The sequence below is a fragment of the Sorex araneus genome, chromosome 5, assembly GCF_027595985.1.
Source record: "Sorex araneus isolate mSorAra2 chromosome 5, mSorAra2.pri, whole genome shotgun sequence".
In the NCBI taxonomy this organism is placed as follows: Eukaryota; Metazoa; Chordata; class Mammalia; order Eulipotyphla; family Soricidae; genus Sorex; species Sorex araneus.
In genome coordinates this window covers 89,736,468-89,804,027 of record NC_073306.1, presented here as the reverse complement: position 1 = coordinate 89,804,027, position 67,560 = coordinate 89,736,468, and the positions used below count along the sequence as shown (strand labels likewise).

The 67,560-nt window shown below is 53.8% G+C and overlaps 2 protein-coding genes across 3 annotated transcripts; one reads left to right on the top strand and one right to left on the bottom strand.

The window, feature by feature from the left end:
* Positions 1–9,145: 9,145 nt before the first annotated feature.
* STRIP1 (striatin interacting protein 1) lies at positions 9,146–27,808 on the top strand. The gene is made up of 21 exons (XM_055139819.1): positions 9,146–9,359; positions 11,888–11,957; positions 13,226–13,300; positions 13,712–13,846; positions 13,933–14,053; positions 14,914–14,982; positions 15,794–15,900; positions 15,995–16,122; positions 17,271–17,453; positions 17,699–17,916; positions 19,991–20,056; positions 20,178–20,241; positions 21,456–21,527; positions 22,031–22,105; positions 22,257–22,354; positions 23,649–23,775; positions 23,884–23,984; positions 24,870–24,936; positions 25,394–25,498; positions 26,042–26,246; positions 26,979–27,808. Exons 1-21 carry the CDS (start codon positions 9,180–9,182, stop codon positions 27,224–27,226), a joined length of 2,514 nt encoding a protein of 837 aa, XP_054995794.1. The 5' UTR covers positions 9,146–9,179; the 3' UTR covers positions 27,227–27,808.
* A 3,269-nt stretch (positions 27,809–31,077) lies between these two features.
* Positions 31,078–39,784, bottom strand: ALX3 (ALX homeobox 3). 2 transcript variants are annotated; one of them, XM_055139501.1, is made up of 4 exons: positions 39,491–39,784; positions 34,728–35,044; positions 32,362–32,490; positions 31,078–31,830 (listed from the first exon to the last, which is right to left on the bottom strand). In XM_055139501.1, the coding sequence occupies exons 1-4, from the start codon at positions 39,765–39,767 to the stop codon at positions 31,423–31,425; spliced, it is 1,131 nt and encodes a 376-aa protein (XP_054995476.1). In that variant the 5' UTR covers positions 39,768–39,784; the 3' UTR covers positions 31,078–31,422. The 2 variants fall into 2 exon arrangements, with proteins under 2 accessions (XP_054995476.1, XP_004620136.2); XM_004620079.2 differs by having other exon boundaries at positions 31,642–32,093.
* Between the last annotated feature and the right edge of the window lie 27,776 nt (positions 39,785–67,560).

The following is a 67,560-nucleotide window of genomic DNA, read 5'->3' as shown; positions in this document are numbered from 1 at the left end:
TTATACAATGCTCAACACCTATCCCATCACCAGTGCACATTTTTCACCACCAGGAGCCCCAGTACCTCCCCTCCAAACAACCCCCCCCCCCCGCCTGTGTAGCTGGTAGATTTCACTTTATTTTGATTACCTTCAATATTTCAACAAAAAACTCACTATTATTGTTTGGAGTTTTCCCCCCAAGTCAGACCTGTTGAAAAGGAATCATTTGATAGTGTTTTACATTGCTGACAAGAGATATTATTTTGGTTTTAGATTTCTGTGTTTTAGTAACAAAGTCCAGTGAAATTTCTGCCAGAAATTGCATCACTGCAAGCTTCTACTTCCCTTTTGTGGTGCTCATAAAATGGAAAAGCCGAGAGAGAAAAACCCTTTCCTCTTGGCACCGCATGGGGCAGTGGCTCAATTCACAGTCTAGAGATATTTCTGCAAGCAGCTGGTGCCCAAAGTAGTTTAGTTGGCCTCTGGGATCATGCTCGTGCAGCAGTGGAAAGGCCACACACGTGTGGCCGCTGCGCTTAAATCTCGGCCAAGGGCAAGGCCGGTACCACCCTCATCCCAGGATCTCCCACATGTCCCGTTGCTGCCAGCTCATACCTCCTTTCTGTGCTCATAAAGTGGTGGTCGCCATGCTGTGCTCAGAAAGAAAGGGCCGAGAGAGGAAAACCCTTCCCTCCTGCCGCCGCATGGGGCAGTGGCTCAGTTCACAGTCTAGAGACATTTCTGCAAGCAGCTGGTGCCCAAAGTAGTTTAGTTGGCCTCTGGGATCATGCTCATGCAACAGTGGGCAGTCAACCCATGTTTAATCCCTGGCATCCGATATGATCCCTGAGCCTGCCTGGAGTGACTCCTGGGTGCAGAACCAGGAGGAATTCCTGAGCACTACTGTGTGTGGACCAAAAAACAAAAAAAGAAAAATCATGACTTGTATTTTGTGGCACATGCAAATTATATGAAATTCAATGTTTTATGTCTATAAATGATGATTGATTACAGCTGCTTTCATTTCTGCAATTGCTGTGGCTACATCATGTGGCTATATGGCAAAATGAATAGTTGCTAGCAAATGGTCCCTAATGCTTAGAATATTTGCTAGTTGGCTCCTTATAGAAAAAGTTTGCTGACTCCAGAAATAAAAGCTGTGTTAGGTAAAAAGATAACAGTGTATTGGCAGGCATTTACATTTTTGTAGGTAAAAAGAGGTCAGCAGAATCTTCAGAGAATGAAATATTAGAAAAGAAAAAATATTGAACAAATACTCTAGTCCAGGTATCAGCTGTCAAATCTCCCAGCATCCTGACCAATACTCAAATGTGGGGTGAAAACATATCAGAGAACTGAGTAATTTTAAAAGTATTGGGGAATAGGGCCTAGAGAAATAGTACAGCAGGCAGGGCACTTGTCTTGAACATGGCCAACCTGGGTTTGATTCTCAGCATCTCATATGGTCTCCTGAGCCCTGCCAGGAGTGATCCCGTAGTACAGAGTTAGGAGTGTGCCCCCTCCCCCAAAAAGTATAAATGCATTTGGAAATGTTTACAGGAGTTAAGTTTATAAATTGGGTATTCAAAGTATCCCTACTGTGGCTAAGAACGATAGTACAGTGGGTAGGGCATTTGCCTTGCAAACAGCTGACCCAGGTTCAATTCCTGGCATCTCATATGGTCCCCCCAAGCACTGCCAGGAGTAATTCCTGAGTGCAGAGCCAGAGTAACCCCTGATAATAGCTGGGTGTGACCCCAAAAGAAAAAAAAGTATCCCTAAAGTGATTAATATTTGCTAAATTTACAAATATAATAAAACCTAAATGCTAAGTTTAAATAATTTGAGTTATTTTAATTAATAAATAATTACAACTTTTTCTCTGCTCTTAGATACATGCCTTAATGTCCTCCAAAGAAAATTGTTGGGAGGCAGGACTGGCGAATAGCTACGTAATATACTGCACACTTTGCGCGTATGAAGCCCAATTTCAATTCTCAGCACCACATCCTGCCATTTTGTGCATATTTCTCCACTGTCACCACCAGAGGGCAAGCTTTCCTCACATTGTCGAGTTGTCAAACAGGTTCCCGACCAACAAGGAATAAATATTGGTCCACGATGGAAAACCCTCTGTATAAAACAAAAGAATTTCATTTTTTTTGGTGGGGGAAGTAGCTGAATATATAGTGTATTATGTATACTATGTATGCATACATAGTATGTATACACAGTATAAAGCCTATTAGGGGGTTGTGGGGTAATACTCCATAATCAAATGTTAATGTTTCTGCAGTTAAGAATAAGAATATACATAGAATATGGGATAAAGAAGGATGAGTGATACCTTCCCAATGGTTCAGATGAGGTTTTGCTGCCAGTTATCAAAAATTAAATTATAAATGCTTTGGGCTGGAGAGATAGCACAGCATTCGCCTTGCATGCAGCCAACCTGTGTTCGATTCCTTCACCCCTCTCAGAGATCCCGGCAAGCTACTGAGAGTATCACGCCCGCATGGCAGAGCCTGGCAAGCTACCCATGGTGTAATCGATATGCCAAAAACAGTAACAATTAAGTTTCACAATGAGAGACGTTACTAGTGCCCGCTCAAGCAAATCGATGAGCAACGGGATGACAGTGACAGTGACAGTTACAAACTAATATACTTGCCCTTCAAAATAACCCCATGAGTCAAGGACTATGTTTAAAGTCCCAAGTTTACAGATGAGGAGACTGAAACTATGAGGGAAAATTACAGGAAACACAACTCATAAAAACAGTGGAGCTGGGACTCAGGACATGGCTCAAAGGGCCAGAGTGCGTGCATTGCATATCGAAGCCTGGGGTTGTACCCCTGACACCACACGGTCCTCTGAGCTCCTTCAGAAGCACATCCAAGCACTGAGCTGAGAGTAGACCTGGGGTACTGAGTTTGGGCCAGAAACAAAGAGGGCCTTAGAGATAATACAGGACAAGTCCCTTGCCTCACATGCAACTGACCCCAGTTCGATTTTCAATGCCACACATGGTCCCCTGAACACCAGGAGTGATCCCTGAGCAGAGTCAGGTGTGGTTCAAAACAGATAAAAACAGAAAACCAGAAAGGAGGCCAGAGAGATATTACAGAGAGTAAAGCACTTGCATGGGGCTGCTTTTGCCAACGTAGGTTTCATCCCCAGCACTGCACATGGTTCCCTGAGCACTGCCAACAGCCACTCCTGCACACAGAGCTGGGATGGCAATCTTTGTGCACCACCGGGTATAGCCCAAAACCACCCGCCTCCAGAAAAAGAGAAAAAAGCTTTAGGGTTTTCAAATGAGTTCGTATAAATTAGCTGATACAGTAACCTCACACAGTGAGAACGTGCTCATTTTACAGAGTAGGAGAGAAAGAGAAGTGCATAAAGGTTTATCTGCAACTTCTATTATCTCCTGAGCTGTGCTTTCCTGAAAGTTTTTTAGAAACTGGAGGGAGGGGGGCCGGAGCAATAGCACAGCGGGTAGGGCGTTTGCCTTGTACGTGGCTGACCAGGGTTCGATCCCTGGCATCCTATATGGTCCCCCAAGCACTGCCAGGAGTAATTTCTGAGTGCAAAAGCCAGGAGTAACCCCTGAGCATCGCTGGGTGTGACCCAAAAAGCAAAAAAAAAAAAAGTTTTTTAAAAAAAAAGAAACTGGAGGGAGTTATCCAGTTGTTCTTTGGCTCCTTCTAATTTGGGACTCTCTTTTTTTTTCTCTTTCCCAGATGCCAAATGGAGTACAGTGCAAGGCATTTTTCCAGGGTGAGAGAGCAAAAGTAGTGCAATTTCAGGAACTCCTATTTAGATTTCTGAACTGGAAACAGGCTGGTGACCTTGCATTTCATTCAGCACAGATCAGACTATTGTTCTGTGTTAGGGGTCACTGATGTTAGGGGTCACTGATGTGGCTCGGCAGTAAGACACTTCTCCTATGTGTATGAGGCCCCGGGTTCATTCACTAGCACTGCAAGAAACAAACAAAAAATTATGCTGAGTAAAAAAATTCAGAATTAAAAAAAAAGGAGTATATAAATGTGTCAAAGAGCTGGAGTACATGATTTATGCAAGAGCGCCCCAGATTTAATCCCCAGCACTGCATGGGCCCTTGAGCACTGCTGGAAGTGACGGCTTTCCCAATTACATATTATTATGTGAGTCTGTTTATATAAAGTTAAATCAAAAGCAAATTAATCTATGGCATCAGAAAGCTTGGCAGTGGTTGGTAGGGGATGGAGGAGGTACCCAGAGAGACTATGAGCAAATGACCAATGACCAAGGGGTATAAGGAACTTTAGGAAATAAAAAGCATGCCCAGGGTATTAATTATGGATAAAATTCTATTATATTTAGGGGCTGGAATGATACTATAGCAGGTAGGACATTTGCCTTGCACGCAGCCAACCCAGGTTCAATTTCCAGCATCCCATATGGTCCCCCGAGCACCGGAGTAATTCCTGAGTGCAGAGCCAGAAGTAACCCCTGTGTATCACCGGATGTGACCTAAAAAAGCAAAAAAAAGTTTATTATATTTAAATATATCAAAGTATTTCTAGTATTATGCTTTGTATGTGTCTAGTTTATTGAGTTTATTGTATATGGGTTGTACCTCAATAATCATAGCATATTGATTATAAGAATTTGAAAAGTGTGGGGCTGGAGCAATAGCACAGCGGGTAGGGTGTTTGCCTTGCACGTGGCCCGGCCGACTGGGGTTCGATTCCCAGCATCCCATATGGTCCCCTGAGCAGTGCCGGGGTGATTCCTGAGTGAGTGCAGAGCCAGGAGTAACCCCTGTGCAGTGCCGGGTGTGACCCAAAAAGAAAAAATAATCACCCTTAAAAAAAAGAATTTGAAAAGTATAAGAAAATTAAAATAGCCTGTTTTTCTATCACCCAGGAATAAAGTTTACTAAGATTTTGGTGTATTTCCTCCTAGGCTCTTTTCTATATACAATCACATTGAAATTCCACAATACATTCTATTATATTATAAGCATATTCCCCCATTGCTAGAAATTCTTTCTAATATCAAGAACAATAGTAATTGCTTTCCTATATTCAATATTATGCATGCCCATTAATTTCTCAAATTAGGTTGAGAAATAATTACCAGCTTACATTATTGATAATAGCACTTCCTGGAACATCATAATGACTTTGTTTAAATCTTTGATTATTCCCTTAGGTTCTATTACTGTAAATCCCTGTATCATTGTCATCTCATTGTTCATCGATTTACTTGAGCAGGCACCAGTAACGTCTCCATTCATCCCATCCTGAGATTTTAGCAGCCTCTCCTTACTCGTTTTCCCCAATGATTGGAGGCTCTTTTCATGGTCAGGGGAATGAGACCTGTTATTTTTACTTTTTTTGGCATATCAAATACGCCATAGGGAGCTTGCCAGACTCTTCTGTGTGGGATGGATACTCTCGGTAGCTTGCCAGGCTCTCCAAGAGGTATATATATATATATATATATATATATATATATATGTGTGTGTGTGTGTGTGTGTGTGTGTGTGTGTGTACATATATATGTGTGTGTATGTATATATATACACACACACACATATATATATTTCCCTTTATGATGATGTGTCCAGGAATATGTTCACTCATGTGTGAGGCTCGGCCCCAGCATGTGGAAAGCGGCCCGGAGTGTGGCCGCGGTTGGGTAGTGGAGGTCGGCTACCAGGGCTGGGTCGCTTGGGACTGGGAGGGCTCTCACCCGCCCCCCTCTGGGGCACCCTTGGTGCGGAGTCCCAGCATACATTATACTTTGAAAAATAGTACTTAAGATGAAAAGCTAGCAAACTGAAACTCAACCCATGTTTATTATTACAACTGTTAGTTACTAACAGTGGAAGTAGACATCCCTGGGAACTATTTGGGTATGTCAGTATTTTGCCTTAAAGGCTGCCAACCTTTTACATAGATCTACCAAAGAGGAGAGAGCTGTGTCAACAATGGAAGATACACGCAGAGTAAGTATTGTCAATCTTCTAAATAAGATTTGGGAATTTACTGCAGGGCAGGATAAAATGAAGAGTTTGCCAGATGAGATAATAATAAAGTTTCACATGATTGTCTGCTGTCTTACATTAGTAGTCAGAATAAAAAAACAAACAAAAATAAAAAACAAAAAAAACCTGCACAATTTCATAAATGTTCAGTATGGTAGTAAATGCCATGAAAATTTGTGGAAAATATAAAGTACATAAGGAGATGAATGAAAGGTGAAATGCAATAAGATAAAACGTAGCTAAGGGTCTCTGAGCTGTCTGTATGCTTGGAAATGAAGGTTTTACTCTCATGAGAGGAGAGAGCGAGAGCACCTCATCTCACCTCATCTCAGCTCGCATGTGGCTATCAGCACTGGCTTGAGTCAGATTCTCACTTCCGGGTTTAGACTATCCCAGATGAGGAAAGAATTCTTACTACAAATGGAATAATTAAATCAAAATGTGCCTTATTCTGAATGTAGCTGTAATAACATAGGATGTTTAAAGGTGTATGCCCCCTCTTCACCCCAGAAGGACAGAGCTCATGGTAAAGTCTATCTTAGAATGTGACTGATCTGTGGTTATTAAAACTAGATATTGGTTGTGTGCTGGTTCTGTGGGATTTGCTGACTTAATCGAAAGATTCTCAGCACTGGTCCTTTGCCTGAAATTCTTTCATTTTTCCTATTAGTTTAACTGAGCCCAGATTGGGTAAAAGACTAACTTACAAAGTTTATTTCTGGATATGAGAAGGTTCAGGGGCAAAGGAGGCAGAAGTTAAGATGAAGCAGCAATATGGCATATATTACTTTATTCATTATTTTACAACAAAGGCTTAAATCACCACTTTGAGGACCCCTGATGGAAATCACAGATAGGCTCCAAAAGATGCATCAGAGAGACTTTCTGGAACCAAGCTGAGGATGTGGAGCTGCTGCAATGTATCTCTGGGGAAACAAAGATGGACAGAACGCCTTTACAGATTTTACACACAATAACAGGTTGTTATTGTACGACACCTCTAAGATCTCTAATGAGTATGGAAATGGAAGATTACCATTTCCATTTCTTTTGGGAGGGGGCGTGTTTTTTGGCTTTCTGGGTCACACCTGGCAATGCTCAGTGTTTAGTCCTGGTTCCGCACTCAGTAATCACTTCTGGCATTGCTCAGGGGACCACATGGGATGCCAGGGATCAAACCCTGGTGCACCACATGCAAGGCAAATGTCCTCCCCACTGTACTATTGCTCCAGCCCCAAATCCAGAGACCTTGATCTTCCCCCAAACCTGTTTTTCTTTCTCCCAGACTCCCCTATTTCAATAAACAACACAATCACCCATTCAGTTGTTAAGTTAAAAAGCTAGGAATTCTAGGCGCATATGCTGCCTGAGCCCATGTGCTGCTTGTGCTCACGTGGCCGAGCACGTGTCGCCCGCATCTCCCCTCTTTTTTTTTTCTTTTTGGGTCACACCCAGCAGTGCACAGGGGTTACTCCTGGCTCTGCACTCAGGAATAACTCCTGGCAGTGCTGGGGGACCATATGGGATGCTGGGAATCGAACCTGGGTCGGCCACGAGCAAGGCAAACGCCCTACCCGTTATGCTATCACTCCAGCCCCCTGCATCTCCCCTCTTGAGATGTGTACTTTCATGCTTTCATACTTTTGTGTCTAAAGCTCGGTTATGTGTAGGGGCTTCCTCCACCCTTGGAGAGTCCCGCGTTCTCTCTTGAGTTCATTATTCTTACCTCTCTCTCCCTTTCTTATCCCTTCCTCCTATCCTCAAAAGCCTCTAAATAAAATGTTTACTTAAAAAAAAAAAGCTAGGAATTCTAGATTTTCTTTCTATCTTTCTGGATTTCTTTCTATCTTACTGCTAGGATTCAAGCCCTTCATCAGATCCAGACAAATTTACCTGCACAACATGGAAATGTGTCCTTCAGTGCTCCTCCCTGGGGCAGGTTACCATCCATTCAGTACATGCAGTTTCCTAACCTGCTTGGCTTCATCTGTGCTTACAACTCACCACTCGATTATGGAAAAGAAGCCAGATTGGTCTTTTAGATATGGCATGTCCCTAGCTAATACCCTTTAGTGGTTTTCCTTTTATTGTTGTTTTTAATTTTTTCCTTTTTTTTTTTGTTTTTTGTTTTTTGGTTTTTTGTTTGTTTTTGTTTTGGGGCCACACCAGCCATGCCCAGGAGTTACTCCTAGCTGTGCACCAGGGATTACTCCCTGCAGCCTCGAGGGACCATATGGAATACCTGGAATTGAAACCCGTTGGCCATGTGCGAGGCAACTGCCGAACCTGCTATACTATTTCTCCGGCTCCTAGTTTCCCTTTTAATTTAGAACCAAATTCAAAGATGGGGCCGGAAAGATTACAGTGGGTAGGTAGGGCTCTTGCCTTGCACACATCCGACTCAGGTTCGATAATCGGCACCCTGGATGGACTCCTGGAGCCAGCCAGCAATATGCCCTGAATGCAGAGCCTGGAGTAAGCCCTGAGCACTGCCGGGTGTGACCCAAGAGCCAAAATATAAAATAAAACCCCAAGTCCTTCCCACGATATTTAAGGCTCTATTATCTGGTCTGATCACAACCCTTCCTCCTTAAGTTCCCACCACGCTGCAGTTCATTCTGCTGGGGCTGCTTCCATGGATCTTTGTATAATGCTCGCTCTCTCTTTCAGAACTCATTTATAGGGGTGGGACAGTAGAGCACTTGCCTGGCTCTGCACTCAGGAATTACTCCTGGCGGTTCTTGGGAGACCATCTGGGATGCTGGGGATCGAACGCGAGTCGGCCGCGTGCAAGGTAAACGCCCCACCTGCTGTACTATTGCTCCAGCCCTTACCGTCTCTCTTAAGCTTTGAAGAGGTATATGGCTGTGACAAGCCCAGAGCGATGTGGGCGTGGCGAGGGATGGGTGCTAAACTGACTAAACGAGCTCAGGGAGACTTCCCCTGACCCAACCCGAACTGCGAGCGCTGCGGAACCCAGTCACAATTCCCGGCTGAGGAAATTGAGAGCGAGGTGTTCCGCAGCCAAGATGGCGTCCGCGCTTGCCGCCACACTTAACATGGCGACGTAGCGAGAGGTCCGTGGAGAAGGTCGCGCGAGATTTGCATGCAGGCTCGGGTCCGCGAATCGAGCCGGGGGTGTGGAGCAGCCAAGATGGAGCCGGCAGCCGGCGGCCCCGGGCCGCTGATCATGAACAACAAGCAGCCGCAGCCGCCGCCGCCGCCGCCGCCGGCCGTGGCGCAGCCTCTCCCCGGGGCCCCGCGGGCTGGCGGCGGCCTCCTGCCGGGCGGCAAAGCTCGAGAGTTCAATCGCAACCAGCGCAAAGACTCGGAGGTCCGGAGGCTCGGGGGGGCGAGGCTGGCGCGGGGCGCCGGGGGCCGGGCCGGGCTTCCCGGAGGGCGCGGCCGAGCGACGGGACCCTGGGGCAGGGCTGGCTTTCCGGGGCGCCCTGGCCCCGCCGCCCGGGACAGCCTCCGGGGGGCCGGGCGGCGGCGCTGGCCGGGGTCGCCGAGAGGGGACGGCGGCCGAGGCCAGCGAGCCCCGACGGTGCCGCCTGCCGGGCCGCACACACGGCCAGCGGAGGGGCTCCTGCCCGGGGGCGCCAGGAGATCCTCCCCGCGCCACGGTGCGACTCATGAATGGAGCAGACGCGCGCGCCGCGAGCCCCGGCGTGGGGGAGACTCTCACCCCGCGGGGACGCCCCGCGCTCCTGGCCCGCTCCCTCTGCGGGTGTCAGCAAGTGCCGTCCTTTGCTAGAACGTCCGAGTAAAAGTAAAAGAGAGTGGAGGTGTGGGTGTGGGTGTGTGCGTTCGCGTGTGTGTGTTCGTGTTCATTCACGCTAGTCAAGCTCTTCTGGCTGGCTCCCTTTTTGGGGGGTGTTTTCAGCAAGTGTCAGCAAGATGTTGGTAGAACATCTGATTAAAAAGTGTGTGTGTGTGTGTGTGTGTGTGTGTGTGTGTGTGTGTGTGTGTGTGTGTGTGTGTGTGTGCTCTTGTGTTCAGTCATTCATGCTAGTCAAGCTCTTCTGGCTGGCTCCCTTTTTGGGGGGTGTTTTCAGCAAGTGTCAGCAAGATGTTGGTAGAACATCTGATTAAAAAGTGTGTGTGTGTGTGTGTGTGTGTGTGTGTGTGTGTGTTTGTGCTCTTGTGTTCAGTCATTCATGCTAGTCAAGCTCTTCTGGCTGGCTCCCTTTTTGGGGGGTGTTTTCAGCAAGTGTCAGCAAGATGTTGGTAGAACATCTGATTAAAAAGTGTGTGTGTGTGTGTGTGTGTGTATGTGTGTGTGTGTGTGTGTGTGTGCGCGTGTGCTCTTGTGTTCAGTCATTCATGCTAGTCAAGCTCTTCTGGCTGGCTCCCTTTTTGGGGAGGGGTGTTGTCAGCAAGTGCGAACCTTTGGTGGAACATCTGATTAAAAAGTGTGTGTGAGTGTGTGTGTGTGTGTGTGTGTGTGTGTGTGTGTTTTCGTTCGCGTGTGTTCGTTTGGAAGTAGACAGACTTTGAGATCAAAGTGAATTACTTTGGAAAAGCAATGAAACTGGTCTTTGGGGTGATGTGTGGGGCAAAGGTTTTTCAGTGGTAAGTGAACCCACCCATGAGAGGAAGTTATAGTTTTTTTAAAAGGTGTAATTAAAAATCTATAATGAACATGCCAGTCATAGAGGCAGGCTGGGGTGGGAGGGGACTTGGGAACATTAGTGGAGGGAATTGGACACTGGTGAAGGGATAGGTGCTGGAACATTGTATGCCTGAAAACCAAACATGAATAACTTTGTAACTCAAGGTGTAAGAGTTCCTAAAGTAGCTGTGAGTGATTGAATAAGCACTCATTTGATGCTTTTAAAATCTCTGCCTTTTAATTTGCACGTGGACACCACACAGGGAAGGTGAGTGGATGAACTGAACACATCTGATTCCAGAAACTTCTTGAATAGGTTTTCCTAGACCAGCTGGGGCTGTGGGATCAACTCTGGGTCTGGGAGCTTGCTCAGGGCTTGGAGGACAGGGAAGCTAACCGCTGATGAATGCCCATAGTCTGTGGTGTTGAATTGATTAGTGTTGGCAAGGTTCGCCATTTTTTGGTCTCAGCATTTGTGGAGGTTTATGTCAGTACATTCTGTCGCTCCTGGGTAAGGTGTTCTTCATGCTGCAGCTTTTAGGTATATGTTCTTAATGTTTTGTGGTTGATCATTGCCTTCCAGAGAAACTATTACTGAGCCTTAGGATATTGCCTATATTTTTCGTTTCTCTCTTAGGAAGCTGTAAAGATCACCTGTCCTAAGCATTTGTTGAAACTGTCTCTCTGTTATGTTCTTTGCTATGTGTGGGAGGGAAGCATTCTGTTAGCTGGTGCCTACCCTGTCTGTCAATACTCAGCTGAGGGTGTCTGTGCTCGTTTTGTCCTGCGCTCTTGACTGCCCACCAGCCAGTCCAACTGAGGCTTCCCAACTCTCGGTACAATGGCCACTTACTGTGCAGAAAACATAGATGATGTTTAGTTGAGAGAACATCATTCACTCATTCACGTAAAGTATTGTGCTGGCCATCTTGGATTTAATAAAGACCCTGTTCTCTTGTCGTCTCCTAGAAGTGCTACTCGGGGCTTGGTGGATGATCTTTGCACATTAAGCATGAGTGTGCATGTGTCTGGATGCTCAGAAGGAGGAGTGTGAGAGGCTGTATGAGGGAGGAGAGTGTGAGGGGCTCTATGAGGGTCTGCGAGGGAGACCCAGGCTCCTGCAGGAAGTAGAGCGTTCTGCTGGAACCTGTGTCATGGGACACAGCAGCACCTGAAGTGTCGCTGGAGGCATGTTTCTCCCTTGGCAAACCCTGGCCGTGATCCTGTGTGTTCCTCTGTCTCTGCAGGGCTTCTCCGAGTCACCGGACCTCGAGTTTGAATATGCTGATACTGACAAGTGGGCTGCAGAGCTCTCCGGTAAAGCAGGACTTCACATTACTGATTTAGTTGTTTTCCTTACTATACTTGAAGAAAAATTAAGAGTAAATGTCTTTTTATATTTATGGGGAGTGGGGAGCAGCCTGGAGGTGGGGTGAGCCGCACTCTGCTGTGCATAGGAGCTGTTCATGGCTCTGTATTCAGGGGGACCATTTGTGGTGCTGGGGATTGAACAGGTTTGGCCACATGCAAGGTTAATGCCTTACCCCCTGTACTATCGCTGACCCTGCGAATATTATTTTGGAGTTTATTTACCCCCCCTCCAAGTTTGTCCTGTGTGTATAAAAGTATATGTGCGTGCATTGTGTGTTTGCAGGCATGCATTTATTATGCATTAATATACATTAATGTATATGTTATAACTTTGGCATGCCTTGATTTTTTTGTTTGTTTCATTTTGTTTCGGGGGCCACACCTGGTGATGCTTAGGGCTTACTCCTGGCTCTATGCTCAGGGATCAGTTGTGGCTTGAGGGACCATTTGGAGTGCCAAGGATAGAACCCAGGTAGCCTGTATGCAAGGCAAGCTACCCTGCTCACTGTATTATATCTCTGGGTCCTGGCCTTGAGTTTTTGAAGTGTCTGTGTGTGGTCAGCTCAGCTGGCTTTGTTCTAACTCTGAGGCCAGTGATGCTCTTTCACCAGACACTCACCCCCGGCAGTGGTTGCTCCTGGGCAGGGAATCATGAGGAATGCCTACAGATGTCCCTGCATCTGTGTACATCTGTCACTGCCACTGCTGTTCACATGTTCTTTTTTTTTTTTTTTTTTTTTTTTCTTTTTGGGTCACACCCGGCGATGCACAGGGGTTACTCCTGGCTCTGCACTCAGGAATTACTCCTGGCGGTGCTCGGGGGACCATATGGGATGCTGGGATTCGAACCCGGGTCGGCCGAGTGCAAGGCAAACGCCCTCCCCGCTGTGCTATCTCTCCAGTCCCTGTTCACATGTTCTGTGTGGTTAGCCTGAACTGCAGCTTAGGCATCCATGACAAAAGGTCATTTCAGAGAGTAGCTGCCTTTAAGGGACATATGTGCATGACGTGGTGGCCTTGGGTTTTTGCCTAACTGGCACCCTAGTTATCAGCTGCAAGGCAAGCTTGCGTTTTCCATAATGCGCACGTCAGAGAAGCCAGAAGTCGCTGTGATCCACGGCCAGTGTTGGGCTTGGAAGCAGATGTCTGCCTTCTCTGCTGCCAGGAGGCCGCGTGAAGTGTCACTGATGCTCATGAGACTTTGTTCTTCACAGAACTTTACAGCTACACAGAAGGGCCAGAATTTCTCATGAATCGGAAATGCTTTGAAGAGGACTTCCGGATTCACGGTAAGGTTATTCCAATCCCTTCTCAGTTTCTTTTCTCTCGTTGCCTGAGAGTGCTAGGGGTATTTCAGTCAGCCGGTAGGTTAGTCCTCCCAGAGTGGAAACCTGCCCAGCCACAGTTGTCTGAGGCCCGGGGCGACATTAGCCTTGGGGTTGTAGGGACTGTAGTGGTGGCTCTTCTGAATGTGAGAATGTGGCAGGGGGTTGGGGGGCTTCTAGGCTTAAAATTGCACCCAAAGTAGCCTGAAAAATCCATTCATTTAGAGCAGCCATGACTGTCTCCCTTATTAGAGGGAACTGTCATTTCCCGACATCTGTGTTCTGTGGCTCCTGAGTTTGGTGGCTTCATGTGCTGTTCCTTCCATGGCAGGACTCCTCTCTGGGCCCAAGTGTAACTAACTTCTTGCCCTGCAGTGACAGACAAGAAGTGGACTGAGTTGGACACTAACCAGCACCGCACCCATGCCATGAGGCTCCTTGACGGTCTGGAAGTCACTGCCAGGGAGAAAAGACTCAAAGTGGCTCGAGCAATTCTCTATGTTGCTCAAGGTACAGAGAGCACGCCCCACCCCTGCATCCCTGCCTGCCACCCCTCAGCTGTGGGGAATGCTGTTGTCACCCACCCTGTGTCGCAGGCACCTTTGGAGAGTGTAGCTCAGAGGCAGAGGTCCAGACCTGGATGCGCTACAACATATTCCTGCTCCTCGAGGTGGGCACGTTCAATGCTTTGGTGGAACTTCTGAACATGGAGATTGAGTGAGTTCTTCTAAGGGACTTGGGGAGAAGGGGGGGCGCGGGTAGAACTTGAAAAACTAACAGGCTGAGAGAGGGCTTCCAGCATTGGCCCTTTGCAGCTGAGGGTTCTAAACAACCAGGCTGAATAACAGAAGCTGCTTGTTCAGATCTTGGAGACGAATCTCCAACCCCTGGACAGTCAGGGCCTTCCCTGGCCTGCCATTTCTGAGGGAGCTTCTCAGTTCCTTGGAACCTGAGTTCACTGTTGGTGCCACTTTCCCCTCTCCCCTCACTCCCCCAGGCCAAACACAGAACTGGTACCTGGGTCAAGCCAAAGACTGCCCTGGCCTGTGGCAACACGGGTCCTCTGTCCAGTGGACAGGTCACTGCTGTTCATCCGAGGATGGTATCATTCATCAGTAACCAGAGTTAAGAACACGCTTCAAATGCTTCTATAGTCCAGGCACTGTCTTAAGGCCTAGGACAGTCATATTAGTGACACAGATGCTATTGCATGTTGCAGAGAAAGAAACAGGCATGGAGAAGTTCAGCAGGGCCAGAGAAATAGTACAAGAGTAGGGAGCATGGTCAGCCCGGGTTCTATCCAGGCACCCCGTGTGGTTCCCCCTTCCCCCAGGAGTATGGCCCTCCCTTCCACTGCCCTCCCCCAAGCCCCCCACCAAACCAAACCAAAAGCAGACTAGTGAAGCACCTTGCCCAAGGCCAGAGCTCATTAGTATCGAAGCCTGGCTTCAACCGTGGCCTGGTTTGGAGCCTGAGTTCTTGACTGTGAGCCTCGTGCAGTCTTGGGTCTTCATGCTCCTCCGTAGGGTGCCCCTTTCCTCCTCCCCAAGAGACTCCAACCCTCTCCTCTTCCGCAGCAACAGTGCTGCCTGCAGCAGTGCCGTGAGGAAGCCCGCCATCTCCCTGGCCGACAGCACAGACCTGAGGTGAGGCAGGGCAGCCAGGCTCTCTGAGCTTTGACCCCGGGCGAGCCCCAGTCAGGGCGTGGGTCATGGGGGGGTCTTTCGGGTTTCTTCCCTGTGTAGCCACCCCAGGATGAGACTCCCAGGCCTCTCCCCAGATGCGGCCATGCCTCAGTGAAGTGTGGTGTCCTGCCCACGCCATTGCCCCGTGCCATGGCGCTCACAAGTGCGTCCTTGGGCTCTCATGGCCTAACCCCATCAATAGACAGTCCTGGGGGTTCACCAGGTTCTGTGGCTACAAAGGCATTAGCTGCTGCTAAACAGGAAGAGGACCTTCCTTTTGGGTCCGCACCTATCCATGTCTGACAGGTGTTTGTGGGGCTACCCACTGTAGCTAGGATCCCTCATTGCCACTGAGGTCCCCACTGGCCTGGCAAACACTGTCCTGTTCCACACAGCCTGCTCTGCTTTCTCCATCCCACACCCACCCCCTCAGCTAACTGCTACCTCACCTTGCCTTTCACCCCAAGCAGCTGTGAACTTGTGACCACCCTTGATCCATGTCCTTTATCCAACAACTGTCACCAGCACCTGCACTTTGCTGGGCACTGGAAATACAAACCAGGATCAAATCTCAGCCCACCTGTAGCAGCAGGGGTCATGACAGAAGGCCCAGGAAGCTACAGTCTAGGTTACAGTTTGCCCTTTCCACCTGTGCACAGGCCTTTTCCTTATTTGCTGGGGTGGGAGGAAGGCAGAGGTGTCCTCCCCTCGCCCCCCACTTGCCTTCCCTCACACATACCTTCCCGTCCTTGCGTTTATGTCTCATCCCCAGGGTCCTGCTCAACATTATGTACCTGATGGTGGAGACAGTTCACCAGGAGTGTGAGAGCGATAAGGCCGAGTGGAGGACAATGCGACAGACCTTCAGGGCCGAGCTGGGTAGGACTCTGGGGGTCCTATCTCAGGCCCTTCCTGGTCACTGAGGTGAAGGGTCCCGACCCTCTAGGCCTTGATCCTTTCTTGTTGCCTCCAGGTTCTCCGCTGTACAACAATGAGCCATTTGCCATCATGTTATTTGGGATGGTGACCAAATTCTGCAGTGGCCATGCGCCCCACTTCCCCATGAAGAAGGTGCTCCTGCTGCTCTGGAAGACAGTGCTGGTGAGCGCCACCTCGGGGGAGGCTTCCAAGATAGCCTTTCTGCTTGGGAAACAGGATTCTGGGGTTTGGATTTTGTTTTGTTTGGGGAGCCACACCCAGAAATACTCAGGGTTTACTTTTGGCTCTGCACTCAGGAATTGCTCTTGACAGTGCTCGGGGGAATTTTATGAGATGCTGGGGATTGAACCCGGGTAGGCTATCTGCAAGGCAAGTGCTCTATCTGCTGTACTGTCACTCCAATCCCAGAAAACAGGATTCTGAAAGAAGCTTCCTGAAAGGAATTGACCCTGTAGTGCCACATTTTCTTTCTTTGTGGCCGAAGAGGTGCTGACCCTGGGGTCAGACCAGACCTTGGGCCCCGATTCCTGAAGCTGATCGCTGCTCTTGGCATATGCCAAGTTACCAAGGCACAATCCATGCTGCTGTCATTGGGGCCCCTTGGTCAGATGTCTCTTGAAGGAGGCAAGAGGAAGTCTCCATTTTCATCGTGGTGTGAACCAACCCCAACTCTCTGGCTGGGGAGCCTCTCTCAGGAGCCCCAGAAGAGCAGGTGGAGCTGCTCCTTGGGGCTTGCTTCCCCTTCTTTTAGAGTGAGCCAGCACCAGGCTCCCCAGCTCAGGGCATTCGGCCTCTTCCAAGTGCTCTGCGCATTTTATCTTGGCCAGACATCCTGTTGGTTCCTCAGGAAACCTCACTGAAGCCAGAGGAGAGAGCAGAATTCAGAAACAGTGAAACTGAGCAGTGACCCTGGCTGCGTGCTACGGGGTTGGGGGCGGGGGGAGGGGAGAGCTCTAGATGAAGCCTTTGAGCAGAAGTTTGAGCATCCAACAGCGTATTCCCAGTTTGACTCTGAAAGACTGGCACGCCCAGCTTTCCAGGAGCCGGGAGCTACATTGACTGTCTAGGAGCTGGAAGGCTTGGGTTTTTCTGCCTCCTTTTGCTCTGCTTGAAGAGTGTGGCTTACACCCAGAGTGAGGCAGTCTGAACCGTCTCACTCAGACTGCTCCTTCCCTTGCTCCCTTTTTCTCACTCTGATAGTATGGTGGATAGATTGAGTCCAGGACTCTGAGCTGGGCTGGTGAGGGGGCTGGCGGGTACAGGTTCCCCGGGACCCACTTTCGGGCTGTCTCTCACCAACTGTGATGCAGTGCACGCTGGGCGGCTTTGAGGAGCTGCAGAGCATGAAGGCTGAGAAGCGCGCCATGCTGGGCCTTCCCCCACTGCCGGAGGACAGCATCCAGGTGATCCGCAGCATGAGGGCCGCCTCACCCCCCGCATCGGCTTCCGACCTGATCGAGCAGCAGCAGAAACGGGGTCGTCGAGAGCTGAAGGTAAGAACCACAGAGAACCCCTCTGCCTGGTTCCCGGATGAGCCTGGCTGCAAATGGTCCTCAGGGTGCAGCACTTGGTAGGGAAGGGGCATGAAGTGGCGATTAAGCTCCTCCCCGACTGCTCTCCAGACTCCCACTCTGTGGGGAGACCTCTTCTCTCTGATCGCTGCTCTATCCTCCTTGCATCTGTGTTTTGTGTCATCAGTGGGCTCTTACGGTCTCCACTCCCTCCCCTCTACTTTCAGGCCTTGATAAAACAGGACAACTTGGATGCCTTCAATGAGCGGGATCCCTACAAGACGGACGACGCTCGGGAGGAGGAGGAGGAGAACGATGATGACAACAGCCTGGAAGGGGAGGCCTTCCCTCTGGAACGGGATGAGGTGATGCCTCCGCCACTGCAGCACCCCCAGACTGACAGGCTTACCTGTCCAAAGGGGCTCCCGTGGGCTCCCAAAGTCAGGTGAGTCTCAGGCCTCTGGAACACTTCTTATGTTTTGGTTTTGTTTTTCAACTCTGGCCTCTCAACTTAGACCTGATGACAATGAAGCAGAATAGGAAAAAGTAACAGACCTCCCAACAAACACATCTCCATGCATCCTGGGATTGTATTGCATTTTTAACAAAACTTCTGGATCAAGGGAAGTTTCATTTAGGGCCATTATTGAGATGTTTGAGATTAATATTGGTGAATCAATGTGTGGGAAATACCTGGATATATACAAGTAGTATCTGAGGGCTGGAGTGATAGTACAGTGGGTAGGGCACTTCTTTGCATGCAGCTGACCCAGATTCAATCACTGGCACCCTATATGGCTCTCTCAGCCCCACCAGGAGAAAAGAGTAAACCTCAGGCCCTGCCAGATGTGCCCCAAAATAACAAGAAATAAACAAATGAATAAACTGCATTAAAAAGACACCAGCTTGAAAAATATGAACAGGTAGAGGGTATAAAAGTTGCTTTCTGCTGGGGCTGGAGTGATAGCACAGCGGGTAGGGCACTTGCCTTGCACTCGGCCGACCTGGGTTCGATTCCCAGCATCCCATATGGTCCCCTGAGTACCGCCAGGGGTAATTCCTGAGTGCAGAGCCCTGTGCATCGCTGGGTGTGACCCAAAAAGCAAAAAAAAAAAAGTTGCTTTCTGGGGCTGGAGCGATAGTACAATGGGTAGGACATTTGACTTGCATGCGGTCAAGCTGGGTTCATTCATACTGAGCCTTTCTTTGCATTCCATATTTTCCCTCAGCACTTCAGGAGTAATTGCTGAGTGCAGAGCCAGTAGTAACTCTTGAGCATTGCTGAATATGACCCCAGACCCAAAAAAATAAAAGTAAATAAAACCAAAAAATAAAAATAACTAAAAATAATTTTCCTGGTCAAGATAAAGGTGATTTGTGATTAAATACAGAAACAGTCAATCAGAAAACACATTTTTCTGGTTGTTTGAGAAAGGAAAATGTACACCCCAGTAAGAGTACAACTTGTAAATGCTTGAGAAATTTCGGTTGACAGACTTTTCATAAGTGGTGAGATAAATCATGCTGTCACTGACATAGCGAGGCTAGAGAGGGAGTGGGTCAGTGCTCGTGTGGGGCTGGAGAGAACTGCAGGGGTGAAGGTACTTACTTTGCATGCAGACAACTTGTTCATCCCTGACAAGTTCATTCCCAACACCAGATGTAGTTGGTCCCCCAGCGCTGCTGGGAGAGATCCTTGAGAACAGAACCAAGAGTCAGCCCCAAGCATTGCTGCTGTGGCCCCAAAACAGAATAGACCCCAAAAAGGTACTTTCCAGGACTGGAGTGATAGTACAGCAGGTAGAGCGTTTACCTTGCATGAGGCCAACCCAGGTTTGATTCCCAGCATTCCATAGGGTCCCCTGAGCACTGCCAGGAGTATTTCCTGAGTGCAAAGCCAGGAGTAACCCCTGTGCATCACTGGGTGTGACCCAAAAAGCAAAAAAAAAAAAAAAAAAAAAAATAGGTGCTTTCTTTACATGTAGCCAACACAGTTTTGGTCCTCAGCTCTGGGAGCAACTTCCACCACTGCCGGGTGTGGCCCAAAACAAAAACCAAAAATGTCTTGCTAAATCAACTTAATTTTGTGAACAAACCAGTTCCACACACTATCTTTTCAGTTTAATTTAAAAACATTAAAATAACAAATTTCAGGGTTTGCTATTTTATGCAACCAACCAATAATAAAACTTATTTTATTATTATTTTTATTTATTTATTTATTTTTGGGTCACACCCAGCGATGCACAGGGGTTACTTCTGGCTCTGCACTCAGGAATTACCCCTGGCAGTGCTCGGGGGACCATATGGGATGCTGGGAATTGAACCTGGATCGGCCGCTTACTTGCAAAGCAAACGCCCTACCTGCTGTGCTATCGCTCCAGCCCCGGTTCTTTTATTTTAAATAAACCAATTGTGGAAGACATTTTCTTCTGATTTCTCAGCTTCTATACATGTAGTGTGTGTTGCTCAGTAGACACCTGAAATAATATTTACTACTTTGCTCGCTTCCTCGGCAGAGAGAAAGACATTGAGATGTTCCTCGAGTCCAGCCGCAGCAAGTTCATTGGCTACACCCTGGGCAGGTGAGCGTGATCCAGCTCCTTTTGAAGAAAGGTCGTGGGAGGCTGCTCTCCCAGCCTCTGGGGTGGGGAGCGCCAGGCCGCTTGGTGTCCAGGGTTAACACAGGCCTTCTTTATTCTCCAGTGACACAAACACAGTGGTGGGGCTGCCCAGGCCAATCCACGAAAGCATCAAGACACTAAAGCAGGTAGGTGGCCCCATTTGATTCTGAGTGAGTAAAGTGAGATGGGTCCTTTGGGAGAAGCCTTTGGACACTATTGTCTGCCTGCAGAGACCCAGCATGGATACAGTTCTTCCTTTTTTGTTTGTTTTTTTGAGCCAGACTCAGCGGTGTTCAGGGCTTACTCCTGGCTCTATTCTGGGATCACTCCTGGTGGACTCAGGGGATCCTATGGGGTACCAGGGATTGAACCTAGGTTGGCCGCTTGCAAGGCAAATGCCCTCCCTGCTATACTGTCTTCCTGCCCTGAGACAGTTCTTCTTAGATCCCCGAGCTTTTGCTGGGCACTGACTGGGTGATTCAAGATGAGTTACCTAACAGTTGGAGGGGGCCGTATCTGATGGGTCGCGTGTCCCTTTCTTTGCTCAGGTTCTGTAGCTGAGATCGAGATGTGAGCAGAGAGAGCTCAAAATGCCAGCTTTGCTGCTGAGAAAACAGCTAGAGAGCGAGGCTTAGCACACATGTAATAGTCTGCCCTCATCTCCGACTTGAGTTAGGTTCCTCTACCTCTAAGCCCTGAGAGGAGAAGAGAGACTGACTTTCTTTTAATGAGTGCTTTGTTTCTCCCCCACATTTAGTGAGGTCAGGGGCGGGTGTGGCAGACGGGATTTGAACATGCTTATCCTTCCTGTCGGAGGCAGCTGCTGGATGTATCTGGAGTGTCCCTCTCTATGTTTTTGAACAGATCTTTGAAGTTGAACACAAAAAATAGTACAGGGGGTCAGGCGCTTGCCTTGCACAGCCCCAGTTTGAACCCTGGCACTGCCGCACTGCATCTGGTCCCCTGAGCACCGAGTTTGGCCCAGTCACTGCACACCTCCCACCCCCAAGAAAAAGGAAAAAATATTTTTTTAATTTGTATTTCAAAGTACTCATATTACAAATAGAGTACAAAAGTCTTTGAGTCCTTAATTCCGCTTTTAGTCATTTTTCTTTGTAGCTTTTGGGAAGTTCCTTTTTCTTCTTGTACCTTCTTTTTTTTTTCCTACTCTATTATGTGCATTTTATACTTGTTGTCAGTGAGAGAGGCCCACTCAGAAAAATATTTTAGGCTAGGCTTGGGATCTTATGTAGGGGCCTTAGTGGGAGAAGAATGTGTCGGGCAGGTCTGGGGGGTGTCTGCCTGCTGGGGGTGGGTAAGACAGCTGCTGCTTTCCCAGCGCCATTGCCTTCTCTCCTAGCACAAATACACATCCATCGCAGAGGTCCAGGTGCAGATGGAGGAGGAGTACCTTCGCTCTCCTCTCTCGGGCGTGAGTTGCAGCCTCTTCCCCGGTGCTAGGGTGGGTCATGCTGCTGGGCTCCCACAGTCCTGAGCTCACCAAGCCCCAGGTTGAGCTCTGTGGGGTGTCCTGTGTCTCACCCTGGGGTAGGGACTGCCTGCCTGGCCACAGAGAGCTCAGAGGCCTGAGCACAAGCGGGAGGCCTGGGTTTGATCCCTGGGACCACATGTCTGCCACCCCACTCCAGCGCGGCCTGGTATGGCCGAGAACAAAGAGCATGGACTTTGCCTGCCATGGAACCCTGCCCCGCCTCCCACTTCCTCCCAGAGTGGCTCTTTCTGCTTTCGTGTCCTCATCCAAGAGGTGGGAATGACACAGGCTTCTTCATAGTGTTGTGTGCAGTAGGGATTAACAAGTCATAACTGGGTGGCTCCAGCAGTGTGTCACTCAGTTTGCTCGCACTGTCCACCTGTATCTAACCCCTGGCTGAGTCATTGGCTCAGGGCGTGTGATTGTGCCCATTGTGTTACAAGGGAGAAGAGGAAGTGGAGCAAGTGCCTTCGGAAACCCTCTACCAAGGCTTGCTCCCCAGCCTGCCTCAGTACATGGTGAGTGGCCTGTGTCTCGGGCTCCCCAGTTCGTCAGGGTCCCTGCTGTGGTCTGGCCCTACCACCTACCCCCACCAGTCACTCTCTACCCCATCTCCCACCTCCTCCATGCCTGCCCCTCAGACAAACTGAGCCACCCTCCCTTCCCCAGATAGCGCTGCTGAAGATTCTGCTGGCCGCAGCTCCAACCTCCAAAGCCAAAACAGACTCCATCAACATCCTGGCCGACGTCCTTCCCGAGGAGATGCCGTGAGTGCCCTGGAGCAAGTTGTGGCCACAGTGGAGGGGAAGGGCCAGTTTGCTTGTGTCCCACTGTTCACTAGGTTCGTTTCTCTTCTTCTGGACCACCTTCTTTTGAGCCTTCTAGGCTGAAGTTTAGGTTAGTTATAGAGCAGAAATAAAAGAGACAGGGCTGAAGGCTTGGCTGTGCCAGTTGCAGAGATGGCTTAGTCTAGTTTCCTGCATCTAGTGTGGACTCACTTTGCTGTGGAGTGAATAGAGAAAGCCGTTTCCTCTGTAAAGGAACTTGCACCAGGGCTGCATTTTCCAGCACTGTCCCTGGAGAGCTTTGTTGCTGGGCCTCTGGAACGGGTCGGTTTATTTACCTTCCAGACACTTGCCTAGAGGTGGCCTGTGCCTGAGCAGGACGTGGGGGCCTATCCTGTCTCGGATCCTGCGTGTCGGATCCTGCGTGTTGGTGAATGCAGGCTGGTGAATGCGGACACTGCAGGGCTCCAACCCGGGATGGCACAGGCCCTCTCTGTCTTGCTCCCCAGAACACTCTCTCTTCTACATAACTGATAGTGCAGACCCGCTCTGTTCCACGGGGCCATGGCCGTGTCACCTGCCCGCCCATCTAGCTCAGAGCGTGGGACCCTGCAGGACTGGGTCCCGAGTCTAGCTGCGATCGTCTCGTGAGGGAGGAGGCAAGGATTGACGATAATGGAATATCACGGGACTCAAACCATCACAGGCGTCCTCGAAAGGGGGGTTCATAGTTAAATGCCACATCCTCTATTGAGGATGCATGGTGAGGGGCTCAGGAGAGATTTCAGAGGGCCAGAGCAGGTACCTGGCATGCAGAGGGCTCTGCCTCCACCCTCAGCCCCACATGGCTCCAGAGCTGCCAGTGTAGCCCTCTGGCCTCCAGCATCCCAGAGAAGCCCCCAAAAGATTCACAGCGGGAAGTCTTTTGAGTGAGAAACAGACTTTGAGACTCCCTGATTTTATCCACTTTCCAGACTCCTTTTCTCTCATATAGACAATCTCAGCATGCTGATAGTCCACGGACACCCAGGGTCCTGGGTTGGGAGCTCAGGGAGTCTCCGAAGTTTCTGGGAGATCTTCAGGTTTAGTTTTGGAGGGAAGTGATGCCCGTGGGATTTCACGGGAGAGCAGGAAGTTGAGCAAGATTGCTGGGAAGGTGGGTTGGAGGAACCCCAGCGCCTCGTGATGTCACAGGCGCATGGAGGACAGCGGAGCCTCTGCCGAGAAGGGAGGGTGCTGTGTGCGTGGCGCAGCCTTCTCCTTCCTGTGATTCCAGCACCACGGTGCTGCAGAGCATGAAGCTAGGGGTGGACGTGAACCGCCACAAGGAGGTCATCGTCAAGGCCATCTCTGCCGTCCTGCTGCTGCTGCTCAAGCACTTTAAGCTGAACCACGTCTACCAGGTACTGCAGAGCCCGCCTTCCTGCCCGCGGACACTGCTGCTCCTCTGCACCGCGGGCTCCGCACCATCCTCCGGCCCGGGCTCGCTTACTTTCCCCTGTTGGTTTCAGTTCGAGTACATGGCCCAGCATCTGGTGTTTGCCAACTGCATCCCTTTGATCCTGAAGTTCTTCAATCAGAACATCATGTCGTACATCACTGCCAAGAACAGGTGATGAGGACCAGGGAACAGGGAGGGAGGGGTGTGGCTGCACATGGGGCTCCCCTGCCCTCCTTCCTGCTCCTCTCTCCAACATCCAGCCCAGTCAGTACCTGCTACTGGACTGTGTCAGGCTTTGGGCCACAAAGATGATTGAGCCTGGGCTCATGGCACATTCGAGAGTGGTTGGGCTGGTGATAGGGCCTCAGCCTGAACAGGCATGGGTGGATGCCCAGTCCTGCCAGCCTCTGCCCTACTTGCACGGTAACCTTCCCCTCCAGATTGCAGTGCCCGCCCCTCAGATGTGCCCTGCAGGGCATGCGGGCACCAGCAGCTGCAGGGCTTAGCGCAGACTCATTGCCTGGAGAATTCCATTCCCCAGCCCATCACCACCCAGCCCAGAACCCCCCTTCCCCAGCCCAGCCCAGAACCCCCCTTTCGAGGATGCCTGTGGTGGTTTGAGTCCCGTGACATTCCATTATCGTCAGTCCTTGCCTCCTCCCTCACCAGACGATCTCAGCTAGACTCGGGACCCAGTCCTGCAGGGTCCCACGCTCTGAGCTAGATGGGCGGGCAGGTGACACGGCCACGGCCAGGCCTTTCCCCTGCAGAACAGAGCGGACCTGCGCTGTCAGTTATGTAGAAGAGAGAGCGTCCTGGGGAGCAGGACAGAGAGGGCCTGTGCCATCTGTCTGGAGAAGAGAGTGCGTCCCCGGTTGGTGCGGCAGGGAGACGTTAGGGAGGAGGCAGGGTCTTCCCCTCCCCCCACCACAGGTCTCACCCTAGCACGACCTTCCACATTGCCCTGTTGCAGGTGTTTCCTGCCTCAGCTGCAGGAATCAGGGTGGGGCAGACAGGGCCTGCCCTGTCCCCTCACTTCCTGGCCTCTCCCCGCAGCATTTCTGTCCTGGATTACCCGCACTGCGTGGTGCACGAGTTGCCCGAGCTGACTGCTGAGAGTCTGGTGCGTGGCCTGGTTACCCCTTCTTACCCCCTAGCCTGTTCCTTCCCACAGCCGCCCACGAAAGGCTTGCAGTGCGCAGAATGGGGTGTAGGGGTGACTCTTGGGAGTATGACCTTTGGAGCCTCGACTGGTGGGGTTGCTTCCCTCGCCCTGTAGAAAGAGCCTAGCTCCTGGGGTTCCCTGGAAGGAGACCCTAGTGTTACACGTTTCCTGCAGGAAAGTTGTTGGGGGCTGGGGGTTTCCTGCAGGAAAGTTGTTGGGGGCTGGAGGTAGCGCAGCGGCAGGTCATGTGCCTTCTGTGTATGTTACCTGGGCTTGATCCTGCCACCAGAGGCGTAAGCATAGAGACCCCTGGCTGCTGCAGAGGGGCCCAGCAGTTCTGAGAGGGTGTGGGAGGCCTGTGGACCAGGCTGGGCCTCTCCACAGGATGGTGACAAGGCCCCCAACTTTCCTGTAGGAAGCAGGGGACAATAACCAGTTTTGCTGGAGGAACCTCTTTTCCTGTATCAATCTGCTTCGGATCTTGAACAAGCTGACGAAGTGGAAGCACTCCAGGACGATGGTGAGTCAGCAGAGATAGTGCCAGGCCTTGAAGCCCTCCACCAGAGGACGCGGGGGATCCCCTCGTCGAGTGCCCAGGGCGACTGGACAGGAGGTTCAGCCTCGCACTGAGCAGAGCCCCCATGCGGAGAGGTTTCCTCAGCCTCCAACTCTGCATTAGCACCAGCCCAGGTCTTGGGAGGCTGTGATGCTTCTGAAGTTGGGCCAAGGGTGGGGCAGCTGACAATTCCTGTTGGCTCTTCAGAGCTTCTGGGATTTTGTTTCTGGGCCACATCTGGCAGTGCCAGGGATCAGTCCTGGAGGGCTCAGTGCACCATATAGGGTGCTGGGATCAAATCTGGGTCAGCTGCGTGTAAGGCAAATGCCCCACCCACTGTACTCTCTCTCTCTAGCCTTATGAGGTGCTACCATGTTGGCCACTGGCAGTGCCTTGTCCCAGGAGACTCATAGTCAAGGAATAGAGGGGTTCTGGTGAGCCTGGCCAGAACCTCAAAGGCAGCGTTGCCAGAGGCCTTTATTTCTGCCACTCTGGTGGCCTGCCTAGATGCTGGTGGTGTTCAAGTCAGCCCCCATTCTGAAGCGGGCCCTGAAGGTGAAGCAGGCCATGATGCAACTATATGTGCTGAAGCTGCTCAAGGTGCAGACCAAGTACCTTGGCCGCCAGTGGCGGAAGAGCAACATGAAGACCATGTCGGCCATCTACCAGAAGGTGCGACATCGGCTCAATGACGACTGGGCCTACGGCAATGGTAAGGCTGGGCACAGCTGGGGGTGGGCCCATCTGTCTGGCTCTGCACAGAATCCTTTCCCCACCCCACAGCCTGCTGCTTTCTCCTGGCCAGCCCTTCCCGGGAAGCCCCGGGAGACTCTGACCCCTTCTTTCTCTCCCTGCTTCAGCCAGCCAGATTCTGCCAGCAGGGCCCCATGCCTGGCCCCGTGTCCTTTCTAGTCCTATCCCCCTCAGCCCCCTTCTTCAAGTAATACCCTCATTTGCGGTGCCCTCACTCTGGACGGGTGCCAGATCTATGAGCTGGTGTTCATTCTCTTCCTCCCAGTGCCCCTGACTCTTCTTCCCTGTCAGGTATCCCCCTCGGCCTCCTGGGCAGAACAGGCTGCCACATTGTCACACTTCCTGGCACCCAGACCATGGCTAGATGACCCTCTGCGTGTGTGCCGAACCTGGGTACACTGATCCTAGTCAGGGAATTGAGAGAATGAGCAAATGAGGGGCCTGCTGGTGCCTCAGGAGCGGGGGGTTGCAGGGGTTGGTGGTTACACTTCAGAGGAGGGCTAAGCCTGGGCTTTCCCTGGCCCTGGAGATCTAGTCTCTCTCCGAGTGTCTCTCTCCAAGGTTCTGGCTTTATTGTTCCTCCGGCCAGGCCACCTGGGCCGGGAAGGGTGCTACTGCCTCTTGAGCTACAGTGGACTCGGGGGAACTGCCCAAAGCTTACCCCTAACAGCAGCTCCCCGTTTTGTCCCAGACCTGGATGCCCGGCCTTGGGACTTCCAGGCAGAGGAGTGTGCCCTTCGTGCCAACATCGAGCGCTTCAATGCCCGGCGCTATGACCGAGCACATAGCAACCCCGACTTCCTCCCTGTGGACAACTGCCTGCAGAGCGTCCTGGGGCAGCGGGTGGACCTGCCCGAGGACTTCCAGATGAACTACGACCTCTGGTTGGAAAGGGAGGTGTTCTCCAAGCCCATCTCCTGGGAGGAGCTGCTGCAGTGAGCTGCTGTGCCGGGAACTGGAAAGGAAAGCAAGGCCTGTTCTCTGGTGCCAGGTGCCGTGGTGGGTCACTGCTGCAGTGCCCTCGCCGCCCTGCAGGTGGCAGCATGGCCCCACACCGCCATCCAGCACTGGCCCAAGGCTTGTGCCTGAGAGCCCAGTCTTCCGGATGGCTATCTCAGCCTGGGAGTCTCTCCTCTCCCTCTCTTGGATCCCATGGTTTACAGCTGGTTTCTTGTCTTCCTTTTCCCCCAAGGCTGGGCTAGGCTGGGACCTGCTGCCTCTGGCCACAGGGTCCTGCTGACTTCCTGAGGTGGCCGACCAGCCAGGGAGCAGCCTGGGCCCAGACCAGGGAGTCAGCATCTTGGTTGTTTTTGATGGGTTTGGGTGTCACCCCAGTTCCTGGCTCTGTTTCCTTTGGTTGGGAGTGCCTGGGACTAGGACAGAAAGTTCCTCAACCAGAGGTGCCATTTGTCCTCGGGGTTTGCAAGGGTCTGTAAATATATAAATCTGTATTCTCCTGTGTCCTGTTAGGGTTTTAATGTGTTTGTGTATTCTGTTTACATTAAAAGGAAGCAAAACCGATCCATGTTGCCCTGGCTACAGGAAGTGTGGCCCTGAGTGTCTCCATCAGCTCTGCAAAGGGGGTTTTTCCTTCGGGGCGGGGGGGGGGGCAGTGCACGCCCAGCAGTGCACAGGGGCTGTTCCTGGCTCTGTCAGTGCTTGGGAGCTGGGGATCGGACCATGGTTGGTGGGAAGCAAGGCAGGTGCTGTCTCCGTACTGCCCCCATACTGCCTCTTGCTCCTGGAGGTTTTCTTCCCATCATGAATGGGACACCCACTTGTCCCTGCCAGGCTGCCCTCTTTGTCCCCTGAGGGGGGTGACTGGTGCTTACCCATGTGCTCACTTCCACCTGGCTGAGTCCCTCTGGCCTGGAGACAAGAGTCTGGCCCTAGTGCGGGGGTCATCAGAGCTGGAAGCCTGGGCTTCTCTGGGTCAGGCCAGTTTCCTTGCTCCTTGATTAACTTTTGGCAGGATCTGGTGTTTGCTCATGTGTGCTCAGGAAGATTCTTGACAGACCTCTAACTTCAGGGGCCTAACTGACCACTCAACTTGACCTTGGCCAAGCCCTCGCTATGTCCACATGTCGACTCAAGGTGCCGTGGCACTTCATCCTGCAGCCTGAGCTTAGTTTCATGTCTGCCCAAGGCTGTGCCTACGGGGACCCACTGAGGGTGAACCGGGTGAGGCAGCTCTGACTCAGTCTGGATTCTAACACCCATTTCCTGGGTGACCCAAATGAATCAGGTGTTACTGAAATTGGTGGCCCAAAGAGGAAGTCCCACCCACTGATCACAACTGCAGGCAGTACCTCTTGGAATTAATGGTCCCTGTACCTCTGATGCACCATGAATTGATCACTGAAAATCAGACCTTTCAGACCTTCAAACCCTGTCTTTCCATGCGCTCTCCATCCCCAGTATGCTGCTCTCATATGTCAGCTGCTAGCCGTAGCCTTGCTCCTGGTGGACCTTGAAAGCCTACCCTAGGCTGGGCTCTCTCCTCGTGCCCTGGACGTGCAGGTGAACAGGATGCACCCTCACTGTGGAAGGAGTGAGCGCCCGAGGGGACGGAGGGTACCCTGAGAGAGACCTTGGCCCCGTAGTGGGGAGATGGGGCTTGGGCGGCAGCTGGAGAGAGAGGGTTGCTCCTTGAGCCTGCTGAGCTGCTGGGGGAACTGGGGGAGCTGGGGCAGGAGGCAGGTGCACCCCCTGCTAGATGCAGGGAGTAGCCCGCCAGGGGCCATGCCCAGCTCTGTTCTCCCAGACTGCAGAGGTCAGCTCTTAAGGGCTGTAATTCACATTAATGCTCAAACCCACATTAGGTTTGAGGCACTAGGGGAGATTGAGTGCCTCTAATGAGAAGCATTTCCCAGTACTAGACTGAGGCGGCAAGTGTGGACCGAAGGGCGACCACCAGTTCTAACGCTGTCCTGCAAGATCCAAGATTTAGGGCTCTGGAATGGGCCCTGCTGAGTTCCCTAGGGCAGCGGGGAGCCTAGAAGCTCCCTTTCATTTGTGGCAGGGAGGACACCCCCTTTCCTTTTCCAGAAAGGGTGACCAGAGGCCCGGCCAGCCGTGTAGAAACACAACCTCAACATAAGGTCTGAGGTCACATCCGGAGCAAGCCTGGGAGCAGCGGCACCTGGAGACCTGGGGCGAGAGGCCTAGGGTGTGGGGGAGAAGAGGCTGGGGGAGGGAGGGGGCTAATAGAAAGCAGGTGGAAGGCTGCCCTCCTCCAGCCAGGGGACAGTGGGAGAAGCCGTCAGCTCACAGATAATCCGGGAGCAGGCTCCGGGGTGCCCATCCATATTCATTATGTGTGAAGCGGGTGGTTGTAAAGTTCGCTTTCTCTTCATTTAGCTGTCACTGGACAGAAAAATATGAGCTGTGGGCAGATGCCCTGGATGGGAGCCAGTAGCTGGGCTCTGGCCTCCCTATGCCCTCCCCACCCCACCCCCCTTGGGCCGCCTCTCCCACTGGTTCAACCCTCCTCTCTGCACCCCCTCATGCTTCCTTTGCTCGGGCCTCCACAGACCCTCCAGCAGGGCTCTCCCTCTGCACCAGACTTGACAGCTCAAGGACTAATGCACCCCCACCCCAAGTGCCGGGATAGTAGATCCAACATTTTGTTGTCCAGGCCCCAGGCAAAGAACTCCTGGGTGCAGTGAACCTGGAATTAGAAGCCAGGGTTGGCTTCCTGGTCATTTGGTTTTGTTTTTAGGTCACACCCAGCAGTCTTCAGGGGTTACTCCTGGCTCGGCACTCTGGGATCACTCCTGGTGAGGCTTGCAGGACCATATGGGGAACCAGGGATCGAATCACATATGTGTAAGGCCCAGGCCTTAGTCCTTGTTCTAGCTCTGGCCCTCATGAGTTTTTATTGTTTAGGGTTTGGGGGCAGCTCCATGCTCAGGGGTCATTCCCGGCGGTGTCTGGGGGAATATGCAGTACAGGAGCTGGAACCCAAGCCCCCTGCATGCCATGCATGTGTCCCAGGTCTTGGCACCATCTCCCGGTGCCCACACTCAGTCTTGACAACCTGGGAGGGCCTTCACCTGGGCACTTCCCATCCCGCCACACAGCAAAGGCTCGCGCTGGAGCCTGGTGGGGCCGGAGAAGGAACTGACTGATGGGAAGGGCAGCAAGGAGCCTGCTGCTGGTCACGGGGCAGCAGCAAGGGCTTGGTTGCAGGCCGGCTCCTCAGCCTGGAAGAGGAGGTTGGGTGGGGCAGCTGAACTGCAAATGTGGTTGTGTTTATGGGGAGGCTGGGAGGGACAGGCCTGATTTTTCTGACTTCCTGGCTGCAGAGATAAGGCAGAAAGAGGGGGTGCAGGCTAGCATGTACTCTGAAACCACAAGAAAGGAGAGTCCTGGCTTTTGTCTCTGCCCCACAGACTTGGGGGGTTGTCTGGGGGAGCAGCTGCCCCACCCCCTCCATTCTGGGGTCCAGTGCAGAAGGCTCTCACGCAGAGCCCCACCTTCCCCCAACAGTCTGCTCAGTCTCCATCTCCACTTGCCCACTCTCCTCCATCTCCAACTTTCCCTTCCCCAAGCTCTGTTGTCCCAGCCGCCCTGCACCAGACTGCACCAGACCTTGAAGGGGGCACCTTTCTAACCTCCAGGGCCCCTGCTGGCCTGGCGGGGGACCTGTGCACACAGCCTGACACTCTTCACCAGTCTGAAAAATAGTGCCACCTTTATTTTGTTGGGCAGCCGTTAATCTTTCTTTTTAATTCGTTTGGTTTTTGGTTGGTCTTTATAAAAATGGGTTCAAGATCTCAGGGACTCTGTCTGTGGAACTCTTTTATTCTTACCAACTTCCGTTGGATTAACGGAGGAGGCCTATAGTTTGAATGACATAGCTCTGGCCTGATCCCATGGAAAAGAATAGAAATAGGTGATGGTTTCTGGTGGAATCTCCGCCCCTTGGATGGGGCAGATGACTCCATAGCACGCTCAGGGTGGGACCACAGGGCAGGAGGGTGGCTAAAGCAGAGGACAGGGCCACCACCGTTCAAACCCACGCTGCTCCCAGCCCACCGGATGCATGCCTCCTGGCGGCAACCAGGAGAAGTGTGAGCTTAGGCAGTCCGTGAGCTTAAGACATGGGCACTCGGGCTGGTTCAAGTGTCCTCTCATTTTCCTGAGTTCCCTCCTCGAGGGGCCCATTCAGCTGTGTCAGTTAAGCCTGGACGAAAAGCCTGGAGGAAGGCGGCGGCGGGGCCTTCCCCCAGCCCAGAGTTGGGTGAGAGGACCAGTGTGCAGTAGGAATGCTTTGAAGCCCCCTTGCTGCTAGGCAGCCCCGCCTTTCTCTGCGGCTGGTTGCCGGTGGGAGGCGGAGGGTCCCTGCTGTTCCGCCCAGGCCTCCGGGAACCATCTGGGCTGGGAGGCAGAGGTGTGTTCAGATGCTCTCTGGCATCCAGGCAGGGGTGCGGCGGGAGCAGCGGGGGGCAGGGTGGGGAAGTAAGGAGCTTGGTCCAGGAGCCCACCCCGCTGCTCACGTGGTCCAGTTCAGCAGGCTGGGCGGCTCCTTGGGCTTCACCCTGAGGGAGACGAGGCTGGGGGACTTATAGTCGCTGTCCGGGGAGGGCTCAAAGCTGTGGCCGCTCAGGGCAGGGGAAAAGCCGTGGAGGGAGTAGACGCCGGGATGGGCTCGGGGGGACGCTGGCACCCCCATGAAGCCAGCCACGTTGCTGTGAGAGTGAGAGTACGGAGACATGCACGGGGAGGGGATGCCCTCTGGAGACACAAGACAAGGCCCCCCAGGGCTCCCAGAGCCAGGCCCGGCCCACAGGGAGTTCTGCAGCTGCCAAGAGAGAGAGGGAAGCCCATGAGTGCCCCTGGGGACTTCTGCCCTGGACTCCAGAAACTTCCCCAGAAGCCTCCCCATGCCTAGGTCTGAAGCTCCCCCCTTCCTTTACCCACGACAGTGGCATGTCAGGAAGCCCCTGTCCCTGCTCCTGTGAGCACCTTCATTAGCCACCAGGAGTGGAAGTGGTGCTGCTTGAGGCAGCAGAATCTGACGCAGCTGGTGCAGTCTGCTGGGGGGGAAGGGGGGAAGGAGTGTCTCTCACCTGGGGGTGGCTGTCAGTGCGGGGCAGCACAGGGATGTCGTAGGCCGATGTGAAGGGATTCCGCCCCTCCTGGACCTTACCGTAACGCTCGCGCTTTCGCCACTTGGCTCTGCGGTTCTGGAACCACACCTGCCCGCAGAGAGAGGTCAAAGCATCCCTGAGGGGGATACTGGGTACTGGTGGAAGGTCTTTGACTCTTCCTAGCCCTGAGCTCAGGGGTGACCCCGGGGGGGGGGCGGGGCGGGGAATGGAACCCGGGTTGGGTGGCATATCCTTAAGCCCAAGGCAAGTACCCCAGCTCCTTCGCTTACCCACCACTGCACTGGAGGATCTTGAGTCACAGGAACTTAAAAACCTATTTTCAGAGAGCTTAGGAGGGGCCAAGAGGGTTCATGGGTCCCATGGCACCTCCCGCTGCTTCTCCCCACCTCCCCAGGCTGAGTCACGCCCTCTGGCTTTCCAGCCAGCCGGGCCCTGTTGGGGTCTTGAAACTTCGGGGATCCTGGCGACTGACTCCTGGGGAGAAGGAGAACCCCAGTGTCCCCTTTCCCTGTCCACCCACCTCATGGCATCGAAGGGCTGAGTGGGTCTGCTCCAATCTTCCTGCAGGACCACTGGGGTCCCCAGACAGTCCTGCCTCATCGCCAGTCCATAGCACCTTCTCCTTCCTCTTCACTGTTCCCCAGCTTGCCCATGGCACACCCCGCTGCCATATTGCCCCCTGCTTTCTCCTGGGACCCTGCCTGCACCCCCAGCCCAGCCCCACAGGCACAGCTATGTACTCTCCCCACCTCTCACACGCTGTCTGATTCTGGGGTCTCTGCCGTTAGTGTGCAAGCACTCGGCTGTCTGTGCTGCACCGTGTACCTGTCGGGCTTGGTGTAAGCTCAATGCCTATGACATCCGTGCGTGTTGCTGCATGCAGTTTGTGATTTCATCATTTAATAAATGGTCTGTTAATAACTCAGTGTCTGGTCTTTAGGAGGAAGCCTATCTACAAGGGGCTGGGGGAGTAGAATGGGGGACTTGGGACGGTAGTAGAGGGAAGCGGGTACTCTGATGGGGGTATGGTGCAGAAATGCTCTATGTATGAAACCTGCTATGATCAATATTATAAATCACTATGCCTAAAACAAAATTTAAATGAATGAGTGAGCAAATACGTTAGGCTCCAGAAGGTCCAAACTAAACCAAGCCAGACAACGCACCTGCTTCCCAGGGATGTATTGGGGAGCTGGGGCAATAGGACATGTGTACATGAACACACACACACACACACACACAAATGCCCCCCTGGCTGTCCCCAGGCAGGAAGCAGGGACCTGACGTAGAGTGGGGCCTGCCGCTCCCCAGGCCACCTGGAGCAGGCCGCCCAGCGCAGGGAGGAAGAGCACTGCCACTTATCCCACTGCCTGGCCCGTCTTCTCTGCTCTCCCCCCTGTCAGCCTGGGACCAGTCACGCCAAACACTCGCCAGCTACCCGCCGCCCGCTCAGAGCCCCGGGCCCTGCACCTTCCCATGTGGGCCTGTCTTAGCCTCTCAGAGGAACATCCTGACTCCAGGCCAGCTTCTGAACCTGGGACATTGTGGTGGTGCCCCCACCCCACCAGAGTCTGAAGGCCTAGGAAATGGGGGGATGCGCTCCCCTAGGCACAGCTGTCTGGCTGCCCCTCACCCCAGTAGTGTCGTGGGTCACCAACTCCAGCCTGCACCTTATGTAATGGGGGGTCTTGAATGCTGGGGCCCACCCTGATGGGCCCCAAAACAGCAGGACATGCTGGCAACAGTCAGCTCAGGCTGCTACCTGAACACGGCACAGCAGGACCCCACAGAGAAGGGGGAAGAGCCCCAGCCCCTGGGTCCATGCTGAGCTCAGCTGTGGCCAGCTCTGTGGAATGACTGTGTGACTGCTGAGTCGAGCCAGTGAGTCCAGCCAGCGCCGTGGCCTTCCCACAGAGCTCCCAGAGGCACCCATGGCGCAGGCGTGAGCTCGGCGGCAGGCATGGAGAAACTCTTCTGCCTCCAGGTCACCTCAGAAGCCCAGGTCAAGCCCTCTGCCATGCCTGCTGCTTGCACTCCGGAGCAGGCCTGTGCCAAGATGCTCCCTCCCACTCTCCCCCAGACTCTAGCTTGCCCCACGCTTCCTGGATTCCAACCTGCATCAGCGCCTTCCCTTCCTGCTCTAGCTGCAAACCCTCTTCACAGCCAGCGAGTGGAGTGTGGCGCCAGGCCCGGGGCACCGTCAGGCCTGCCTGCGGCTGTGGGCAGGGAGCTGGGGTGGGTACTGGGCAGGTCACTCTGCTCAGCACCAGGGCCCAGTATCTGGGTGGTGGAGGAGCGGGAGGGCCCGGCCGGGGTGCCCTCACCTGGACGCGGGCCTCGGTTAGATCTGTGCGCAGAGCCAGCTGCTCCCGGGCGTACACATCAGGGTAGTGGGTTTTCTGGAAAACTTTCTCCAGTTCCTCCAGCTGGAACGTGCTGAAGGTTGTGCGGTTCCGGCGCTTCTTGCTCTTGTTCTTGGCCAGCTCCATGGAGTCGGGGAGCCCCGGTGACAAAGGGACACGCAAGCTGGCCAGGCAAGGGCCCGGGGAGCCCTGCAAGTTCGAGGGCCCGTCCCTTGGGCCCCCCCGGCAGTCCAAGGGCAGCTGGGGGAAGCTGGCCACTTTGGTGGCCTTCTCCTCGGCTGCAATGGAAAACATAGAAAGGATGGGAGCGGAACCAGGGGTTTTTGTGGGTGGAATGGAGGGAGGGGAGAGGTTGCCGCCTCTGCCCCACCCCTCCACACACAGTCACCCCGCATAGGAGCTTGCCTGCTGCTGCGCCTCCAGCCGGGGAGGGGGCCCTGGGGAGCCCCGTGCTCTGTGGTCTGGGCGGATCCTCAGGGCCAGGCCAGAGGGGGTTCATTTCGGGGAAGCGCTTGCTCTGTGGTGGAGCATCCCCCAGGGTGTGGAGGTGCCGGGATTGGCGCCACCAGGCAGGGCCAAGTTCAGAGATGGGGGTGGGGATGGAAGGCAGTGGCTGCCCACACCCGCCCCTGCCAGGATGTGCCCGCCTGTCCCCGCTCTGCGGCCTCGGTTGGTTCCCACGTTCCTGCAACCACATGTGTGTGTCCAGGCCCAGGCCTGAGCAGGGCCCCTCTGGTTGGTCCTGTTGGGCCTCACTCTCTGAACCCTGAGTCTCAGGCCAGGGCAAATCCCCTCCCCCGGCCCTAAGGCATGAGGTATGAGGCAGGATGGGGCAAAGTAGCTTCTGATAGCAGTGATCCGGTACTCCCCAATACTGTGGAAGAGTGGCTGGGTGTGGAGGGGAAGCCCTTCCTTCCTCACAGCTTCACAACCCCCGCCTACTCAGGGAGTTTCTGACAGATCCCTGGCTCCCCCATTCTAGGGATGGGGACTCGCACGCAGCAGCCCACCAGCCCACCCGAGGAGTTTTCTCTCAGAAGGGGGTGGAACTCTGCCACAGGCAGGCATGGGGGTGAGGGGAGGCAGTGGTGAAAGTAGGTCACCCTGAATGCTCCCCACCCAATCCCTCTGGGAGCACCCCCAGCAGCGTCAGCATGAAATCTGCTCTTGACAGTTAGCTGGGGCAGCAGCAAGGACGCCAGGAAGACTCCGCTTCCCCTCAGTGGGGGCCTGGCCCTCAGGATGCTCGGGTTGGCACTTGTGGATGCTTGTGGTGTTAGGATCCAGGAGGGACCCACAGGCCAGTGGGGAGCCGGGTCCCCCACATGTCTGTGCTGTGGAGGGCAAGAGGGCAAAGGGGCCCTTATCTGAGGGGGATCAGTAACCTCCCAGGAAAATCCAGGCTCTGTACTAAGGTCCTCAGTCGGATCTGGGGGAGCCTGGGAGCCCTGGGGGCAGCAGGGGGTCACCAGGAGGCATCCAGTCCCTGACTTCCATTCTCCCTTGACACATTTTGGTTCTAGAGGTACTTTCATGTAGTGGGAGCTTAGGACAAAGGGCTCATGGAAATGGAACTGAGAACTGAGACCTCCCGGGACTCTGGAATGTTCCCATACCCTGCAAGCCTGGGAGGCTTCGGGGTTGGGCTCCAGGGCCTGAGAGAAGTCCCGTGGGACTCTAAGGCAGAAAAGAGGTTAGAATGAGTCCGGGGTGGGGTCCCACGGAACGCCCAGATCACGTCAGACAATTCCCCCAAAATCAGACCGTGGATCCCAGTAGGGTCTGTCCAGAGGAAGTGGGGTCTGGGGCTGAGACTCCAGACTTTCATTCCTCATCTGAAACCTCCTCATAAACCGACTGGAGGAACTGAAGCAGCGGGGGACTTCTGAGTACAGCTGCCCACCCTCAACCTCCCCAGAGGTCCAAACCTTTGGCTCCAGCTGCCTGGGAGCAGACAAAGGCTCCTCCGGGTCATTGCCTCCACCTCCTTCATCTGCCTGGAGAACTTGAGGGGAGGCGGCACGTCCCTTTTTGGGGGACAGAGGTGTACCTCTAAGAATGCCCAGCAATTGCCGAGAGAGGGAGATGAGACAAATGTCGGGCACCCCAGGCAGCCTCAGGAGGGACTGGCTGGCTACAGAACCGAATTTGGAGATTTTGCTCCAAGATGCTCATGGGGTGGTACTGGGGTGGAAGACCCGCGCACCTGGTGGGGTCCGGGGGTGGCTAAGGGGTAGGCTTATGGCCAGGGCTCTTGCCGGTGGCCTGCACAACCGCGGTGCCTGAAAGTCATGAGCTCAGCTCAGACCTCGGACCTCGGAGGCGGCCGCGCGGCTCTACTTGACATGGTTCACACGCCCTACCGCACTTCCCTATCCCGGGAAGGCTGCCGAGCCCGAACGCCTGCAGCCGGGGCTCGGTCCCGACCGACCCGACAGACCCCACTGAGCGCGCGGGTCTCTGGGCTCCCGCAAACTGGCATGCACAGAGACGCCGCGTGTCGGTTGCAGCGGCGCCGGGTCTCGAGGCCCCGGTAGACCTTGGTCAGTTCCTCAAAGGGCCACGGTTCCCGTGCGCGCATTTGCGCGGCCTTTCCAGGAGTCCTTCAGACCCCTTTCGGCGGTCAGGGAGCTGCGCCCGCGTCCAGGCGGCGGCGACCGGTAGAGCTCGAAGGCACTTTCGCGGGCTTTCGCGGCCCGTAGCGCAGCCCCCGCGCGGACCGCAGGCTGATGGTCCGCGCCGTCTGCACGCAGCGGGACTCCCGGGCTGAGTGCGGCGCTCTGGAGGCGCGCGGGTCTTGGTGAGGGGGGGCTTGAGCAAAGAGCGTGCTGCAGCTGGGGCGCAGCTGCGTGCTCACTGGTCTGAACTGGAACCGCCCCGGGTCCGTTCTTTTAAAAGAGAAATAAGGCGGGTTCCCCACTTTGCTCGCTTTGCGGCGCACAGCACCGAGGCCCTCCCCAGGGGTGACCTCCCGCCCGCTGCGCAGCCACAGACGAGGCTGCGGGGACTCTGCCCTCCGCACAGAGACGAGCCACTGAGCGCCTTTTGCGTGGGGTCTTTGCTCATAAACGGAGGTGCTCGGGGTTTACTTCTGGTTGCGCTATGGATCACTCCTGGAGATGCTGGGGTTGGGGGGGAATCATATGTGGTGCCAGGAATAGAACTGGGGTCGGTTGTGTGCAAGGCCCCAGTACTATCTCTCCTGCCCTCAAGTATAATCGTTCATTTATTTCTATTGCTGGTTCTCATTTTGCATTTTCCTCCTTTTTTAGGAAGTCCCCGTTTCCCCTTTCGTTTTGTCCGCCCTTTCTCTCCAAGTTCTTTACCGCTTTCTCCATTTACCCGCTTCGTCCGATCCTCTGCTCACTTCTTAATTCTTTCGTTCGTTCATTGGCTAGACACTATCGGCTCTGCCCAGCTCGCCAACATGCCCTTTTTGTCTCTCGCCTCTCAGCGCCCTTGTTTTCGATCCAGTGTCCTCCCTCCGTTTGGTGGCCGTTTGCGCTCTTTGCATTTCTTCCTGTACTTTTCGTTCTCGACGATCGATCCTCGTTCAGCGCCTTCAGGTCGCTTACGGCCACAGGGCGAGCTCCGACGCTGGGAGTCAGTGCGCGCCGCGTGCTGGACCCTGCGCGCCTGCCGGGGCTGGGCCTGCCCGACGCGGCGGCTCTCGGAGCCGTCCCAGGTACCTGTGCCCGGCGGTGCTCAGGGCGCTGTGCGGCCGCCGCCGTCTGGCGGGGATCAGAGGAGCCAGGCCAACTGCTTCTCATTAAGTCTCAACTGTGGTTTTTATCAGAAGAGCCTCTTTTAAAGGGCTCAGACACGCAGCTCCGCGGACTCGCTCATTTCCTCCGCTGACCCCCACACACCTCCCGCCCTCCCCTCCACATTCCCACCGCCCGGCTGGGCGAAGGCCGGGGCTGCGGGGCGGCTCTGCCGGGGCCCGCGAGGCGCCGGCGGGGCGGAGGCGGCTCGGGGGCCCGTGCCCGAGCGCCGAGCTGCGGGAGGGAGCGGCCCCCTTCGGGGAGGGCGCGGGCGCCGACTTCCCGCAGCTACGCCAGTGCAGCGGCTGGCGGTGGGGCTGCGTTCCGGGAGTCGCGGGCACCCCGGGCTTTAGGTCCGGGAGAGCAGCTCCTGGTGGACCCGCGGGGACGTAACAACCGGGAAACCCGGCCGTGGAGAAAGGCGGCCGTCGCCGCGCATACCGACGGGGAGGCCAGGTTAGTCTGAGAAATAAGAGAACAGTTACCCGGCATTGACCTGCCCCGCGCCTTGCACGCAGGCAACGCCCTGTCCGCCGAGCCCGGGCCTGGGGAGTGGGGGCCCGCGGCGGCCAGGCCGCAGCCCTCGGCGCAGCCCGGCGTGGCCACCCCCGCGGGCGCCACACACAAAAGCCGCCCGTCAGCCGTGGGACGCGGGGCCAGGGGCTCAGTGTGGCGCGATAGGCCCGGCCAGACCGGCTCGGTGGTCATCCCACCTCCGCTCCCGCCCCGCGCGATCTCTCCTTCCCAGGGCCCGCCGCCCTCGGCCCCTGCCCGCCGCGAGGTACGGCCGCCCGGCTCGGCCCCTGGTCCAGCGGCCTGAACCGGCTACGGCCGGGCTCGAAGGAGCCGCCTCGAGGGCCTCGAGGGCGAGACGGGAGTGGAGGCCCGGGCGGGCCCGGGGAACGCCGGCGAGCGGGTCCCGGCTGCGCCCTGAGCCCCGCGCCCCGCGCCCCGAGTTACCTTCCGCGGGTCCTTCGTAGAATTGGCCGCCGTTGAGCGCCGGGCCGGCCCCGAGGACCTGCAGGTACTTGGCGGGCGGCTTAGCCGGCTCCGGGAGGTAGGGCTCCAGGGGCCCGCAGGCCGGAAAGCGGGTCAGCCGCGGACCACGGGGAGGTGCAGGGTGCAGGTGAGGCACGGCAGTGGGGGTCCCTGGGGCGCCTGGAGACTCTTCCCCCGCGGCTGTGTAGGGGCTGGGCCCGGGCCCCACCGCGAAGGGCGCGCAGCGCTCGGGGTCCATGCCGACTCGGGGCGCACAGGCCGCCGGGGCTCCGGGGCTCGCGTTGCCCGCGCGGCCTGTGAGCGCCCGCCAAGGGGGAGGGACCTGGGCGCGGGGGCGCGGAGCCCCCGGGAGCGGCGCGCGCCGCGGGGGGCGGGGGACAGGGGAGGGGGCCTTGCCTCTGACTTAATGCTGGAACCATCCACGTCACGTGTGCCCCGCGCCGGTTAACCCCTCGGAGCCCGGGAGCCCCCTGAATCACCCCCTTCCCTTATCCCATGCCTTTACAGATCAGGGTCCCTTTTGTCTGCCCGTCTTGGAGAACCCCTTGTTCGGAGCAGCCGCCTGACATCCAGCCTACAGGCTCTTGCGCCTAAATGGGGAGAGACCATTGGAGGAGGGGGACTCATCAAGAGTCCCCCTTCAGTACACCTCAAAATACATAGGCTTGGTCTCCAGACATCATCCTGGATTGCCGGACAGGGTGGTCAGACTAGTCTGGGACTTGCCTTCACCCTGCTGTGGGCAGGCAGAGGACGTTGGCCCTTAGACAGCTGGGAAATGTCTGCTTCTCTCAGGGAGAGGGCCCTGGGCTTGGGACAGCTCAGGGTTCCAGTCTGGACAGGGCAGCGCTGGGCCCAGGCGAATCAGCTGTAGGTCCTTGCACTTCTTCCCGTGGTCCTCTGATGGACTGAGTCCTTTTCGGGGGTCCAGAGCAGATTGGAAGACTGGAAGCTCCACGTGGGAGGGCCCTGCACAGTCCTGCAGGGACTGCCTTCGGAGCAGGTGGACTGAAACAAAAAACGTAGAGGGCTTTTGCCTTTCAACAAGACAGGAAGGGGGCAAATGTCCTGTTGCTGTCTGGGGACCTGGAACCCCTGCAGACGCACCGTCTAGTTTCAGACCTCAGGACTGCTGCCACCTGCTGCCATTTCAGAGAGAGGAGAGCATGGGGCTCCTGAGCCAAAGGAAGTGGAGAATCAGGGGGCAGCTTGATTTTTCTGCCAGTATAGTTCAGAGCATACAGGGGTCAAGGTACCTGCTTGCCTTGCACATGATCAATCCTGGTTCCATCCTGGCACCCTGTATGGTCCCCTGAGCACCTCCCTGTTCACTGTGGGGTGTGCCCCCAAACAAACAAACAAAAATGCAGCTGCAGAAATGACTCAAGAGACTGAACACATGCTTTGTATGCTGGAGCCCCAGGACCAATTTCCAGCACCACATGGTCTTCAATCACCAAGCGAGTGACACCCCAAGTACAGAGCCAGGAGTGAGCCCTGAGCACCATTGGTATGGCCTCTAAACCAAAAATAAATAAGTAGATGGATAAAAGAATTCCCCAAAAGAGAAGCAGCCAATATCTACTTAAGCCGTGGGGGAAATAGCCAAGGTGCCGCTGCTTCTGTGGCCATGGGGTTTCTAAGTTGGCAGCGAACCATTGTTTGATTCTCAGTGCTCCAGAAGCGAGTGAGAAGAGCTGGGAGGTGGACATCATTTGTATTTCATTTGAATTCTCAATTTTTAAAGGAATCTGAGAGGTCTGGTGTGAACACCTCCCTCTTCCGCTGGGGGCTTAAAGGGGGTTTCTTGGCTGTCCTCAGCCCAGGCTAGGCTGTAAATCAAGGGCAAACAGGAACCAGAAGCCTTGCATCTCACAAGCAGTCATTAAGCCATTATTAAACGTACCGTCACTTCTCTGAAGCATTATTGGTTTAAACACCACACTGGAGGCATTATGGCCATTAGGGCCCCTAATCACAGACTGCAGATGGCCAAGAGGGAACACCTGGGCTTGATATTTCCAGCCAAGACGGAGGCTCCGCTCAGAATTAAGCTTCCTCTCTGGCCTCACCAGGGAGACCCATTTCCCAGGATCTAGTTGATCTAAGCTCAGGGCAATGGACTTATTTAGATCCTTTTCTTACCCTTGGGTTTTCTGTAGAAACCTTTTCTTTCATTGGAACACGGTTGTGGGTGTTGTTGACCTTTTAGGAGAATTATCAGTATCAGTTCAGGAGACCAATTCCATTCAGGAAGTTATCAAGCTTTGTAGCTGATGGAAATACAGCAGAAGGGGCCAGAGAGACAATACTGCAAGTAGTGTGCTTCCCTTGCTTGGAGCTGATCCTAGTATGATCCCCTACACCTCAAATAGTTCGTGAGCCCATCCTGCAGTGATCCCTGAGCTCAGAACCAGGCATGTGCACTGTCAGGTGTGGCCCCAAAACAAAACAAAAAGACAAGAGGAGAAAAGAAAGGAAGTGTGGAAGCACAGCAAGTAAGGTGCTTGCTTTGCACACTCCCAACCCATGCTTGATCCTCGGGCACTTCCTCATCTGCTGAATCCATCATGAGTGATCCCTGAGCAAAGAGCTGGGAATAAGCCCCAAGCACCACCACACCAAAACAAAACAAACAGATCGCCCCAAACAAAACACCAACAAAAAAGCATGCCCTAAAGAAGCTGCTACCAACGGTTTGAACAGGGCAGCCTGACTTAAATGCATCTGTTTGCCCTGTCTTTGTTTTCTCATCCTGAAAAATGCATCACTTACATTTTGAGGGACGTGCTTTGCTAAAGAGCCATGAGTGATTGGGATCCCCAGAAACAGCATTCCAGATTTCTGGGTTTTAGTACTAATTTGGTGGAGTGTTTCTAGCCCCAAACATGACGGGTGGACCTTAGCAGAGAGCCCCAGACACCCCCACCCCCACTCAAGCCCTGAAGCTCCTCTTGCCTTTCTCCCTTCCTTCGGAGCAGAGCCAGTGTCTAAAATGCCATGCGGTTGCAGACTGGGCTGAGGCTGAGGGAAGCTCAGATCACATTCTGGTTTTTGCATCAGTTGGGTGTCTTCCAGGACATGCAATATAGGGGACTCAGAGGAGGCTGGCCTGGCCCCCACCTCCCACAAGTTTCAAACTCATTACAGTCTGGGATGACTGTGTATATGTGTGGGACACACGGAGATGGTCTTAGAGTTCTTCTTCTCCTCCTTCTCTTCCTTCTCCTCCTTCTCCTCCTCCTCCTCCTCCTCCTCCTCCTCCTCCTCTTCTTCTTTTTTTTTTTTTTTGCTTTTTGGGTCACACCTGGCTATGCACAGGGGTTACTCCTGGCTCTGAACTCAGGAATCACCCCTGGTGGTGCTCAGGGGACCATATGGGATGCTGGGAATCGAACCCCGGGTCGCCTGCGTGCAAGGCAAACGCCCTACCCGCTGTGCTATTGTTCCAGCCCCTCCCTCCTCCTCCTCCTCCTCCTCCTCCTCCTCCTCCTCCTCCTCCTCCTCCTCCTCCTCCTCCTCCTCTTCTTCTTCTTCTTCTTCTTCTTCTTCTTCTTCTTCTTCTTCTTCTTCTTCTTCTTCTTCTTCTTCTTCTTCTTCTTCTTCTTCTTCTTCTTCTTCTTCTTCTTCTTCTTCTTCTTCTTCTTCTTCCTCTTCTTCCTCTTCTTCTTCTTCTCTTTATTGTGAGGCCACACCCAGTGGTGCTCAGCCTCTACTCCTGGCTCTGTGCTCAGAGATCACTCCTGGGGGTGCTTGGGGGACATTATATGCTTGCACATAAGGACCTTATTATAGGGGTTGATCTGGGGTTGGCTACATACCAGGCAGACACCTTAAGACCTGTACTATCTCTCTGTTCCCCACCTCAAAGTTCTTAAATTGCCCTTTGCAGGAGATTTGATGGGTCACAGGACCCTTGTTTTGTAGATAAAAACAATAGCCAACACGGAGAACTTACAGTACATCAGGCTGGTATAGCCTAGACTTTGGTTTTAATCTCGCAATACTGAGACAGAGGCACAATTATGATCCTCACTGTGCTGAGAAAGATGCTGAGGACATCAAAAGGAGCCCTTTACCCAGAGTGGACATAGCCTCTTAGTGGCGGAACTGGGAAGGATGGTTTCCCATATGACCCCAACCATCCCTGAGTCCTTCTGCTCATGTGGTGAGTCAAGGCACATCCCCTTTTCTCAAAGGCAAGTCAGAGCTTCTTCCTGTAAGGGAAATTGAGGCTGGGGACAGAGCTAGTCCCCAGAGGGAGCTACAGGTTTCCTCCACAATCTCCAGGTGGAGTTGAGATAGACACACGCCTTCAGAGGTGGCCAGGACAGCAGGATGGCCACTCCTGCTAAGCCCAGACCAGATGAAGCACACGGGTTTTATGAGCCTGCGCACAGGCACGTGTGGGGTAAGGTCTCAAAAGAATGTGTGACTTTGCCATTCATGTTGTGTCATCTCCAGTTGAATTAGAGTGATTGTCACTGATTTATTGTCCATGGAATATAGGAGGAGGAGGCTGACAGAATGAGGCAGATACTTTTTGATGCTAGGACGAAAACATTATTTATTTATTTATTTATTTATTTATTTATTTTGCTTTTTGGGTCACACCTGGCAATACACAGGGGTTGTTCCTGGCTTTGCACTCAGGAATTACTCCTGGTGGTGTTCAGGGGACCATATGGGATGCTGGGAATCGAACCCGGGTCAGCCGCATGCAAGGCAAATGCCCTACCCGCTGTACTGTCGCTCCAGCCCTGGAAACACTTTTTAAAAACATCTCTCAGGACTGGAGAGACAGTACAATGGAAAGGTGCTTGCTTTGCAACAGCTGAGCCGGGTTTAATCCATGGAACCACATACGTATGGTCTCAGCCAGGAGTGATCCCTGAGCACAGAGCCAGGAATAAGCTCTGAACTCGGCAAGGAGTGTCCCCATCAAAACTAAAGCCAAACAAAACAGAACCACTCCTTCTGCAGAGAAAAACTGCCTTAAAACAATACTGGTTGCTTCTCTGCAACTGTTTTACAGCCATCATTTAATTCATCCTTTCAATAGGAGAACCTGCCCTGTGATGGGCGTTTCCTGGCCCTGGGACTTGGCAGGGGTGTGGGTCCTGCCTTCTGGAGGCTCCCGTGGCTAGAATGGACGTCACTGCTCCACAATGAGAAAACTTGATATCGGGAAGTGAGTTAGAATGGAGCCCAGTCTGCAGGCAGAGCTCCTGCCTTCCAACTGTAAGTCAGTTCTTGAGTTGGGAAAACTTTAGTCCCCGTGACTACTTTGCTTTTGGTTTCTTTCTTTTTTTCTTCTTCTATTTTGGAAGGGGGTCACTCTCGGCTCACATGCTCAGGGGTTACTCCTGGCTTTGCACTCAGGAATCACTCCTGGCGGTGCCGGGGAGCAGGGTGGGGGGACATATGGGATGCTGAGATTGAACCCAGGTTGGTCTCGTGAAAGACAAATGCCCTCCCTGCTGTGCTAATACTCCAGCCCCAGTTTCTTTCTTAATTCTTTTTGTTTGGTTTTGCTTTTGGGGCTTCCAAAACTTCAGTCCCCATGACCACTTTGCTTTTCAGTTTCTTTCTTTTTTCTTCTTCTTCTTTTTTTGGAAGGGGATACTTGGTTGCTCCTCCTGGCTTGGTGCTCAGAGAACCAGGCAGTGCCAAGGACAAAACCCAGGGCTCCTCCATGCCTTGCATGCTCCCCAGCCCTTTGAGCCACTTCCCCAGCCCTGCTTTTCATTTCCGACAGCCCCCAGCCCTCACCACATGAAGGTGGACGCTCCCCTTTGTTTTCTCCGTGGCCCTCCAAAGTGGACTGAACAACGGGAGCCACGCAACCCCAGCTTTGACACTTGTGTGACATGTCCAGACTTCCTGCCAGGCAGGAAAAACTCAGGGGCTTTTAAAATTTTTTTTCTTTGAAGGGAAGACAGTCAGCATTACCTTTGTGCTGCTCAGACTCTGAAATCCTAATTGATCCCAATGAAAATGCTGGGTTTGGGAGTCCAAGTAGATTGTTTCTCATTAGTGACATTCTTCCTGGAAGGTCAGGCTGAGGAATGGTAAATAAACCTCCAGATCCGGTGCTTGCTCCTCACCCGTGCCATTGAGAAGGAAGAAAGACGGGACTGTGCTGTGTGGGTCCCGAGACTTCTCGGCTGTGCTTCTGACCATGCATCTGAGGTCTGTGCTTTGGGGAGACCTTTCTAGGCTGCTTAGCAACAATTTTCCCCCCAACCCCCCAGTTGTTTTTGCTGTGTCACTGGGAGAGCCACTTAATCTCCCTCTACCTCCTTTTCTCTCCCTGGAAACTGAGAGGAGTGATTTGGTAGAATGAAGGAAACGGTGTTTATACAGATGTTTCTTTTTCCTTTTCTTTTTCTTTTTGGGTCACACCCTTCGATGCTCAGGGGTTACTCCTGCACTCAGGAATTACTTCTGGCATTGCTCAGGGGACCATATCGGGTATCGGGAATCAAACTCAGGTCAGTGGCATGGAGGCAAACACCCTATCCTCTGTACTATTGCTCCAGCCCCAACTTTTCTTTTAGTTTTTGTTCTCTGCACCCTCTCCCTTTCTCTCCATTGGTGGCTTGATGACCCGGGGCTTCCCACTGTTAGTTGTGGTGCTGGCTGGGAGTTGTATGCCACCGAGGGTCTTGCTCCTTTGGCAGAGGTGCTTGCATAATTGCTTGACTGGGTCCCTCTTAGTGGAGACCCACAAGTCATGGGGCCTGCTGCGGGCTGCTGTGGCATTCATACATGTGCTCCCCAGAGGTCACACTTCTTTAAAATAATTTTGTTTGTTTTTGTACCCCATTAAAGCTCAGGGCTTAGTTCTGGCTCTGCACTTAGGTATCAATCCTGGCAGTGCTGAAGGAGTTGTGGGGTACTGGGGATCAAACTGGGTTGGCCACAGGCAAGGAAGTACCCTCCCACTGTACAACTCTCTTGGCAATGAGGCTGGCACATTTTTCAGTTGTGCTTGCTGGAGTATGTGTGTGTGTGTGGGGGGGGGGTCACACACTTTTCTGTGGTGCTCGTACACCTGGCTAGGGTGCACCAAAAATTGTTTGCTGTACCAGGAATTGCACAGAGTAGAGGTGTCAGACGACAACAGTAAAGCTTCCAGCATCTTGTTTAGTACATCAGAGATTTGAACTTGTGACCCTACAGTTGCCAGGCAGGTGCTCTATAAGCCACTGTGTTGTTCATCAGGGTGTGAGCTCACTCTGGGCATTCCCCTGCCCCCTCCCTAGGAGTGATTTCAGCTGGGGCAGGGCCAAGAGGCAGAGTCTGGGAAATGGCAGTGTCTTGAGGTCTGTCTTGCCCTCCTCATTCTTATTTATAATTATTATTATTTATTAGATCACCATGAGATGCACAGTTACAAAGTTGTTCATGACTTGATTTGGGCCATACAATGTTCCAATACCCATCCCTTCGCCAGTGTACATTTCCCACCACCAGTGTCCCCAGTTTCCTTCCTGCCAAGTCAGTCTCTACAGTAGGCACTTGTCTTCTCTCTCTCTCTGTCTCTCCTTCCCTCTCTCTCTCCCTCCCTATCCCTCTGTCTCTCTCTGTTTCCTCCTTCATCTCTCTCTCCCCATATCTCCCTATATTTCCCCATATCTCCCCATCTCTCTCTCTCTCTCTCTCTCTCTCTCTCTCTCTCTCTCTCTGTTGTCCTCCTCCTACTGCCCTACTGCCTTTCTCTCTGCGCGTGAGGGTAAACAGGTTCTGGTGGCTGGTGCTGACAGAGACCACCGAGAAGGCATTGTGGAGGGGGCTGTGATGCACTCATGGTGAGAAGCAGAGGAATGCCCTCTCTTAGCTTAGGCTTCTTGGCATCAATACCCCGGGATGTTTTGTTTCCTGTGTCTCTCGTCAGGATTTACTGATGCCCGTGTGTGCCACGGGCAGCGCCCAGAGACAGAGTCAGACTCCCTCACTCCGAGGCCTTCTCCAGCCAGCAGGAGAAGCCCAGGACAGGCACACTCTCCTGGCCTGTGTGATGGGCACCCTCCCACCTCAGGACAGGCTGCACCCCTCACGCAGCACTTCCAGGTTGACTGGTGATAGACAGTTGGGACCTTTGCAGGGTTCAGAGGTCATGCCAGAGACCACAGTAGAGAGGTCAAACAGGAAGCCCTGTCTGGTGAGCTTGAGTATGCTGAATATTTCTGGGATCTGGGCAGGACAAGATACCGAGGGGTCCCCAGGAATCTGGGGGAGCTTGGGAGTGAGGTGTGGGGGGACAGGATTGTCTCTGAGGCCTCAGGTCTGCCAAGCTAGGCTGAAGCCGGAGACTCAGCAGTGGCAGGAGGAAGCCCCAGCCCTGGGCAGTCCCCCGCCTTTCTGGAGAAGCCCAGGGCCCCTTGCCCAGCCAACAGGCGGGCACATAGAGGTGGTGGAGACAGCAGGCTGGTGCTGTGTGCGCTCGGTGGGAGGCAGCAGGTGTGGGCAGCGGGGCACCTTCCAGGGCCTTTGTGGCAGGACTTTGACTTTTCTCGCTGCGAGTGCTGGCCAGGGACCCCTTGAACTCATTTCAGCAGGAAATCCATTGGTTCCAGAGTGCAGATTCCAGATTTGTTATTTTATAGGGCTAATAAGTATGTAATTATCACATTTGAGGCCCTCCTAAGGACATGCAAATGCCCCCCAACCCCTGACACACACACCCAATAACCTTGAACACGTGCGTGGGACCCATCCCCCCAATTGCTGAGATGAGTGCCCCCTGTGCCCACCCTGTCCCTGCAGGAAGGAGAGAGTGAGGACGAGGTTAAACTTGGGTGAGACCAGGGGAGAAGCATGCAGAGAAGGTGGTGAGGCCTCTGGCCAGCTCCACCTGGAGTCTCCATGGCCAGAGAGGAATGGCGCAGGGACAGCAGCGGTACCCAGAGCACCTGCCTATACCAGGGGATGCCGTCTCACTTTCCAGGTTCATGTCATGGTCACTGTGGGCATCCCATCTGACACGTAAGCATGGCGTGGCAGGGGCTGACCCTCCCGTGGCTGCTGGAGTGGCAGCTGCCATCCCCCTCGGGGCGCGCCCAGAGAGACCCCGGAAACCATGTCCTTGTTTCACTCACCTGTGGGTGCCTCTGTCATGTTCTGCCTCGAGTGAGTGTCCATCAAGGTACACATGCTGCTTCCTGGGGTCACTGCGGAGGTGGGCTACCATCCCGGGCCCTGTGTACTGGTCTTCCCCAGCCACTGTTGGGGTTCCACCACAGATGCGACACACATGTGCCACCGCTGAGCACAGGGCAGGAGGGAGCCAGGCTGGCAAGTAGCCAAGCATTGGGGAAAGGGTGCAGCACAGGTTGAAGTGGGCCCTGGGTCCTCTGCACCCAAAGTGTCCAGCTGCCCGAGAGCCCACTCCCAGGGGCAGAGCTCAAAGCCCTGTTGGGGCTCTTCATTCTGGGAGGGGAGGAAAGAAGCAAGCTTTGGAAGGAAGGAGCTCCAGCCTTTGTCCTGTGATACCAGAGCGAGTGTACGCCTTGGAACTACAGCTGAGTGGTGGGGAAGGCTGGCAGCAGGGAAGCCTGCGAAGAGCTGGGTCTGAGAAGGCCCAGAGACATAGAAAGCAGGTAGGATGCTTGCCTTGCTTGTGGCTGACCTGCGTTCGATCCCAGGTGCTATCACAAGTGATCCCTGAGCACAGAGCCAGCAGTAAGCTGGGCCCAGGCATTCATGCCCACAGGCCACGTGCCCTCTCAGAGCCAGTTCGGGCTCTCCCTCTAACTCTTCCTTGATCTGAGCACTTTCCAGGGCCCAGACTGAGTTTGGCAGAGCAGGGGGTCGTCCTGCACAACCACACATCACAGTCAGGGGGACCTTTTCTCTTTTTTCCTTCCTTCCTTCCTTCCTTCCTTCCTTCCTTCCTTCCTTCCTTCCTTCCTTCCTTCCTTCCTTCCTTCCTTTCTTTCTTTCTTTCTTTCTTTCTTTCTTTCTTTCTTTCTTTCTTTCTTTCTTTCTTTCTTTCTTTCCTTCCTTCTTTCTTTGCTTTATGGGTCACACCTGGCAATGCACTGGGGTTACTCCAGGCTCATGTACTCCTGGCAGTGCTCGGGGGTCCATATGGGATGCTGGGAATCCGAACCCGGATAGGCCACATGCAAGGCAAATGCCCTACCCGCTGTGCTATCACTCCAGCCCCGGGACCTTTTCTTATGTTTGGTTTCTGGGCCACACCCAGAGCTGCTCAGGGCTTTCTCCTGGCTCTGTACTCAGGAAACACTCCTGGTGGGGCTCGAGGGGACCATATGGGGTGCCGAGGATCAAACCCAGGTTGGCTGTTCTGGCCCTGGACAACATTTTCTTACTCAGCTTTCGGCTTTCTCCCGAGGAGCAAAGACACAGACCCTGAGCCCAGGAGGAGAGAATGTTTAGAGATGGGACTGACGCTGGCCTCAGTAGGCACGGGCGTGGGCAGGATAAGGACAGGCCCGTGTCTTCCAAGGCCACTTCTGCTGGATCCAGAAGTGCTGGTGTCCCTGAGCAGAAGGCCCTGTGCGGGCTCCCCGCTGGCAGCAGCATGCTGAGTCAGGGGTCCCGAGGGTGGCTCCTTGGGGAGCATGCGCTCGACCCCAGGAGGTGGGGAGGACCCACAATTGGGGCAGACGGAGAGGAGGGGAGTGGGTGACACTGAATCAAGGCCACAGGGCACGTGGGGTTTGGGGAAAGAGGTGCCTGCAGCACAGGCTTTGGTGGACAGGCAGCGGAGCACTACAGTCAGGCTGGGCAGAACCAGAACCGTGCAGGAAAGCAGAGCTGCTCTCCCTGCTCAACCTGCTCTCTCCCTCTCTCTCACTAAGGGAGGGTGCCACTGGGGAGCCTGTGAAACATCAGGAGCAGCTGTTCTGGGTGGTGTTATTGGCACTGATGTGTAGGCGAATGGAGACTCTGCTTTGGGAAGGTGCTATTCAACCGGGAGCAGAATAAAGAGCATGATGACCCTAATATTTGTGTGCACCATTTAAGTACAGCATCCTGTCCTAAACCTCCTTACCAGGGGGCGAGGGAGCGTAACCTTTGTAGAAAAAGGAGGGGACAGAGACAGTGAGTAACTTGCCCAAGGTAAGCCAGGGGTGCTCGGTGCAGGCGACTCAACCAGCAGGCAAGAGAGAGTCCAGCTTTGTGGTGACTTAAGCCTTGAGCTGGGGTGTGGCTGAGTGAAGGGGTGGCTGGAGGGGAGAGGCATTCAGTGGGAGCAAATGCTGAGACGTATTGCCAGGTGAGGGGTGTGGGGGTGCAGATATTGAGGCGCCCCGAGAATGGGGGCTGCAGAAGAGAACGTGTGGCCTCTGCCAACATTCCTCTGCCCTTCCCACTATTGCTGCAATGACCTGGGCTTGTGCCTGTCTGGTCACAGTGGTCACCTGGGGGTTCATGGCCTTTGGTGGTGGTGGCTGCACCAGTGCTTGTGAGACTTGCCATCTCTTGTGGTAGTGCTCATCCTGACCCAGCTGCAGTGCCAGCAAAGGCGGAGCTTCTAGGATCGGCCTCTGTGCATGTGGTAGCCCCAGGGGTCAGACTCATATCTGGGTGTTTGCAAAGCAGGTGTTTCTGCCATGGAGTTTTTAAGCCTTGAGCCAGGATTTCCATCATGGAATGGGCCCTTCACTCAGCAGATGGGTCAACTCCCAAATCAGGTCATGTGCAAAGCTCTAGACTACCCTCTGGACTTTGTTGGTGTGTGTGTGTGTGTGTGTGTGTGTGTGTGTGTGTGTGTGTGTCTGTGTCTGTGTGTGTCTGTGTGTGTAGCGGGGTGGGGGTCTCCTTGAGAAAGGAGGGTGCCACATGCACTTAGGCTCTGGCAGCCTAAGATGGGTGCCACCCTGGTGAGCATACTGGGTAAGAGTGGGTCTGACTGGAGGGCTCACCTACCATTGGAGAATGGGGAGAACCCCATAACTGTGATGGAGAGGCCTCAGCTGGGGTTGGAGATAAAGAGCCCAAGCACGGGGCTTGCATGACCCCTGGGAAGACAGCAGGTTGCTGTCAGGGGAAAAGCTGTGGTGATTAGGTCTGAGGCTGTGGAGATTGGAAAATGCTCGACCCCTTCATTGGGGTGGTAGGGCCTCAGCCTCAGCTGCAGGGGAGATGTCTCTCCTGACAAGTTCCTGAACTTTGGGAGTATGACAGCGATGTTTTAGCAGCAGCTGCTGCCTCTCAGAGAAGGGCAGGGCACTATGCCATGCAGGGCAGGGGAGGGAGGGAGGAGTTGATCTGCAGTTCCATTGTGGGTATGAGGAGTGCGTGCGTATGAGGTGGGGGGGGGGCGAGTTCTCCTAGCCCCGCTTAGAAGATTCCTCGGCCATGCATCTGTGTTGGGGAGCCCTAGGAGCACAGGCAGACCCTGGGTTTTGTGGGGTTGTCACAGGGCAGGATGCCTGTAACCACTCACAGACCCCAGGACGTCTGGAAAAAAGCAGATCTGTAGGCACGTTCACACCAGATCCTTGGTCGAAGGGACCGGATATTTTGCTGTTCGATAAACTTCGTAAAACAGTGAAGCGAAGTGATTCTGCTGCTGCTTGGATGGAAGTACCCTAAGAACCCACGCCAAGAAGATAAATAAGGCCGGCCTGTAGGAGAGAAGCTGAAACAAATGTGCAGAGAGCTACATCAAAGTAAAATGGTTCTCCCGATGACCAGCCGTGCTCTGTGTGTGTGTGTGTGTGTGTGTGTGTGTGTGTGTGTGTGTGTGTGTGTAGGGGGGGCAAGTGTTTGGCACACACTAGGTCCCACTGAAGATGGAACCCAGACTCTTGCCCATACCCCGGAAGTCACCTCTCTCCACAATAAGACTACTTGGGATTTCTCTGGCATTGGTGACAGCCCCGCTGGGTAGAGAGGAAGTCATCCCATGCTGGGCACTCAGGCCCACAGCCAGCTGGGGGTGATTCAGAGGAGAATAGAAGAGGTCAGGGATCTTTTGGTGGGCAAGGCACCACCCCCTGCCGGCCAACAGAGCTTTATTCAGTGTAACAGCCCTTTCCTCATCGGCTCTGCCCTGCAGGGCATCTGGAAGAAATGCAGGGCCGTGAGATGGATGCAGTGTTGGGCTGTGGGGCAGCCAAAACATTCTCTAGTCCAGTGGTTTTTAACCGCTGGTCCACACACCGGTGCCAGTCTACAGAAATGTCCTGCCAGCCCACGACAAAGTTACCGCCACTTGACACATGGTTTTCATTTTATAATGAACACATACAATACTATTACGAACAATGGAATTTATTTTGTCTTAGAATGATTTCTGCAAAATAATTCCCCAGTTTCCACCGGTTAACTGGTAAAAGAAGGTTGAAACCTGCTGATCTAGTTGGAAGGGCCTCAGGCCAGTAGCATCTAGGAACTTGCTAGAAAGGCAGATTATCAGGCCCTGCCTAAAACCTACTAGTAAGAAAGACTTAGGGGTGGAGCCCGTGTCTTTGAACCACTTCTGTCCCCGAGCAGCGTGAAGCATGAAGCACCACACTAGGCTGTTGCCTTCATTTAGAAATGGGGCAACGGAGGGTCTAAGGCGGGAGACTTTCACCAAGTGCCCACAGCTAATTAGCAAACAGCCACTTTCCCCCTCACCCATCTGGTCTCTGCTATTTATTTTGCAAACAACACGGAGGGACTTTTAATAAATTTTTTTCTTTGAGGCCATTGCTATGTGTTTATGTATTTTCCACTTGTTTATAAGCTAATTAGATCAACAGTGCCCACACCCTGGAGGAGTGAGTTCTAGAAAGTTCAGGCTCTCGGACGAGCACTGGCTTTCCACTCCAGCCACCAGGTGAGGCAGCCTCGCAGAGTTCTCTGAGCCGCACCAGGACAGATCACCTGCCCCTCTCCCCAGGCTGCCCCGGGCTCTCTTGCTCTGTCTGAAACACTCTCGCCAGTGCTCTTGGCTGGGCTCACTGCGTGCATAGATGTTTGGGTTCATAATCCCTCCCTTCTTTGGTCTGGTTGAGGTAGTGCGGCCGTGCAGGATTAGTTTCACCCACTGGCCTTCACTGCCAGCTCTCCTTCCGGCTCTCCCGGTGGGCCTAGAATGTTTCTAAGATTGCAGCAGTGTTTGCCCCTACAAAGTAATGCTTTAATGGGGTAGATCTGTTCTCTCGACGGGAAACATGTGGGCCCCTGTCAGGCACTGTGGGAGCGGTTGCCCTGCACCTCGGGCATCTGGTTCCCTCGTGGGGCTGCTACCCCGGATCTTAGGTCAAGGGCTATTTCCTACACTCGGTGGTGGTATGAGAAGAAGAGAGGGGGCCTCCTCCCCGACACTTCGAGTGAGTAACTTTTCTAAGTGAACAGCGAGGATGAGAAATAACATGCTTGCCATCAGTCTAAATTCCTGCAAGATTCATACCCAAAAAATCCTGCAGTGGGTTGGATTTTCTGTAAGCAAGGAAGGAGTGAGTTTGCTTGGTCCAGTATAAACTGGACTTTGCCTGGGGGAACGTTCAAAGGGAAACTGACGGAGAAGGAAGGGACAGGCCCACTTCCTTTTGCTGAAGTCTGGAATCTAGACTCCAGGTGAAGATTGACGGGGCTCCCTGCACACCAGGGCAAGACACACTTCCTGGCCCCACAACCTAAACAAGGTAAGCCCTTGCCCTCCTTCGAAATTGCTTTCCTTTTCTTTTCTTCTTTTTTTTTTTTGGCCACACCCAGTAGTGGTCAATGGCTACTCTTGACTCCACTCAAGGGTCACCCCCTGCTTTGTGCTTAGGGGACCATGAGGTGTTGGGGATGGTGCCCCAGGCCTCCCACATGCAAAGCCTGAGTCCAAGCTGCTCCCAGCCATCTCTGGCAAAATGCTTTTCTTTTCCTGAACTTGTGAGAGGTTGTTTCCCAAGTCTTGACATTTTTGAAATGGGCATTCCTCCCCTTCAGGGGAACTGTGACACCCAGGAATGGTTGGTTGGATTCACTTCCGTCTGTGCCTCTCTTACCCGACCAGGGCTTCATAACCTGCACTTAAATCATTAAAGTGAATTAAAGTTAATTTCATTTTGAGCATTTCATGAAACCCTAAAGATAATTGGCATTTCCCTGGAGTGTTGCAAAATCAGGTTTGGAAATCTCAGATGCAGGGGATGTTGAGCAATGGGTGATGGGGGGCAGAGGAGAAGGAGAGAAAGAGGTGAGGGAGAGAGAGACACACAGAAGGGTTTTTTTGCTTCCACTGGGTCACCAGAAACGGTTCATTCAGTTCAGCTGCAACTGGGACAGACAGTGACAGACCAGAGAGCCGAAAGGAGACAGAGAAAGTCTGCAGGGTTAGCCAGACTCCAAAAATGATGGGACCATTCTGATAGAGACTCAGATTAATCGAGACTCCAGCCCTCCCCGCCCCAAAACCCCGAACCTTAGTGGGCTTTCAGGGAAGCCCGTCTTTATTGACTGTAACATCCATCTGCTGTTTTGAGTGTCGTCCCCGAAAGTTTGCTTCGGCCTGGAGAGTTAGTGCACGAAGAGGGCCACGCCTGAAAAGTAACTGAGTCGCTGTGCGTGGGTTCCGGATGCGGGGCTTCGGGTCCAGGTTCTTGTCCAGCTCTGCGCGCCTCTCGGGGCCCAGGGCCCTTGCTCCGGAGCGGGCGGGAGGGTCGCTCGGGGTGAGCGCGAGGGGAGTGCGGGGACGCGGGTGCGTCGGGCGGGCTGAGTGAGCACAGAGCCGGCGCGTCCCGAGCAGGCGCCCTCGCCGGCCCCGCAGTCCCCTCCCCAAAGGGAAGGGGAGAGAGATTGAAACAGATAAAAGCCCTCGGAGTTTAACGTCAACACCGAGGCTCTGTGAAAGCAGATCAAAGGCAGCCGGCACTTGTCTCCTCGCTGGAGCGGCTGTGGGCTCGGGGCTCGGGGCGCCCTGGGAATCGAGCCCGCGGGGTCCTCTCGCCAGCCGGGGCGGAACGCTGCAGCCGCGCCGCTCCGGGTGCGGGCCGAGTCGGGGTCGGCGCGGGCCAGACGGCTCAGTGCCCGTGGACGCGGGGCCCGGTCATTCCTGGACAGTTGCCCGCGGGGTGTACAGCCCGAGTGAAGAGGGAGACGGCGGGCGAGCAAACGCGCGAGCCGGGAGCGCGGGGCGCATGGGGCGCACGGGGCGCCAGGGACCTGGCCGGACCGACGGTCCCAGTGCGGCCGGACAGACGGGAGGGTACCGGCCGCTCAGAACCCATCGGTGCCGTCCCGGCAGTCGCTGCTCGGGTCCTCCGGCCACGGTCCAGCAGACCCAGGGCAGCCGGTGGAGACCCGCCGAGCCGCGCGCCGGCCCCGTGCGCGCCTTCCTGGGGCGCTTTCGGCTCGGGCCTCGCGTCTGCTTTCGTTTTCTCCGGCCAGTTCTCAATGCCATCCCATTCTGTCACACACATGCGTGTTTTCCTTTGAGCTCCCTTAAGGATTCTTCTAAGGTGAGTGATGCAAAATGCAGCTTCCCCCGTTTTGTTTTTTACTGACCAAATTTGCAAGACATATAGATGAAACTTCCCTGTGTGTACCGGGCAGAGCAAAGTGGATTCTGTTTTAGTTACAAACCTGCAATCTAACGGGCCCTCAATTTTGAGACCTCTCTGAGAAATGTGCATGAAGACAAAGCCTCACATCTTGAGAGATAAATATGGAGAACTTTATTAGTAGCAAAATTATAGTCTTTTTCTCTCACTCCACATAAAAAAGAATTGTAAATTAAGGACGTTCTCTGCATGTATCAGTTTTATGTGCTGTAGCATTCCACCCCTCAGGACATAAATTTCCATGTCTGCAAGAGCCTACTCATAGGTAGAACCACATGTCTACTCTGTGTGACTGTGGACTGCGCACTAAAAGTGCCTTATGGCGACAGCTTAGGAGGAGGGCTGCTGGGTGGACTTGAATTGGGAGTTATTTGTGTTTGGACATCTGGGACTCACACTGATAAATAAACTAGCTAAAAATTCACTACACACATAGTCTGAAATTACAGGAAATTTACAAGCAGAGAAAAAGGCAGGAAAATGGAAGGGAGGGCAAGGAAAAGAGTTTGTTGCAAAGAAAAAGAAAATAGAGGAAAGGAAGAAAAAGAAAGGAAAGAAAAGGAAAAATAAAGGAAGGAAAGAGAGAAAGGAAGAAAAGAAAGGAAAAAAGAAAAGAAGAAAAAGGGAGAAAGGAAAAGAAACATGCAATGCTGGAAGATATATAAAAGGATAGAAATTAACAAAAGAGTAATGGAAAAAGAAAGGCATAATGTCACAAGAGGAGATTCTGAACAGAAAAACAATAGAGAGGAAAAGGGGGAAATTATGTTAAAAAAAATAAACATGCAACAGAAGAAGAGACAGACAGACTGGAGGGAGGAAGGGTAGGCACAGACAGAGGAGAAAGCCCTGCAGAGGGATGGAGAGACAAAGGCATCCAGGGCAGCAGGGCGGGTGGGGGAGAGATGGGTGGAAGCCGGGAACAGTCCTAGAGCCAGGCGCCTCCCCAGGGCCCTGCAGCTCAGATTTCCCCAATGCAAGGGAAACCCAGAGATGCCTTTGTGGGCGCCATTCGTTTGCTCCAGACCCGGATCTGATGATGCCCTTGATTTGGTTTTTAAACAGTGGGTTTGCAGCCTTCTGGGCTGGGCCAGGGGTCTGCTAGCCATCCTTAAACCTGTACATTGGATTGAATTTCGGCCACTTTGATGGTCCTGTAATCGGTTCCCAGTTTTCCAATTTCCAATCCCCTCACCCAGCTGGGAGTTGAAAAGGGACTTTAAAGACCCCTTTGATAACGTCTCCCGGTTACATATTTTCATAACAATTTTCTTTACCAGATCGCTATGTTTGATGCAGTCCCAGATGTTCTGGGGAAGGAAAAGGAACCAGCCTCCGCTGTCCAAGCCTGCCAGGCACCGGAGACCTGCAGCCCCTCTTGCTGTCCCTGGCTCCTGCTCCTCCTTCCCGCTCTGCCCTTCCCCAGTGCTTGGAGCCAGGACCCAGGGTGGCATCTGTGCAGCACCCCTGGGGCCGCACACGTCTCTCTGAGTTTCCCCATCCTGGATCCCCTTCTTTATTCTCTGCTCGGTGACAGTTCATGGACTCAACAACAATGTCTTAGGAGGTAAAATTGATTCCAGGTGCCTTTCCAGGAAAATTTTAACAGGCCCCTCTGGAGACATAGTATCCTTAGGCACATCAGGGACCTTCCTTCCTTCCTCAGATTATTTATTGAATATTAGTGTGTGAAGGCGCCAAGAGGGATGCAATGTGTCCACCCAGCCCTGGGGATGTGTTTAGGAGTCACCACTGGGGCTGGAGGCCTAGAGGGTGTGAAGAATGTGGGAGAGAGCAGGAAAAGGGTGATAAAGGGGCTGAACTCCAGAAGTGGCAAAATGACACTGACTGGTGGGTGACATTTGGGAAAGCTTCCTGGAAGAGGTGGCAGCTGCCCTAGGTCTTGCAGAACATGCAGGGGCAAACTGAGGGGTACTGGGGAACAGTAGGAACTATGGCAGGCTGACCCAGGAGGCAAAGGCATTTTGCCTCTCCCCAAATCAGACCTGGGCAGTGGCAGCAAGTTTCTCTCATTCCGTTTCACTCAATATTTGTTACAACTGGATGCCACCAAATTTTGTGTGCCGAGACCCCTGGGAGGAACGGAATAGGGAAGTTGGGTTTCTGCCCCCCCCCACGCCCTGGGGCAAAAACAGCTCCTTCTTTCGACACTGGGATTCCCATAGTTATTGACAACAGGTTTTCAGGGCATGTTCCCCAGTTTCAAACCACCACAGAGGGCCCCATCTTTCCCCCACTGATGCCAGGGTCCCTTCCACCTCCACCCTGTCCTGACGCAACAGATACATTTGTAAGTTAAATTGTTGTGGTTTGGATCTGATTGTTATAGTGCTGGGCCAAGTACTTTGGATCTACACAGAAGCTTCCCTTTCCCACAGAGGGGCCGAGCTGCCCCTTGCGTCTATGTTTAGGCATTTTTCTGCAGAACCTCCTCCCCTACTCCTCTTCCATCTCTCTCCTTCACTGGCATTTTCATTTCTGTAGCTTCTTCTATTTATTTTCACTTTTGCTTTTTGTGTCACACCCGGCAATACACGGGGTTTACTCCTGGCTCTGCACTCAGGAATTACTCCTGGCAGTGCTCGGGGGACCATACGGGATGCTGGGAATTGAACCCAGGTTGGCCATGTGCAAGGCAAACACCCTACCTGCTGTACTATTGCTCTAGCCCTCTGTAGCTTCTTAAACTGTATGTACTCATGCAGTCATGGCGAAAGATTTTAAAATTTTATTTATTTATTTATTTATTATTTTTTGCTTTTGAGGACATACCCAGCAATGCTCAGGGGTTACTCCTGGCTCTGCACTCAGGAATCTCTCTCGGTATTGCTTGGGGGACTGTATGGGATGCCAGGGATTCAACCTGGGTCGGCCGCGTGCAAGGCAAATGCCCTACCTGCTGTACTATTAATCCAACCCCTAACATTTTATTTTCAGATAAATTTATTATGATTTATTAACCAGTAATTGTTTGCTTTGTAATACTGATTGTTTATGCCTATATATCTGGATCATGTACAGCTTTCTTTCTTTCTTTTTTGGGAGAGAGGGGCACACCAGGCTGTGCTCAGGGATTACTCCTGGTTCTGTATTCAGAGATAACGTGATCACTCCTATCTGGCTCAGGACTGTATGGGATGCTGGGGATTGAACCTGGATTAGCTGCATGCAAGACAAGTGCCCTACCTGCTCTACTATCACTCTGGTCCCATTGAGTGAAAAAAGTTTAAGAAGCACTGGTACAAAGCACCCCAACAGGCGTCCTCCAGCTGCCAGGGAGGAATCGGGGAGACCGGAGAGGTGGCAGCAGGCCGTTTCTGATGCACACGAAGCTTCACTCCTCATGTGTTGGGGTTACACCTGGGATTTCCTTTAGAAGAAGATGGGGAGTCAGCTTCTTTGTAAGAACAGAAAGGGGCACTCCTGGCTCAAAGGGGCTCAGGGACTGTTTTGGAAAACAGCTAAGTAAAAAATTAAATGGAAGCAAGAGTATATACATGAGGGCCCTAAAACTGGGATGAAGCTGTAGTGGAACTGGGGATGCTCGCGCTTCAGTTTGAAAAGGCCTGCTGGTTCCTTCACGCCTGCCTGCGCCGTCTGTCTTGGGCCCAGCTGCTTTTCTCTGCCGTGTTCCTACATTCTGCGCTTCCCCACCTCCCCAAAGCTGTTTGCAGGGACAGAAGGAACTGAGTTCCAGCTGTCCCCAGGCCACTCAGAGACCTCTATCCTAATGGAACCCCCAAACCAGCCCCAAAGGTTGGGCTGCAGGGGCCTCCGCAGCGGACAGGGCTCAGCCAGTCAAGGAACCCAAGCCCTCTGCTTTTTGTTCCATCCTGTCAGCTGCAATATGATAAAAGGCCACCAGGGGGCAGGGCAGAAACGTGGACTGCTACTCTCCCTCCAAGAACCAGGCTTGCCGGAGGCAGAGGTCAGTTACTGAACCCGGTGGGCTGGACTCAGACGAGTACCCGCAGGACGTGTCTGTCCATGGAGACTTCAGGAATGGAGTTCCCCCCACTCTCACCTGAACATGCAGTCTGTTGAATTTGTAACCGGAAACCCTGCCGCTTCCTGTCCCACTGTCCTGTCCCCTGGTCCATTCCTGCTGTATTCTAGCTCAGAGCCCTCCAGCAGAGCCCTCCAGCAGAGCCCTCCAGCAGAGCCCCCACCCCACTTCTCCAGCCGCAGACGTGAGGACCAAGGGAGCCAGGGCTCGGCTACTCCTCTCCCCACTCCAACATGGGGTACGTCGGCCATTGTGCAGGGGACACCCCCCCGCCTGTGGGAACCATATGCTGAGGCTAAGACCCCTGTGCGGGGGAGACTTAGCTCTAGTCCTCTCATTTGCCCTTGGGAGACCATCCTCACCCCTCTAGCTAGAGTGCCTGTAGACCTGCCACGCATGGTTCCCCACGGCCCACCAAGAGGGTGGGTGCCTTTGAGGGCGCAGGCCAGCTCCACCTCACTGGGAAGAACGGCCCTCCGAGATTAGGTGGGCCCCTGCGTGTGTGCATGTTTGAGTATGTGGGCATGTGTAGGCATGTGCCTGAGGGCATGTATGCTCATGTGTGCGTGTACCCGGGTGTACATGTGCATTTGGGGGGCAGTGTGTGGGAGGGGCTGCAGGCTGCTAAAATGTCCCTGCTACCTACCCCATCAACCCAGAGACAAAGGTCTGGCACCACCAGGCCATGCAGCCTCTGACGGGCTCAGGAGGAACTGCGAGTGAGACACAGTGTGAGCCTGGGTCAGGGTGCCGCCTTCCCAAATCCCCCTCCCCCCAAAAAATACCCTTCCAACAGACCTCTGAGGTCCTGGGCAGCTGGGCAGGCAGTGGTGGGGGTGGGGGCATCCTCTGACCCTGAAAAACGTTCTGCGCGCTCAGGCTCCTCCTCACGCCCACACAGGCTGCTTCTGAGGCGGCTTTTGACGCCATGTTTGGGGTGACTAAGGGAGGACGAGGTATTTGCCATTGAAACCAGGCACCGGATCCCCCAGCCAGAGCCGCTGCTCTGGCACCAGCCATCAGGAATTCTGCAGCAGGCCTGGGTGGTTGTCCCCAGCCGCTGGCCCCAGAGAGGGCCCTGGTCAGCTCCTCCCCGGCCTCCTGCGGGGCCCCCTCTCCCTTCTCCCCATCCCTTTTGGCTCCCCTGGGCCTAGCTTTGCCCTAGCCATGACCCCCCTGGTCTGACCTCCAGGGCTGCCCACTTCCCCTTCCCTCAGCCGCTCCTGATAAGGAGACTGAAAACAGCTTTGCCCTTTCACCTCCGCATATCTCTGTGCAGAGCCGCGGGTCCCCACATCCTGGGTCACATCCTGCGAGTCCCTGGCTTCCCCCAGGCTGCAGCCCACACTCTCGGGGCTTTTGGTGGGACAGGCATTGTCGGGAATGAGAAGTCTGCCAAGGCTACCTTGTAAGGAGGGGCCTGGCCCTGTCCTGGCCGGGGCGCAGGAGGCCTCCCTGGCTCTGACTGACATCCTGCGGAGAGTTGGCCGGATGTTTCTGCTTCACAGGAGACACAGCCTCGGGCGGCCCAGCTGTGCCGGCACAGCCCTGCTGCAGCTGGAGGTGCCGCGGTCCCAGGACCCGGCTTCCGATTGGGATAACATCGAGGGGCCCAAAGGGCTCCTAGGGGGGGTCCCAGGAGGGTCAGCAGGATTCACATCGGAATAGCTTATTAATATTCGGGGGCCACACCCAGTGGTGCTCAGGGCTCACTCCTGGCAGTGCTCGGGGTCAGCTCCATGCGAGGCGAGGGCCCTGTCTGCTGTACTGTCTCCCTGGTCTCTGTTTGGGCCAGAGACGCCCAGATGGTCGCTCTCATCCCTGTGCAGAGCGGCACTCGGGTCACCTAATGTGAGAGACAGAGTCTGCACTCCGCCTGCTCCCCCACTTCTCTTTTTTCAGGAGGCCCCTGTGTGGGGACATTCTGGGAACTTCTCTCCTGAGTTGGAGGCAGAGGCAGCTAGTGTTGAAAGGACACATCATCTTTGCCAGTTCAAGAGGCCTTTCCTTAAAAGATAGCACTTAAATTAAAAATCCTTGACCAATGGGTGTTGGAACATTATATGATGATATTCAATCATAAACAACTTTGTAAATGTGTATATTACTGTGATTTAATTGAAAAAAGAAAGGAAAAAATCCTTGACCTAAAAAAAAAAAAAAAGAGGGGGCTGGAGTGATAGCACAGCGGGTAGGGCGTTTGCCTTGCACGCGGCCGACCCGGGTTCGATTCCCAGCATCCCATATGGTCCCCTGAGCACCGCCAGGGGTAATTCCTGAGTGCAGAGCCAGGAGTGACCCTTGTGCATCGCCAGGTGTGACCCAAAAAGCAAAAAAAAAAAAAAAAAAAAAAGAGGCATTTCCTCAGTGAGCAGTGTTGGGGTGTGTGTGGAGGGGGGCGCCCTGTGGGTCACTGCCTCCATTCTGCAGCGGTGAGCAAAGGAGCTTCTTAGATTCGGAAAAGGTTCTCGGAACCTCCTGTTGTGGCCCAGACCCGAGCAGCGGGAAGAGAGAAGGAGAGCCAGCTACCGACAGACTAAGGCGGTGTCTGCCTGAGGCTGCTCAGGGCCCTGCTTTCATTTCTAAGATGTTTCTAGCCTCTCTTCCCGGGAGCTCCACCTTCCTGATTCTGGCCACATCTGAGTGCCACTGGCCCAGGCAACACTTTCCTTTAAACTCTGCCACCATTCACAGATGTGGTGCACCCGCGCACACTGGAGTATTTTCTTAAGCAGAAATTCACATCCTTTCCATAAAGGGAACCCCAGTAGCACTTGTCAAACAGAGGATAGTCATAAAAATAAATAAAACGAAACCGTAGCAATGCGATCGCACGGCAGTGTGCGTGGCTGGGAGGCTCGTGCTCTGAGGGCTGCTTCCCTGCCCACAGGCTCTTTGCGCGTGTCAGAGGGCTGTGTCAGCGACACGAGCTGCATTTTTCGGGAGCAGACCCGTGGCCTGTCAGGGCAGCGTGTAGTCAAAGCGGTGAGGGGACTGGCATGGACTGGCTCTCACTCTCAGAGGGGTTCCCTTGGGCTGCCCAGGGGATTCTCCCTGCTCCAGCTGAGCGCGTCCCTGTGGGCGACTTCCAGACCCCACGTTTCCCAGAGCTCTGCTGGGCTCTGCAACGGCAAGGAGGGACAGAGGAGTAGAGACCAGGGCTGCTGCCTGCTCTGATGTTGCCCAGAATATTCCACCCTTAATGAGACAGCCCAGAAAGACTGTTTCCACTTTCCTTAGCAGAGCTACAGGGAATTTTCCATCATGGTTATGAGAAAACATGAAGCATGAGTGCAAGCATGGCCCCGGTGCTCTGCTTCCTGCTGCGGTGAAAGTTTCCGCCCTGCCCGCCTGCCTGGGCTCCAGACTTACACGTCCGGCTGTCTAGCTGTCCTTTCCAGAGTGTTCCCCAAGTTCACAGAGCAGACCCCTTGATACCACACCCCATTCCTGCATGTCCTCGAGGTTCCGCTAACGGCTTTGCTGCTCTCCGGCTCTTGGGGCCCCCAGATCTCTTGGCCCCTCATTTTTCCCAGTCCACGTCCCGATCATCCTATTGACGTCACCTCCCCTTTAAAGCCGCCGCCCCATCCTCCCCGGCCTGTCTGTGCCCCTCATCTCCTGGCAGATGATGTCGTGCCAATGGCTCTGCTCCTCGCCATCCTACACACCAACACTGGAGAGGCTTTTGGGAAGAGGGAAATTGGATTGTTTTCTCCTTAGTCTCAAATTCTGCCTTGGCTACTCATGGCTCTTACAATCAAAGCCAAGTGGCCAGGGAGATGGTCAGGGGTCAGGACACATGTGCTGGCCCAGGGTTGGTCCCTGGCACCCCTCAACCCCCTGAGCACCGCCAGATAGAGCCCTGGGGGTCCTGAGCACTGCTGGGGTGGTGCTGATGGTCCCAGCAGTACCACATCCTCAGAACTGAGCACTGAATCACTGGTCCAGTCAACAAGAGCTGCCAGGACAGACCCCTGAGCCCTGTTGGGGACACCTCAGTAAGACATAATACACTAAAACAAAAAAAAAATAACAAAAAAATAATTTTGTTTTTTTTTTTAAATTTATTTGACATTGTTTAGCCCAATTTTCCTTTCTTTTCTGTTTCTGTCTTTGGGTACTTGGGGGCTGGCTTCTCCCAGCTCTGTTTCCAGGGGGCCTTTCCAGCAGTGCTCAGGGCAGCTGCGTGGCACCAGCGTGAAGGCAGGGCCTCTTCCACTAAGCCACTTCCCCAGCCCATGTTTGATCTCCTTTTATTTTTCAGTGTAAAGTCAGCAGTCACACTCTCCGGAATGCGGTGCATAGCGACGGACAACACTTACGGAGTAATCTCTAGGTGGCAAACACCAGTAGGCTTCACACATATTATTTCTTTGTTTACTTTTAAAATTTCATTTAAACCCAAAGTTTATTTTTATTTGTCTGTTTTGGGGCCACACCTGGTGGATCTCAGGCACTACTTCTTGTATGCTGCTCAAGGCTCCCTCCCAGCAGTGCTCTGGGAAACCAGGCCGTACCGGGGATTGAACTTGGGTCTCCTGAATGCAAGGCACGTGCTCAGCCCTTTAAGCTCTCTGTGGCCTCTCACCCCCTTTTGTATTTTATAGAGACTCTATCCAGCAGTTCTGGGGTGGGGTGCGTTTGATGTGAGGCCAGAATCAAACAAAGGTCCTCACACCTCAGCATTCTCTGCTATCAATTGAACTCACCTCCTACTCCTCATGTTTTTCTTTGGGGGCCACACCCAGCTGTCCTGGGCACACCTGGCGGCAGGGTTTAGGGGCTGTATATGGTGTCAGAGATCAAACCTGGGTCATCCATGTATAAGGCCAGTGCCTTCCCCGCTGTACTGTCTCTCCAACCCCCTCACCTGTGTTCCTAACTCATTGAATCTTTGCAGTAACTTGTTGAGGATAATTAAATTATTACCCTCATTTTAGAGATGAAGGAATTGAGGCACAGAGAGGTGTAGTCATTTGTTTAGAGTCACTTGAATACCCAAATGTAGAGCTAGAATTTGAACCCACAAAGCAAGCCTGACCTGCAGGTCTACGAACTTCCCTGGACCTACGTGTGACTTCTCCAGTGTCCCTTTGTGATCCCAGCAGTCAGCCCAAGGGCACAGGTGTGCAGATTCTCTGGCCATCACACCTGAGCAGCTGCCTCCCAGCCCTGGAACTATTGCTGAACCCCAGCCCCCCGACCTTCCACGCCCCACTTCCTCCTGAAGTAACTCTGCGCCTGCTGTTTGCACTTGGAAAGGGCTGCCTTTCACGTCAACCACTTTCTTCTTAAAAACAGTTAAAATCCTTTCTCTAAAGCCCGTATCTGAGTAACTGAAAAGCCAGAATGTTCTGGTGTAATTTCAGACTTTGTACCATACCTGGGAATGACAGGCTGGAGCCCTCCTCCACCGTGCCCAAGCCCGGTGCTGCAGATCTTTCCTGAACCCTGTAAGCGGGGAGCCTGTCCCATTGAGGGCCCCTTTGCCTATTGATCACTGTCAGGCTTGTGGCACGCATTAAACACCTGTGGGAGTTGGGAGTAGGGGGAGCGTTGAACTGCTGAAATACCTTGGGGCAGTTTTTGAGGAGGCGGGGGGGGGTGTCACCGGCGGGGTGTCAAGCTGCCTACAGTGAGCTCAAGTGACCATGAGGCCCTGTGGGGCCCCTGTGGCTTCCCTGAGGCTACTCCCCACCGCCCCGTCACCATTGTCACAACCCACCCTGTGGAGGGGGCCTGTTCCCGGGATCTCTCCCGGCTGGCCCACCCTTCCACGCTCACCGGACCTGCCTTCCCTGGGCATTGCCCAGCCTGGGAGGGCCTCAGAAGGAACGTCAGTGTCTACAGAAACACCCAGGCTTTCCTTTGAGGGGAGAGCACAGAGCTGAGACAAATCTGATTTCTTTGCAAATGGCTGGGCTCTTGTGAGCATTGCCCTGGGCACCTGGAGTACTCCGTAAATCTGCTCAGGACCGAGCGGCCAGTGCCTGCGCTGGGGAGGCCGGTTCCTTTTCAGGCGAGCACTTGTGTGGGAGCTGTCAGGGTCACAGGCATAAGCCAAACGCCGGCGGGCAGTGAGGCTCTCCCCTGGAGACTGCTCACCCTCCACTCACTCCTAGCCAGTGCTCCTCACCGCGTGGGGATGCTGGGAAGGCGCCAGAGTCAGGGGGGGAATGGCCAGATGCCCGCCAGGCCCCCGGTATCTCTCGAGCCCCAGCCCTGTCTAGTGCCTGCTCAGAACCCCCAACTTCTCCATTCCAGCCTCACCACTCCCCGAGCCCTTCCCGAGTGTCAGCCACAATTTCCTGCCAGGCCGGGTGATAGTACCCTGAGCCAAGCTTGGAAACCCAACGCCATGGGTCAGCGGCGGGTGTCCCTCATCGTCTGGGGAATGGGGCTGACACTGTGCAGAGCTGAGCTGCCAGGGCAGGGAGGGGACTTCCCCCCACTCCCAGGCCCCCCATCCTCTCCACTTGCCTTGGAATCATCGTATTACCCAAGGGCCCTGGAGAAAACGCCTTCGCTTTCTCCACTAGAATAAGGTTGGCACAAGTCCCCATGCCCTGGAGACTGTGACAGCGCCCAGAGCGGGCAGACAGCACTTGCCCCTGCAGTCAGTGGCAGGGGACGTCCTGCCCGGTCACCGGCCAGCATTCAGAGAAACTTCTTCCCTGTTACCGATGGTGGCAGCTGCCCGTCTCTGCCTATGGTTTCAATGTGGTTGCCCCACACCCCCTACCCTCCAGAATGCCAGGACTGGGTCTGCTCTGTCTTCTTCCTTGAGTATGAGTCTGGCTGTACTGGATCCAGCATGACTGACCATATTCTAGTTGACTCTATATCACCCGACTGTAGGTCAATTCTTTCCTCGGGCGCTGGTGTCAACCCTGCTTTTTGGAGAATGTGGGTTCCCACTTCTTCCAGGAGCAGCCCTGTCACATTTCATGGGATCTGGCCAGACTGCAGGTGAGATCTCGGGTGGAAGATGGTGCTGCTCAGAGAGAGACGAGAGGCACAGGTGCACAGGCAGGGGCAAGAGAAACAGACCACAGCAACTCCATTCTGGACTCCAGTTTGTGCCTCAGAGTTATGAGTTTACCACCTAGTAAGAAAAACATGCCAGACCCCAAGGGCCTGGACATAAACACCCAGAGAGCTGACCACAGATAACAAGGATGATTCAAGTCAATGTACCAGGGTGTGCTAACTGCTCTGTTGCGCTTCTGTACTCTCCGCTTGCTTGCTCAAGGTCGGGAGAATGCACCTGGCAGGGGGCACTCAGGCACGCGGGCAGGCACTCGGGCATGTACCCAAGCTCATAGGCAGGAAGGCATCGGGTTTAAAGATCTCTCCCGGAGGGTGAATGGCCCGGAGGGTGAATGGGACTCCAGGTCTCTCAGTCTTTTTTTTTTTTTTTTTTTTTTGCTTTTTGGGTCACACCTGCTGATGCTCAGGGGTTACTCCTGGCTTTGCACTCA

Excerpts from the sequence above, each read along its gene's own strand:
- ALX3 (XM_055139501.1), bottom strand. The coding sequence starts at position 39,767 with ATGGACCCCGAGCGCTGCGCGCCCTTCGCGGTGGGGCCCGGGCCCAGC. Across the intron at positions 35,045-39,490 it reads CTACGAAGGACCCGCGGAAG|CCGAGGAGAAGGCCACCAAA; the intron begins GTAACTCGGGGC and ends TTTCCATTGCAG. Across the intron at positions 31,831-32,361 it reads GCACTGACAGCCACCCCCAG|GGTGAAGCCCAAGGAGCCGC; the intron begins GTGAGAGACACT and ends CGTCTCCCTCAG.
- STRIP1 (XM_055139819.1), top strand. The coding sequence starts at position 9,180 with ATGGAGCCGGCAGCCGGCGGCCCCGGGCCGCTGATCATGAACAACAAG. Across the intron at positions 20,057-20,177 it reads ATTGGCTACACCCTGGGCAG|TGACACAAACACAGTGGTGG; the intron begins GTGAGCGTGATC and ends TTTATTCTCCAG. Across the intron at positions 23,985-24,869 it reads TACATCACTGCCAAGAACAG|CATTTCTGTCCTGGATTACC; the intron begins GTGATGAGGACC and ends CTCTCCCCGCAG.